The sequence below is a fragment of the Bidens hawaiensis genome, unplaced genomic scaffold (genome assembly GCF_021521415.1).
Source record: "Bidens hawaiensis isolate Kalapana, Puna unplaced genomic scaffold, B.hawaiensis_p1.1 tig00019655_1, whole genome shotgun sequence".
NCBI lineage: Eukaryota > Viridiplantae > Streptophyta > Magnoliopsida > Asterales > Asteraceae > Bidens > Bidens hawaiensis.
The window spans coordinates 229,719-301,807 of NW_027492979.1; the positions used below are offsets into that span (position 1 = coordinate 229,719).

Below are 72,089 nucleotides of genomic sequence, written 5' to 3' on the forward strand. Positions count from 1 at the left end.
TTGTTAGCTTAATGCTACATTCAATTGCCATGTTATTCTCGACCCCATTATTTACAACTAACTATTGTGATGGTCATGACTTTGATGTTTTATCCGTGTTGTTATTGATAACCTAAGTTTTCCTGATTTTCGTGGTATTATTTCAAGCATCAAAAGTCTTACTCATCGATTTTATTATTCTTGAACCTCAATGTTTACAGTTATAGCGTTATTACTGAATTCGAAAGTTTCATTTATTTATTTTTGTTATTTTGAACCCCAATAGCTCATTTATCAAATATATGATTTTGAATTATAATGTTTTTGTACATTAAGAGTCCTCTTTTATTGATTTCTTGCAAAATCACACAATATGGCAAACCATGTGGATCATGCGACGAACTAAGTAATTACGGGTGCACACGTAATTATCAAAGTCCTCACATGGAAATCATAGTAAGGACAGTTGTGTGCAATAACTTGAAACTTGAAATGATTTAGGAAAAACGGGAAAAATGCAATATGAGAAGGGCATGGTGGATACACCGCTGGTACATCCTATATATAAGTGTCATTGTCATATTTCACATTTGTGGCGTCTTTCGGTTCATTCAAAGATCGGTGTTATTCCTTTTTATTTAAATATGTATAGAAAAAAATGTTTAAATTTTTAACAACTACCTGTACTAGTTGTTTTCTTTTAAAATTTTATTTTATTTTAATTTCAGGATGAAATTTATAAAAGTTGTGAATCCTGTAACATTCGTTAATTTTCAAAACCGAAAACCCGACCCGTTTTAAATTTTCGGTTTTGTTTCTATTTAAACTTATATATTTTTATAATATTATTAGTTAATCTCAATTTTCGTTAATGTATTTTATGTGATAATTTATATGCAATTATACTTTTCACCACCCTTATGGTATTACATATGCATTTAAACATTCATAATAAAGATCAAATATTTATGTACATGTCCCATGCAATTTACTAGAATTATTATTTAACTACTACTACTTCTTTTATTATTATTATTATTATTATTATTATTATTATTAAATACTAATGAATGTTTTAATTCAATAAAATTGATTAAAATAGTTAAATCTTTAGAATACTCCATTAAACTATTTTTAATTGGTGTTTTAATTATATTAAACATGATTTAATTTCTTAAATTCTATAATACATAAACACTCTAAATATTCACTATAAAAGGAGGACAAATCTTCCATCTTTTTCACAACTCGATACATTCTTTTCTTAAGTTTAAGAGCACTAACAAGTAAGTTTTAACCATTTCATGCATTTTATAGCTTTTGTTTTGATTTTACCTTGAATGTTCATACTTGTTCATAAGTTGTTCTTCATGATCATGTTACTTTTATCATAAAAAAATTATATTTTGGTTTTAAGAATCATTATGATCATGGATATCCAAGATAAACACTTTGATTTTTCTAAATCTTGGATCAAACCTAATTATTTTGCAAGAACAAACATGAATATATATTTATCTAAATCTTATGATCCGTTGATCATCATAACTTATAAACTTTCTTTTAAATAAGATGATTTTTAAAAATTTATTTTATTTAAAATATTTTTCAATAGATATAGCATACTTTATATCTTTAAATTAATCATTGAGTAATTAATTATTGTTTATTTTATTTCAACATAACTATATTTATTATTTCTTTAAAAGAATTCATGCAAAACATTTAAGTTAATTAATTAGTAAATTAATTAATTATGTTACTAGAATAAAATAAAAGGTTTAATCATAAATTGTTATTAATAATGTTATTTAATCTTTTATTAATAAAGTTATAATTGTTCATCTACAAATAATTCTTCAACTAATAAACATCAAATGATTTATATAAAATTTATTCATTTCTGTTAAACTCACAAAAATCCTTAATTCCCCATTTTCCATAAGTTAATGATATAGATATTAAAATAATGCATAATTCCTAAAACTAATGTTATTTAACTTTTATAATCCCGATAGTTAGTCTTTAAATTTTGTATTTCCTTTTAATTATAGTTTGTGAGGTTCGATCATTTCAATTTCCTTAAACGTGCTTTTGGTTATTATTTCAAGTTGTCTTCAATCTCAAATGTGAGTTTCTGAGTTTCTCACGCCCCCCCCCCCCCCCTTACTCTTTTACTACTTTTTGGGGTAGCATATATATCATATCCATATTACAATTTTGTTTATTCATTATTTACAAACTACAATTCGTTACATGGCCTTGTGTTTTTATTTGCTTACTTGCTCAAAGATTACGTGCTCATGGTTTTCTCATTAAGTATGATCATACGCCCCCCTATGCACTCAGGACCTCGATATTATGAGTGGAATAGGGACCCCCAGATCCGAGTACGTTGGTTATTACCAACGGAAAAGACACTTACTTGCGCTATTATCTGAGTACGTTGGTGCACAATCCCAACTGGAAAGGACCTTACTTGCTCATTTACACTTGTTCATGGAGTTGTATGGTTTTTATGTACTTATATCAAAACTTGTGTGACCTCACCAACTTTTTATTTAGTTGACTTTATTTTATGTATATGCTACAAGAACATCTATTAGAAGATAATACGAGAAGAAGACATTAGTACTTAAAATATTCAAACAAATGGACAAGATACGTTAATATTTGTATTTCTTTGACTTCCAAACTTGTGTACTTGTTGTTTAAATCAATTAATGGTAATATTGTCACTTAATAGTGTCACGTGTGTTTTGAGTAATCCGTACATCACACTCGGGCGTATTCCGCTTTAGCCGGGGTGTTACGAAGTCCGAAGCTTAACCAACCGGAGTCGGAGAAGCAACTACCATAGGTAACAAGGGGTGTGTATTATATATATGTTGTGCCACCATAAACAAGTATTAATAAGACTACATAAGCTAATTAGAATGAAAGATTAAACTTGGTTTGACATTTGAAAGTCAAACCTTCAAGAACACTATGAAAATAACAACTTTGAATCTATGGAGTTTGAGAGAGAATTTGGAAATGTAACAAGAGTAAAATGAAGAAGATGGGTGTGTATATATAGGAAAGGAGTGAAGGGTTGGGTATAAAGATTCTTTTATGGTTTGCATGAAAATGGGTATGTTTAAATGGTCAAACAATGCATAATATAAAAATCCAATATTTTATATATTTTATATATTCTAAATGACAAAATCCAATATTTTATATATTTGAAATGTTCGGGTTACAAACGGGTCGGTTTACATAACAAAAGTGACCCGAAATTGACGAATGTAACAAATACAATAAATAAATAATAAATAATTATCTAAGAAAGCTGTAAACAATCTAATTTGAACACATAAAGGTAAACAGATAAGCACGTATGGGGCTCCTAAGCATGTTACTATGGCACCACTAACGACCTATCTTAAACCTTCGGCTCTGATACCAACCTGTCACACCCCAACCTACGGCGGATATATCGGGGCGTGAACTGATTGTCACAGCTCCCAAGGTTACTATCATGCAATATTATAAATTTCAATATCTATTTAATAAGTTTCAAATAAGACAAAAAAATCCATACAATATCCAAATAAAACAAAAGTGTATCAAACAATCAACTTTATAAATAATATTGTCTCATTAATTCCTCTAGCATAAATCCTTAAGTGATATTCTAACTTCACTTACTTCACATCACACGATGACCTACACATGCGTTGAAAATAAAAGAGTTTTGTCAACACAAGGTTGAGTGAGCAACACACCAGTTTAAATGTGCATATATTATATATAAAATAAGTAGTGCAACAAGTCATATGAGAATAACAAATTAACCAAATGAGCAAGTATAAATGAGATGTCGAGAAGCACTAAGTTGTAACGACTGGTGTATGATCATACTATTCTGAGATTATGTTGGACCTCTCCGAATGCGGTTCACGTAAAGCATGTAAGCACATAAACAAGTAAGGTATAAGTTGTTAACACAGAAGACACTAGTTGCAGTTTTGTGTATAAAGTATATATGAGAAATACAATTTACGCATATGTCCCCAAAACGTGGAAAACGAGTAAAATACGGGGAATGTGGTACTCACCTCAAAGACGAACAAAAGTGATTAAGCTAATGAGAAGGCGGAAAAAATCACAAGCAAACATTAAAGCCTAAAAGAAACGAGAGTGACGGATACTCTTAAGTAAAGATTTAAGATCGATTACAACAACTCGATAATCATTAATAAGTAAATATTATAATAATATAATATTATACATAAAGATTTGTTACATAAAATAATTATTTAAACTAATAAAAACATATCTTAAAAAAATAGTACTTTAAATTTTATAAATATAAGTATATATATAGTTTACTTGATTTTTATATATAACTATTAGATTTTAAGTTAATATATATTTATGTATATATATATATACATATATGCTTATATGTATATATGTAAGAACGAAAACGTGAGTTAAACGGGTATTATCAAAGTCGGTTTTCACTAAAATAAGTTTAATTTGTTCTTAATATTATTAATATACTAGTTCAAATGATTTTTAAAAAAAATAAACAAGAAAGTCCAAAAAAACGGGGTGCAGGGAGTCGAACCCGCGACCTCTGCCCCCGAAGTTTCATGTGTTAACCAGCTGGCCCCAATGGCGACGTGCAACAAGAATCAGCATCAAATAATTTTAAACACAAATCAGTTAGGAGCAAATCTGATATGATCCCTAGCATTCCAATCTGATTAATCCGTTTATATTTAATCAAAACAAGCTTAGGGCTTTTGATCAGGGCATTAACGCGATTCAAACCATATGATCATTTACCTTTTACGATGACCGGAGGCAGGGTAATCGGACAGAAACAGGGTCGGTTCAACAGGGGATTAAATCACCAACTAAACGGCAGCGATAAATAAATTGATTAAAGGGGTTTGGACGACGATGGTTGGATTACTATAACTACAAGTTTAATTGAAATTCTATGCGTTTATATGTATATTGATCTAGGGTTTTGGTCGGCTTCGAATAAGACGCATTGAAGATCTGACTTGATTGAATTAACATATTATAAGTGTCGGTTAGGCCGTAATTTTTTTTTTTTTTTTCCTTTCATGTAAAAATTTATTTATTTTTAATCCAAAGTTTCAACCTTTTATATATAACACAAACTGAACTACATCTAGATAATGGGTAAGCGAGCAACAAGCTGCGCCGCTATCCCCTTTTGAATCGCAAAGCCTATTCTACTAAATATAAATCCTTGGTTCCTCGGGCTCTGCGAGTCACTGTGGACCACTTTTTGCCGTAATTAACATGTATAACATAGTATTGATTCAATTTCCAAGTTAAGTCCGATAATTGAGGTCCAAGTTATGTAAACGGGTAAACGGGTCAATAAACGGGTCATGAGTTTCTGGATCAGCATTATAATATAATAATATATATAGTATTTACATTTTTGTCCCCGGAGGTTGAAGGTGGAAACATAATAGTATTTAACTTTATAATTTGAGTTAATGGCCATTTTCGTCCCTGTGGTTTACTACTTTCGCCACTTCAGTCTAAAATTTTTAATTTTGTCAATTTAGTCCTCATAGTTTTAAATATTAGCCAATTACGTCCCATCCGTCTAATGGCATCCAGCTATGCCGTTAGTTTAAGGGTATTTTTGTCTTTCTCCTTTTAATTTTGAGTTAATGGTCATTTTAGTCCCTGTGGTTTGATATCTTTGCCAATTCAGTCCAAAGTTTAAAAATTTGTCAATTTAATGTTTAGTTTAATTCAGTTTTTTTTATTTTTTATGTTTTTTGTTTATAACCCTGAAGAGCATAATTCAAGCCCGAAACCATCGAGCAACCTCAAATAATGGTATGCATTTACTCTGTTGACAACAGTAATCATACCCCCCCCCCTTATATTTAGTTTCTAGACATTTCCTAAAATCTTCTCCATGGTGGAATTCAATGGTAAAGTGGTCAAGGTAATTCCCTGAAACCGAATTATACAGAAAAAACTAAAAATTGTTTTGTTGATTAATGTATAATAGTTGATTACGACCCAGATTTTCGTTATGATATGTTAATCTCTAAACCCTAAATATTATGCATTCATCAAAGAAACGATTTTTAGTTTTTTCCGTACAATTCGGTTTCACAGAATTGCTTTGACCACTTTACCATTGAATTCCACCATGGGGGAGAGTTTAGGAACCGTCTAGAAACTAAATACGAGAGGAGGGGGTATGATTACTGTTGTCGACAGAGTAAATGCAGACTTGTTTTGGGCTTGGATAATGCTCTCTAGGGTTATAGAAAAAAAACTGACTTAAATTGACAAAATTTCAAACTTTGGACTGAATTGGCAAAAGTATCAAACCACATGGACGAAAATGACCAATAACTCAAAATAAAAAGGAGAAAGACAAAAATACCCTTGAACTAACGGCATAGCTGGATGCCGTTAGACGGATAGGACGTAATTGGCTAATATTTAAAACTATGAGGACTAAATTGACAAAAATACAAATTTTGGACTGAAGTGGCGAAAGTAGCAAACCACAGGGACGAAAATGGCTATTAACTCTTATAATTTGGGTTAAAGTGTCAAAACAAGAAAGTTATAAATTATTGTAAATAAATAATTTAAATAATAATATATTAATAATTAATCTCCTCGATAAACGAAATATTTAAATAAATAACCCGAACATCGAACCGAGTCGGATTTTTAATAAAAGTAATATTTCAAAAACCCGAGTTGTTACAAAAAAACACAGTTAATTAGGTTTAGAATATAATATACGCAATTCTATGATAATGCCTTGTATCTTGAAGACAACTTTATGTAAACCTTACTCATATACCATCCATACTTGAGTTTTGGGGTTGTTTTTTATATACCGGCGTTTTGTACATAACGTTGGTATAGCACGAATTTTGAAACATTTGAGCATTTGACCGTTGAAAACAATGGCCACATTAAAAAAAACATTTTTTATCCTATATAATTCATCCACTCTTCAATTCAAACTCATACTTCTCAAACTATATACACAACCAACTCTCTACAAAATCAAACTTATGGATTCTTCCACCATTATATACAACCATTGTTTTGCACCGACCTACAAGCCAATGACGACGCGAAGGAAGAGGCGATTACGAGTACAATTATGCTCTTGATAAATTATATGATTTCTCTTCGTTCTCCTCCACCATTGTTTACAAAAGAGCGTATATTGAACCAGACCGTTTGGCCGCGAACGCTCGTTTGATGGCATATTACTTCGACTAGTCGACGAGATACAAGAACTCGGAGATTTTTAAGCGTCGATTTCGGATGTATAAACGTTTATTGTTGCGCATTGCCGAAGATTTGGAACGCGAGTTTGATTACTTTAAGAAAAAACTAGACGGTCGAGGGATGCTAGGATTCACCGCAATCCAAAAGGTTACTTCGGCTATACGCGTGCTCGCCTACAAAAACACAACCGACATCAATTACGAGTACTTAAAGATGACTGATAAAACATCCCGAGACACCTTGGAGCATTTATGCTACGGTATATTTCAATTTAAAAAAAGATATATATCGCTTGTACTTTATTTTTAAATTAGTTTTAATTAATTATTTTATATAGGAATAATAAAGATGTATGTTGCACGTTATCTAAGAACGTCAAATTGTAACGATCTAGAACGGATTTACGAGAAGCATGCAAGGGTGCATGGGTTACTCGACATAATTGGGAGTATAGATTTTATGCACTAGGAATGAGCTAATTGTCCAACCGCATGACGAGGTCAATACACACAAAGTGATAAAAAAGGACCAACACTCAGTCTTCAAGCGATTGTTTCATACGACCATTGGGTTTGGTCGGCATTCTTTGGTATGGCTGGTTCCACATAAACGTCCTGGAACAGTCGCCTGTGATGGAGGGTTACATCTTCAATACTATTCTCATCGCTTCATTTTGGGCTAACGATAACCACTACCGACACGGTTACCATTTGGGTGATAGGATATACCCGGAGTATGTGATTAGTATTTTGTTAAAAATTCATGTCGTCTATGGTCGTTGGAAAGAATGAAAAGTGTTATGTATATGTGTATCATATTGCATAACATGATCATCGAAAACGACAGGCGAACAGAATGTCCAACTTATATACCGGATGATGATCCACTACCAATGCAAGCAACTTTGGAGCAGAGGCTAGAAAACATGTATTTTGTGCGTTCAAAAGAAATACATAACACTCTTATGGCGGATTTGGTCCAACATGCTTGGATGTTTCGTTGTCTTCCGAGCGAAAATAAAGTCGAGGACGAGGGCAGCAATGAAGACAAAGATGAGTTCGATGATGAAGACGACGGCGACGGTGCTAATGAAGACGAAGACGAGGACGACGAGGGTGCTAATGAAGCCGAATAGTATTTTTTTTATTTTAATGTAATGTTCAATTATTTAATGAAATATTATTTGTTTATTTTAATTAAAAAAAAATAGAAATGCAAAAAAAACTGAGTAATGATTGCTGCGTAGTTATAAGAAAAGTTATAACTACACCATTTTTTTGCAAAATGTTGAAATGTTAACTGGACACCACATTACTTAAAATGCCTTGAGGTAAGACATTATGACTACACATGGTCTTAGTCTTACAAATCAACTGTTTCTTATTACAATTAATAAAAGTTTATGTGCAAACATGACTTATAAAACTTTTTTATATTTTGGTTTAGAGTAAAGTGTCAAAATCGTTCATGAGGTTTGGTCATTTTCGCGACTTTGATCCAAATAGTTTATTTGTGCAACTAGACCATTGAGGCTTCTCATTTATTTCCAATGCAGTCTAAATCGATAACTTCGTTAACTTTCATCGTAATAGAGGAGAGATCACAATGAATTTGAATTAGAGGAGTGCTCCTACGAATAGGTAAACAGTTAGTGAGTTGATAGAATTGTTAGATAAGGTGTGTACTTTCCGATTTAAAAAAGGTGAAGACAAATGGAGATGGGGTGGTGACGAGTTCGATTTGTTTTCAATAGCTTCTTTGAAAAAACTTCTTTATCAAGCGATTCCCCTTCCTTCTTATAGCACTTTGCCACTTTAGAGTGGAATTCTTGGGTCCCTTTAAAGGTGAATGCTTTAGCTTAGCGGTCCTCTCAAGATCGGCTTCCAACGATCGAAAGCTCGATTAAAAGGAGAGTTCTCTTGGCAGCGGGTGAATCAGTTGATCATGTGTTCCCCTCATGTTTCGTTGCATCGATCGCTTGGCAAAATATAAGTATATGGTGTGACATCACTCCTATATTTGCTTTCTATCCATGATATCTTTGGCATACATAAGCAGGTTCCAAGTATTGGACGCAAGAGGAAGAGGGTTCAATCCATTTTTATAATACCGTGTTGATGCATTTAAAAGGCGACGCTTTTCATATCTCGTTGATTCATTATTAACACCAAAAGATTAATGTTGTTTCATATTTTGTTTTAACACACATATACATTTGAATTATTTATTAGATAACCGGTTTGTTTAGTAAACTGATTAAATGGTCGATATGTAAACATATAAAGTGTTTGTCGGCATCATACTATCATGGGTACTTTTTCTTTATCTTTAATGTTAAGAATTAAAGTCTCACTTGAAACAATAATATAGCAGTTAAAAGTTATAGGAGCCTTTCCTTTTAGGAAAAGTAATGAAAATAGCAGAGAGTGTGTACACGTTTACTTTATTATGGATGAGTCAAAATTTTACTTTTGTTACTTTTAACTTTTGAATTCAACCCAATGTTTTTCAAACGTTTAATTACAAGGCTGCTCATAGTGGAGAAATAACCTTAGTGCTGAGGTGGCGCACCTTTAACACCGGTTATACCACGCCGTAATGTTAAGGGGTCAGTGTTAAAGAGTGCATGTTAACACGGAACAAGCATTAAACATGGAAAAAGATATGATATCAAACTAACCAACCGAACCTTTTTTCCCTTTATTTCTTCAACTATCCATAACTAGTTAGTTAAAGCTTGTACCCAAAACACATTAGTTAGCGGGTGAGCTAGTTAAAGCCCCAAACATATATGGTGTTAAAGTGGTGCTTAAGTAACCACTGTTACTTAAACCACAACACACGCCTAGGGGTATCTGTTATGAACAATTCAAAAGAAGTATGAAACCAAGACAATGTAAGCGTGAACAACGTTACAATGGGGCGCTAAAACATTCTTGATGTAGAACTCTTTGCAGCGTGAGCGACAAGTTTGTTTATTTGTTTTTCAAATTATTAGATATATTTAACCCAATCATGTAGAGTCACCTCAAGGCTTCAATCCACCTTCACAATTTACCTCTCCGTAAACTTATAAGCTTAAATGCAAATTAGGTGATTGAAAACAGAGATAACGTGTCTGGAGTTATAGAACAAGGATTATAAAGAGATGAGAAATAGGTTCACGATTATAACTTTCATTATCAAACAAATGAGTATCATTAATGAACACTTTCATTAGAAATATGTCATTGAAAGTCATCGACAATTATTTGTTAGTGAAACTTGAAAGTATGTGTCAATAATGTGGGTCTGGGTGATTTATTTGCCAACACATTACCGAGAGAAATTACTGAACGGTTACTGACAGATTGGACTGCTAACGTATATTCTCCAGGACATGCAAGTTTTTTCTGGTGGACGGCATGCCTTCTACAATTAAAAATAAATTAAAATATATTTATATTTTTTGAAAAAATTATACAAATCGGGAGATCAATACAAAATATAGATATTAATACAAACTTGAAAGTTAATTAAATTTTAATTTTAAAAAAATAATCTCTCATGACGATACATTATGCAAAACATGACCAATTAAGCAAAAATAAATAAAATAAACACCATATCAGGACCTGTTTTTTAATACGAAATCACAATCATAAATATGTTTCAAGTCATTTTCATAAATTTCCCGATTTAGGCAAGAAAATTTTAATATTTAGTCAAAGAAAATGAGTGGCGAGACAACCAACCCGACAAGTTATATTTAGTCAATAAGTTGGACCATGTTTTAAATAAAAACAAAAACAACCCATACAAGTTGACGTAGCCCACTAAGAAAAAAAATATATTCCAAGAGTAAAAATTCAAATCATATAAGGCTATGCGTAGTGAAGGGACTACAAACTGGAGCGTTTTACGCCGTGTGATGCCCAGTCAGCAAAGGATGAATTAATTTGTTTTTGAGGTGTAATGGTGTAGGGGCTACAATAGTTATATATATATATATATATATATATATATATATATATATATATATATATATATGATTAGGTTCATTTTAGAAGTGTCTCTTATTTTGAGAAGTACGATAAATGAATTCCACCAATCACATTTTTTCTTTTATTTTATCATGTATTTAATAACAAGGGTGTTATAGTAAAAGGTCTGTATATTTTCATATTTGGTAGGTCATAATTTATAGAGAAGTTAAAAATTTGTTTTTATATTTTTTAATATAAAGTCAAATCAACCTACATTGAATTCTTGTTTTATTTTATTTTATCAAATTCAATGTTGTCGATTTATCCATATTATTTTTTTATTCTCTCAATTTGAATTCATTCATTTATCCCAATAATAGTTCCATAATTCAATAGCGATGATAAAGTTACACGGAGTACCTAAATGAACCTATATACTACATAAATGAACCTACACATGATAAAAAATTACACATACATGATTCGAAATATCACATTATCACATACGCAATACATATATGAACCTACACAGTACATAAATGAACCTACACATGATAGAAAATTACACACACACAATTCGTAATACCATATACAAAGTACATACGAATTTACAAAGTAATTAGTATATAAATGAACTTACACACGATAAAAAAAATAGACATACAATTAAAATAACACCTACACAATACATTTATGAAACTATATAGTACAAAATAAACTTTTTTTTATTACATTAAACAACAATATATGGATCCTACATGAAAAAAAATATCACAAAGAAAATATTATATTTCATTACTACACACCAATAATGTATATGACACAAAAAAAAGTATTTTTCATTCCTACATAATATTTTATTGATCTTACACAAAATTTTATATCACAAACAAATTACATGTATGTATCCTACACAAACTCTATAGATCATAAACAAAATATTATCTTTCAATTCTAGACACTAATTATGTATCCTACACAAACAACAAGTATGTATCCTACATTAACTGTTATATCATAAATAACATTTATATGTCATACAAAAATTGTTATATCCAACACAAAATGTTATATTTAACACAAATTATTAAACTGAAATAATAAACTATATTGTCTGAAAATTTTAACATATAAAATATATTATCAATAAGAGTGTAAAAGAGTATCAATTATGAAAGCTAGTATGAAAAACACACTAAAAACAAGAAAAAAAAGACTATCATAATAATAGATGAAATAAAAGCAAATTAAATAAATCAAATGAATTGAATTCAGTTAATTATCAATAAATGAAAATTAAAGATTGAAGCTTTTAACAAGGAATTGAGGGAGTTATATTTTTATTTTATTTTAATTGAGTTAAACAAGTTATCACATTACCCTTTTCAATTAAAATAATCTTTATAATGATCTCTTATTAATTGCAAAAATGTCATTTTTGTTAATGACCATTGATTAACAAGATCAATGGTTGAAATCAACTTCTCGCATGAATCATCCCATATATATATATATATATATATATATATATATATATATATATATATATATATATATGCAAGAAATGTAATAAATGAATATGGACCACTAGTTTTGTTTTAAGTTTTAAATGCTTAAAGTTAAATAAAGAAACTATTAATTATTCTTTTTCTTCAATTAATATAACTAATAAACCATAATACTTATTTATTTAATTAATATAACTAATTAAATTATTATAATCAGAAAATATTAAGAACTCATTTCTTTTTATAACTTACTTTTTGTTTCTTGAATTTCTATCCTACACAAGTATAATTTATTCATACATTAAAATTTCTTTCTATCCAAAACTAATTTATTCCAACTCAATATATTAATATCCATCAACGCATACTTACATTATGATGAATAATACAAAAAAAACAATTTTACATGTGTTTGCATTAGATATCAACAAAAAACATGCAACCTACACAAAAGCGTATAATCTACACTTATTCTAAGTATAAGACAACATATAACCTACACACGAAAAACATTTAACCTACACACAAAATTCATCATCAATAAAATACACATGCACACGAAAACATATAACCTACATAAAAAAACATATAACCCACACACGAAAAATTTATTTTACACAAATACAATTTATTCATACATTAATTTCTTTTCAAAATCAATTTCTTCAAATTCAACATATCAATATCCATCAACACGTAGTTACATTGTGATAAATAATACAAAAAACTATCTTACACATGGTTGCATTAAATGTCAATAAAAATATACAACCTACACAAAAACATATAACATACACTTGTTCTAAGAATAATAAAATATATAGCTTACATACGAAAACACATGACCTACGCATGTGTAGGGTATGTGTATCTTTATGTAGTTTGTATAATTGTTGATGTCGAATTACATATGTAAGTTATATGTTTTTTGTATGTTGTACGTTTTTATTGCTCAAAACAAGTGTAAGTTATATAACTTTGTGTAGGTTGTATATTTATTGAACTTAAATACGTTGATATATGCTAATATATTGAGTGGAAATTATTTTTTTAATATAAAGAAATAGTATTATATGAATAAATTGTATTTATGTTGAATAAAATGAAGAATGTATAAATAAAAAATAAAACTAAAGTAGTGTTTTTATCTTTTTAATTATTATAGTTAAATTAGTTAGATATATTAATTAGAGATATTTATTATGGTTATATTAATTGTATTAATTGGAGAGATAGAACATTTATTGTTGTATTTACATTTTTTTTATTTATTTTTAAATATTTAAAACTTATAATAAAACTAGTGGCTCATATTCATTTCTTTCATTTCTTGCAATAATTTGATTTCTTTCTTGAACTTAAATCTATATATATATATATAACACATATTAATAAAATAATAATATTTTTCTTCTTCTTCCGGCGATAAAAACCCACCGCCCCCGCCCCTTTCCGCCCCAATATCGCGCGGGCGGGGGGGGGGGGGGGGGGGGGGTGTTCCTCCATATTGTCACCCAAATCGCCCCCTTTACTCGCCCCACTACGCACTGCCTAAGAACTTAAGCTTTTCCTCTAATAATGTATTATTATTCGGAGACGTTCAAACCAAACTCGAACAAAATAAATGTCGAAAAAACTGTGAAAACCGCATGATAAAGTTGTATCTGTTTTCCTCTATGTAGTTACATAACCGTCTACCACAATCTCAACGTACAAGTGGCTTTGAAAATGGCGCATCCCTATAGTATATACATAGATCATACGTATATTATATATATAATTAATTTTTAGTAGAAAACAGTATAAAAGGTTATCTTAGTACTCTTTAATTACAATGTAAAAAGAAGAGACGGTTATATAATTACATAACTTTCTTATGTATCACATTATAGTACACATAAAATTTTATACAATTATCTTATTTTAGACACGATGCATCCCGAATCTTGTAATAATTTAACATGATTGAATCTCATTCATCATGTGCAACATAAATTTGTGTCTATAACATGTGACCTAGGTCAACCAAATCTTTCAAGTATCACTTGGATAAGCTCTAAGCAATAGCTAATTGCTGCTAAAGGAAGTGACAACGTGATCAATAATTGAAACCAGAAACCAAGGATTTATATATTCAAATATTAATCCACCGTCCAGCCTATCCAACTATTTTCAAAACCATTAAAAAAACAACAATCAGAACCAAAATGCATGTGTGATTGTTAACAGAAATGACTCACTGTAATTGTATATATTAATATTCAGTTTCATGCTTAATATTTGCTTACAAGATGGAAGCAACAGATTTGAACTCAGACAAACAAGTGTGCAATATCTTTTGACGTTTTTTAAGCGACTCGCACTCGTTTTGGAGGGCGTCAATTGCTCCCGGTGCAACAAACATATCCATAAACTTTTCATCATTCACAGCAAATAAATCCAGTCCCAATGCCACCATAAGCCGATCCCGACTGCCACATAAAATAATATTAAAATCACAATCTTTGTAGCATCATTATGTGAAATAGATGAAGACTCATTTTATTTAAAAATTAGAGGTGTTACCATGGAGTTAAAAAGCCAGAATTCAATGCTGATGTCACACTTCGTTGAATCAAGACTTCGCGTATGCGTGCGAAATGTTGTGAAGCTAACGAGCAAATTTCGGTGTATGAAGAGCCTTTATGATGTTTAACTCTTAAATTATCCAACAGTTTGCTGTTAGCCTTAATTCTGGACTGTCGTTTTTTGGGCCCACCTTCGATATAATTCCCATGTTCAGTCTTTATCACACAATCGCCACCGGATGGTTGGTCAGGTGACGGGGTCTCAGGTATAGTCATATAAGCCTCTCGTGTTTCAACAAGTTTACCAGGTGTCATGTCATCATTGCCAGCATTTTTTAGAGATTTCTGTGCTGACAACTCAAATCCATAGGCATTTACACTCTCGTGACATACTTGAGAATACGGGCTTGTAACTGAATCTAAATGATGCCTAACAAGTTGTTTGCATTCTTTTGAAAGATTGTTTATAAAACAGTTGTAAGAATGCCTTAAAGCAGCATGAAAACCTACATATCCATCCATATCCACATGCCTTTTTGCATCTGTCGAGAAACAAACAGTTAATTAACATTTAACAGTGTTATAATATTGTATAGAAGGCCAAAGCCTATTTTAAGTTAAAGAACTTACAGTCAGCAATGCAGAGATGATTATGATTTCTCTCAATGGCTAGATCAAAGAGGTTTTTTAACACGAATGCAAGTCGTTCACAAGCGGTGTCAAGCAACGGTGCAAGCCATGACCTGGCGGCCGACCGTGCAATCTCAGCAGCCGCCTCAGTTATTCCTGTTCCACCACCTCTGCCAGCATGAGCAAGTATTATATTCGCTACCTGTGCAAAATACAAATGCATCCAAATAATGTTAACTATTTATTGATCCAAAGATGAAAAAATGAATATTAGTTTTACCTTTTCTCTTGAAACTGTCGGACATTCAACTGAATATGTAGCACATCTAAACTCATGCATAACTCTTTCAAAAGCAGCACCACCATAAAGGCGTAATGTACTATTTGGCGGTTTGATATCAGTTGCAAGACCGGGCCAGCTTCCAATTCCACTTTCGGATTTCTCTTCTTCTGTTGTTCTTCCCCATTGCTGCGGGTCAGGATCTGCTGCTCCATCTATCAGTGCTCCCTTTTACAAAAAAAAAAGGCACAGTCAAACATAAAGTTGACTGATTTATATATCATATTTAATCAGAAACAGCTCTGTACCAAATGGTTACAGATTGCAGATGCAAACAACATTGATGATCTGCGAAGGTGAGCGACATCTGATGTGGCTTTTATTTTGGTGTCCATTGAGTTTAATTCAGTATTGACTTCACTGCAACGTTGTTCAAGTAATGCTAAAGTTGCAGGTACAGCTTCTTTATATCTTTTTTGGAGTTCTGATTCTAGATAATCTCTAAGAGAATTGAAACCAATTTGGGATTTATATTTTTCTTCATCAAATCCGCCTTTAATAGAGTTTTGTAAATGGTGTAAAACATCAACATCCACTTGGCATATTTGCCTGCGAAATTCATCGTTTGAAACCGTTATTTTGTCTTTTGGTAGGGCCACAAAAAAGGGGTGTGTGTTCTCTCCAAGGTAGCCACTTGCACTTAAATAGTTGTCAACTTCCCTCCTTTCAGTGAATTCCTGAAATATAATTAAATGCTACAGTGACATTTCAGTTATTTAGATATAGTGTATAGAGTGTTGAGTACCTTGAGGCGATTATCAAATTTGGAGACAACAACTACAGTTCTTTTAAGGGTTGGATCAATATTACGAATGACATCAAGCCACAAAGACGAGCACCACTCAACACTACTTTGCTGGAGGAACACAATGATGCGGTGAGGTGGGCTAGCCAACGACTTGACCATAGACAGAATTTCATCCGGTGTGCTATCTGGTTCACCCTTTTTTGCCTGCCAAACAGCAGTTAAAGACTATAACTATCATACACAAACATGAATCTTGATGTTAAAATGACACACTTTTAGTTTGCTTCACCTTGAGTATAAAGCCAGGAGTGTCAATAATAGTGAGATTAGGGCAATAGGCATATTCAGCTCTCATCACAATCGGCTTAGAACAGACTACTGTTTTAGTTTTCCTCAACATTGCATCAGTTCTTGATTTAATGGTGTCTGCAATTTCTGCTGCTAGCATGATAGGACTACCATATTCCTCAGAATCCTCCTCCTGTTCATATGTAGCAAGAAACAAGTACCTTACAATCAGTTCTTGATTTAATGGTGTCTGCAACATTGCATCAGTTCTTGATTTAATGGTGTCTGCAATTTCTCCAATTGTACTAACATGTTTTAAAATTGCAATTTTGCAAGTAAACTTTTTATCCACAATTCAAAAGCTTGATTTCTGTTCTTTTGCAATGTTGCATATTAAATTATATACATCACTCTTGTTTCTCATTAACCTGAACTAGAAACACATTCTCCAACAATAGGAATTAAACAAAAACTAAAATTTATAAACATAAAACAAATCTTTTAATGCATAATTTTCAGTTTTATGCATACACATACACATTTTGGTCGGAAATTTGCTGGAATCTCGTCATACACGCCAACTAAGTCCCGATTATTGCCGGATTTGATCATTATACATTAAAAAGAATCAAGTTCAAACTCTATCATCACTAATATGAACATTAACCATAAACCCTAAGTACAAAATACCTCCACAGATAACACACATACAATTCATAATGATCAACCGCTTGTATCAAAACATCATTTCAAACTCTAATCATCACTAATCTAACATTCAATCTAAATCAATACAATACATGTCCTAAAACTAGGTATGCACTTCAATCATAAGCCCTAACCCTAACTACAAACCAACTCCACAATTAACCGAATATCGTACGCAACATGTCAAAACTGTAACTAACCTGGAACCTACACCGAGGATCAGGAGCGGTAGGATCATGAACCATCTGGAGAATGAGAGGCCTACGTGTCCCCATCTCGACCTCGCGAACATTGAACCAAAAACCGAGAAATGCTTCAAGCAGTGAGCTCTTGCCATCCGACTGGCCTCCGATTGCTACAATTTCAGGAATGGGAAGCTTTTCACCGAACGCAACCACGGCAGCTTGAAGGCGATTATAGGCCTCGAATCGAGCTTTGAAGGAAGCAGATGAGTCGGTGGGTTTACGGTGAGACTGGCGGTGGTTCCTTGATACAGAGGAAGAAGAGGATTTGGTCGGAGTCGCCATTGCAGAGAGCGGGAAGAAGAAGGTTAGTTTGAATTGAACCGTTGAGTTTGGGACTTGATAGCCGTTATAATATATACCGTCGAGGTGTGCAAACTGGGTTTTTTCAGGAACTAGGTTCGGGTATGGTTAACAAAGTTAAGAATCGGATAAGGTAAAAATCGGTCGTGTATGCTCGGGTTTTTGACTGGGTTGTCCGGCTTTTTTCAGGTTTTGGCCAGGTCGGTCCAAGATTTTACCGAGTAGAGATGGAACCGGTTCCGGCATGTTCAGGTCGGGTTCAGGTACGATTTTTCTTAGGAACCCAGGTTGACCAGGTCCGGTTCCGGGTCAGATACATCGGTTAGGTCCAAACTGGGTTTTTCCCACCGTTAAAGGTCGTAATTGGGCTAAAGAATCCGAATTTAATTGCGTTTATGGAGCATAAAAGCTCATTTATGTATGTTTTCCATACCTCATTTTAAAAATCATTAACATAAAACTATTTTTCTTTAATATTTATTTGTGGGGTGACTTTGTATATTAAATAGTTAACAATACCATATTTCAATATCTTCACTATAACGTGTTATCTTACTATTATGCAAATTACAACTTAACTGTAATAGGGTTTTTTTATATAAAGAAGCATGAATTGAAACAACTATGAAAATGAGCCATTCGTTTGGATTTCTATGAGAGAGATTGTGAGTAGGATGATGATTGAATGATGACATGTAAAACCAAATGTCGTTAGCCTCGTTGCAGGAAGAGAGTTTTTCCTGCAACTACCCTCTGACATGAGAATCAGTGAAGAGATCTAAGATATTGGTAAAGTGAGCGTAATAGACTAAGATCGAGGATGACATATACCTAGATGATGCAAGTACCAGTCCTTTTCACTTTATAGGACTCTTATGTGAAGTACATACCTTATGATAATGACATACTGTTTCTGACTAGTCCCTAGAGACATCACTTGGATTGTGCCTCTTATCCATTGTCATGTGGACAATTACCTCATGGCCGGTTTTGATAAGAGGGCATGGTGGTCGATAGTCCCCGGCCTCAATTTTTTTTATAAAAAGTTACATATATATTTATGAAACAAAATGTATTTATTTTCAAGAAGGCTTCAGTAACCCATCATTACATGAACTCAAATGCAAACTCTCATCTTGGTTATAGCTTGGTTCACTAATTTGAACAAATGTTACGCATAGAAACATTAAGAATAATTTAAGGACATTGTCATCTTCAATGAAAAGCGCTTTTTGGTATACATTTTGTACGTAACATTTTTTTCGATTTTGGAATAATAGAAATGTTAGCATCCACCATATCTCAATTGAGTCACAGAAACCGTATGAGCTCAACCGCAAACTTTCCTTTCTTGGTTTCCTTCACTTCTCCTATCTGACCGAATGCAAAACACCAATAAGTTAATATTTTTATTTTACTTGTTTGACTCATTAGAGGGAAAATAAAACATAACCAGAATAGAACTATTCAAAATGATCACACAGCATGTTTGATTATCTAACCTTCAATCTTCCTTTCCCACTTACAGAGATCATGTCTCCACTTTTTATAGTCGTGTTATTTTTTGTCACCGTCACCCAATTAACACGCACATCTCCATCACTGAAACAAAGGGCCCCACAATGACCATAATAAGATACATTTCGTTTCAAATAATATCAACAAAGTTGCAAATCGGTACCTTATCAAGCCAACTAGTTTGGATCGTGAGATCTTAAATCCTGCACTTGCAATGGCATCAATCCTCATAGATGCTTCTACAGTTTTGAATGTTTTAGTCCTACAAAAGATTCTTGTCATTAAGAAAATAAACTTTATTATAAAATAAAATATGATAGCTGTTAAGTGACCTTGGTGGTTCATATTCAAGGGCGATCAATGGCATTTTCTTGCATGTAACGGGTACGTTCCCCACCTGTCATAGAGAAGTTATAATGCAAGATTGACTCATGTAAATTATTGACTTCAATTCTATTTGTTTTTTAATCTTCGACTAATATGTTTTAATAATGAAAAAAATTATCCTTTACACACGTAGGGGTGTGCATGTAATTAAAATACCGAACCATAACTGAAATACCAAAGAAAAACTGACGGTTTGGTTTTATGTTTTCGTAAAAACCAAACTTTCAGTTTCGGTTTTGGTTGTATTTAAAACCGAAAAACCCGAACTGATTTTCATATTTAGAGGGTGTTTGGGATTGCTTCTTTAAATTGCTTTTTGATTTTTGGCGAGGCAAAATGTCTAAAATGCCCCTCCAAAAGCACCAAATTGATGCTTTTAGGTGCTTTTGGAGGGGCATTTTGGACATTTTGCCTCTCCAAAAAGCAAAAAGCATTTTAAAGAAGCAATCCCAAACATGCCCTTAATTTTAAATGTTGAATAATTTATAATAACTTACAAATGGTGCCCAAATGTATAATCAAATTATTTATTAAGGAAAAAGATTTAGGTCCAAAGTTTTAGGCCCAAATTCATTATGTTGGACCAATTCTTTTTCTACCCAAAATACTCAAGCCCAAATGGTAAAACCAAAAAAAACGAAACCAAACGGTTTTCAAAAACCGAAATGTCGGTTTTAGGTTCGGGTTGAGCCCAAAACTGACCCGCGACACCGAGCTATTTCGTTGCCATTCGTACAATTAACCAAATGCGTATTGATTTAGCTACACGAGACTATCTTTTTTTCTCAACATTGTTACAAAAGGTTGTTTTAGTCTTTTAGACATCTTCGAAATATTCAAGCCTGATTAATAGTATATGCTATGATACTATAATGCTGTAATTTTTACGACATAAGTGGGCAATATTATGGTACTTGCTTCAACTGTAAGTATTACCTTATCGAGTGACATCGTGAGAAAGTCAACTAACTCGGGAACAACAAGAACATGGGCCCCCTTTTCACCCTGCACCCAAACAAAAAACCTGACTTATGCTCAAATAATCTTGATAATTTGAATATAATTATCAAAATCGAGACTATTAAATATTATTACCTGTAAAAGAATATCACCCAATTTATCTCTAACAATCCCGGTTCCAAGAATAGAACCAAGAAAGTCACCATGTGAACACGGTTGAAAACCGAAGTTTCCTGAAATACTGCAATGCAATCAAATTATAACCAATTAATCAAATCTTTAAACCAAATTGAACTTATATTAAGTTATTAACCATTAACGGTTAACCACCTTAATGCAGCCACAATGTCGGGATCGGTTGTCAATACTTCCGGATGTCCAACTGACAGCCGACATCTTTCAGCCTCGGGGTAACCACCTTGAACTGATGTTTTAACATCTGCTAACTTTTCTATAATCATCATTGACTCTTTTAACACGGGTGGTGTGAGAAAATCTGTGTGTAGAATTTCACGCCTTGTTGATGCTCGTTTTGCCTATACAAACGACATATTATTTTTAAAAATCAATAAATATGCAACACTTTCAATTTTAGAATGTTGGGTACAAAAATGCAGCCTTTTTCTTCTTTTAACAAGTTATTACACAAGCAAAATTACCCTTGTACCCTTTTGTCATGGTTTTTGCATAGTTACCATTTCAATAATATGCTTCACTTCTTCATTGGAGCCCCTTTCACCAACTCTATTAAGTACAGCCTCAGTTTCACTCCTTGCAGCTTGTGCTAAGTGACATATACCAGCACCTGTAACTGTAAACTGTAATCCCTCAGTTCAGAAGCAAAAAAAGATTCAAGATTTAAGGCTTTGACTTTCTGAAGTCAAACATAATATTTTCAAAATGCAAATTAAAATTATGTTCGTTTTCTTACAAAACTAACACCGATTGAAGGCAAATGTAAACGAATTGCACGTTCAGTGGTTTTTGGTGGAAGTTTGTTTATTCTCGTTCATTTAATAAACGAAGGAACATGAACAAAAACTTTGTGCTCATTTAATCAAACGAATGAACATGAACACATGTTTCGTCGTTCCTTTATGTTCATTTTTTATAATACTGTGGATGAATCATCTACTTAATTTTTTATATTTGTTCGTTTGTGTTCATTTACGTTTATTCATATATGTTCGTTTACCCTTGTTCAGTTATGTTCATATATGTTTGTGAACTGTTCGTTTTGATTTTAAATGAACGGACATAATAAACGAGCACGGACATGTTCATTTTTTAAACGAACGAACGAACACAAATATAATTAACAAGAAAGTTACAACCTTGAATCAAATTATTAACTTTCAGTGTGCAATACCTAATAGAGATAGACCCATGATTAATCAATGTATAATTAACAAGAAAGTTAGAAACTTGACTCAAATTATGACATCTATCACTAAAATTTAGATAAAGAACCTGAAGAAGTGAAAGGGGTATGGAATAAAGAGGGGTGAAACTTATTAGGGTTGGGTATTGCTTGAACTGCTCGTTTCATAAACGGCTGTGCTGCGGCGGCGAAGCTCATTGCTGCCATGGCGGTCACCGGTGGTGATATCGAATCCACTCCGGAAGTTTGCTTCTTTAGTTTTGGTTCGATACACCATTATTCTCGAATTAATATTTTGGATTTTTATTTTATTTTAGAGTTAATGTTTTTGGTTCAATTAAAGTACATCTATTTTTATTTATTTTTGTAAGGCAAGCAAAATTTTTATTAAAATATTAGCAAGAAGCTAGCAACGTCAATAACTATTACAAGGAAAAACCGGGCTTAACATCATCAAGGCAGGCCACCAAACAACAAAAGCAAGAACAAATACTTATTACAATTGAAACATGGTCCAGTCCTCCGACGTTAAATTACATCTATTAATGGTTAAATTTCATATACAAGCTAATAAGGGTCCGGCTAAACGTACCCCCTGGTTGCTTGTCATACCCCCCCCCTGGAAAAACCAACTTCCATATCACCCATTGAAATTATATAATTACCAAATTAGCACAAAAATAAGGATTTTATATATTTTTTTTACAAGTTGCGTTTTTTTATGATTTCGAGTTTAGGGTTTCGGGTTCGGGTTTAGGGTTTAGAGTTTAGGGTTTTGGGTTTAGGGTTCGGGTTTAGGGTTTATGGTTCGGGTTTTAGGTTTTCGAGTTTCGGGTTATTTTGTAAATTATAAAAAGGTAAAATAAGGATATTATAAATATATATACTATTAAAATTAAAAAAATAGATATTATAAATATTTGCAATATTAATACTAAAAAAATAAATTAATAGTAATTATTGATAGTTTTTAATTTGATATATGTAGTGAAGACTATTAAATGAAAAAAATGTTGTAGGGACAATATGTATATAAATAATGTTAAGAGTTAATAATAATTTATCTAATAAGTTAAGGGGGTGTGTATATTTAGTAAAAATGATGTAAGGGGTGTACGTTTAGCAGCACCCGCTAATAATTCAGATGTTACTTCTTGTAGTAATTCTACACAATATTCTAAACACCCCCCTAAAACATGTGACTACATAAAATGTTATACATGAATGCCAAAAAAAACAATCAATGTCGGTTGAGATTACATAAATGCCAATAAAACAATCAAAACCATTTGAGATTTAAGGTTAAAATGTCATTTGGATAATTTCATGCAGGCGGTTATGTGTTTAAAACACATTTGCAACACACAAACAACTCCTGTAATAGGTATATGGCATTGGCTAAAGTGTAAGGCCTCGTTACCGGTGTCCTACATTTGATGTTGGATTTACTCATAAACGCAGTTCTAAATATCAGAGTTAATTAAAACTTTCGCAGAACATAAAATTTTCATAAAACATTTCATAACAATCTAAAATTTGTCTTAAACAAACAACTTGTCTTTCAAAAACTAAGTACTTAAAACATAACACATCTTGAGTCTTCCGATGCCAGCCTCTTATTCAACGCCACGTGTCCCCTCAAGCGAGCTGCCTCATTCTACTCACCTGCGTGCATACTAAAAGTCGGCTACGCTGAGTGAGTCCTAGTTAATCACATAACATACAATACATTCATAACTACATACTTTCATACTCTCATTTATAATAAACTTACTTACCTTCGCACTTTCTTTCTTTCTTGTACTTACCTTACGTTTTAAAGAGCATTACGCCCTATAACCTTCGCATATATTATTAGGGTATGCAACCCTTCAACCTTCGCATATATTATTAGGGTATGCAACCCTTTAACATTCGCATATATTATTAGGGTATGCAACCTTTTAACCTTACCTTACCTTTCATTATCATATCCATACGTTTAATACTATACACAACATAATTGTACATACATCCGTATTCACATACACATATCATACATACTACACTATACTTGCCTTAACAGTACATGCAATACCCGAAGGTCGTTCACGTACTGTCAAGCATACATACATAAATATCAAGACATACACTTACCATTTAAGGTAAGTGTATTAACATCCACATCGAGTATGCACACAGCCCCGAAAACATAACAAGGAAATGGGGCTAGAAACTCACCTGTATGCAGTGTAACACCCCGACCAAAGGCGGATTATACATCGGGGTGCCACATATTGTTTCATTACTCGTGACACTATTGGGTGTCAATATTTAATAAATACATTCATTCGCGCACAGCGCAAAGTAACCATAAGATAACATAAATCATCATAAATCAATATATTATAAATCATAATATTCGAACAGCAATAACTTGTCTTGATACATTTTAATCTAGGTCCAAAATAAAGAAAACCTCCTACGTGTCCTCGAACTCCAAAACAGCTACTGCAAACCTGAACATGTGTTAAAATAAACGTCAAACACTTGCGTGTTGGTGAGAAATCAAGTTTAATACAATACATAGATAACAATAAATCTGCGCGCAACATGTGTATGTCTGGTTTTCAACAAGGGTGTAATCCGATCGGGACCAACTCTAAGATTCATAGACTGCCAGTGCTCACAATTGAGCTCACAAACAAGAAAGACTGTGCAAGTGTAAACAAAAGAGAAAATCATAAACGATAATTCTCCCGTGTTCATCTAATGGTACCATGAGAACTGCGGAATAGACCGACAAGACGGTTAATGATCCACACATACAAATAAACAGCCAAGTCTACGTCCTCAACACATGGGATACTGCGCGACTAAAGTTCATAAACAGTTTAAGACTCTAAGTTTGTATGAACACATGAACATCCCAAAACATTAAAAGCAAAAAGGGATTAGGTACGAGATTACTCACTTGATAAACGATGCGGTGTAAGATAAAGCAAGAACCAACTTTAAACAAGCACAAGTTAACCTATAAATAAGATTATTGTTTTAATGATTGGTTTTTAGTCTTAATTACAAGTTAGCATAATTAGTAAGTAAATTATTATATATAATATATATTACCGGAAAAGCAGGGCAGAACAGGGAGGAAGACGGAGGCAGAGAGGAAGACGGCAGAGAGAGCAAGGAGGAGGTTAAATTAAGTGTTTGTGTGTGATGTGTTAGGAAAAATAATATTATTATTTATAGGGAAACCCTAGGGAACACAATCTCTAGAAAAGAGGAAAAGATCTCCAAAAAGTAAAAGATTCCAAAAGCAAAAGATATCAAAAGATATGGCAGCTGCAGGGGGCAAAGGAAAAGCTGACAGGGAACAGTAACAGGCATGGGCGGGTCAGATAAAGGTACTGGTCAAGCATGGAAAAGCAGATCTCAAAAGATACTGTCAGTCACTTTTTCTGTCAACCAATGGGGTTGGTGCGCATGCTGCGCCAAAAGTGGCTTTTCAGACATAAGATAGGTCAGGTCAACAACACAGGAGATAAGACATCACAAAAGCAAACGGCTAGATTAAACAGAAGAAAACTCAAAGGGTTAGCGCGAGAAAGCTTGAGCGCGAAGGCAGACACAGAAGGTCAAGAGTGCGCGAGCGCGAAGGCAGACAGAACCAACCTTAACGCGTCGCGGGAAGAACTACATTTCTAAGCGCGCCGCGGGAAGAACTTCAATTCTAAGCGCGTCGCGAGAACTATATTCCTTAGCGCGTCGCGGGAAGAACGGTATCCATAGCGCGCCGCGGGAAGAACTAAAATCCTTAGCGCGCTGCGGGGACAGTTCGTCTCGCGTATCGCAGTAACAGGTGGTCTTCACGCAGGCTTCCTTGTAAGGAGTCTGGCGCGTGGAGCTGCGCAGACAACCTTAGGCGGGAAGGAACAAAGGACAGCAAAGAGTAAGGAGAAAAAGAGGGAAACAAGGCTTAAGGGCGGGACGGCGACAAGAGGGAAAAGAAGGCGGAAAGAGAGAAGAAGAGGGACGGGACGGCGGAAAGAAAGAGAGAGAAAGAGGCGGGAAGGAAAATATATTATTATTATTAAAAGTAAAATATAAGTATAAATAAATATTAAATCATAAAAGAAAGAGATCGGGTCAGAGAAACGGGTACCTGGGTCGGGTCGGATCGGGGCAGATGTCACAGTCTCCCCTACTTTAAGAAATTTCGTCCCGAAATTTATCTCGAAGTAGGTTGCGCAGAGAACAGGTGCGGGTACTTGATCTTCATCTGATCTTCCCTTTCCCATGTAAACTCGGCTCCGCGCTTGGACTCCCAGCGGACTTTCACGATAGGGATGCGACTGCGCTTGGTTTGCTTAACCTCGCGATCCATAATCTCAACAGGCTTCTCAACGAAATGCATGGATTCATCAACTTGAACTTCATCAAGTGGAATGTGAAGGTTGTCGTCGGCTAAACACTTCTTGAGATTGGATACATGGAACGTTGGATGCACATTACTGAGCGCGGGCGGCAGGTCAAGTCTGTAGGCAACTTTTCCTACACGCGCGAGAATCTTAAATGGTCCAACATATCGAGGAGCAAGCTTACCTTTCTTCCCAAAGCGGACAACACCCTTCCAGGGCGACACTTTGAGGAGAACAAGATCACCAACTTGAAATTCGAGAGGCTTTCGCCTGCGATCTGCGTAACTCTTCTGTCGGCTTCTGGCAGTCAGCAGATGATCACGGATCTTGGCGATTTTATCGGTTGTCTCTTGAACAAGTTCGGGTCCTGTGATTTGAGCTTCACCCACTTCGCTCCAACAAATCGGGGAGCGGCACTTACGACCGTAAAGTGCTTCAAATGGGGCCATACCGATACTGGAATGATAGCTGTTATTATAAGAGAACTCAATCAAAGGCAGGTGTGAATCCCAATTACCTCCAAAATCAAGAACACAAGATCGGAGCATATCCTCAAGAGTTTGAATAGTTCGCTCAGACTGACCGTCAGTCTGAGGATGATATGCCGTACTCATGTCCAAGCGAGTTCCTAGCGCAGATTGGAGAGATTTCCAAAAGCGAGATATAAAACGGCTATCGCGATCGGATATGATGCTCAAAGGAGTACCATGGCGGCAGACAATTTCCTTGACATAAAGCTGCGCGAGTTGCTCAACACGGTAGTTTTCACGAATGGGCAGAAAGTGAGCAGACTTAGTCAAACGATCCACTATCACCCAAATGCTATCATGTTTGCTTGCTGTCAAAGGTAACTTGGTAATGAAGTCCATCGCTATACTTTCCCATTTCCACGTAGGAATTTCTGGTTGTTCGAGCAAACCAGATGGGCGTTGGTGTTCAGCTTTTACCTTAGAACAAGTCAGGCATCTAGCTACGAACACAACAATATCCTTCTTCATACCGGGCCACCAATAAGTAATGCGCAAATCCTTGTACATCTTATCAGCGCCAGGATGAATAGAATACCGAGATTTGTGCGCCTCACTCAGGATATCAGCGCGAAGATTCTCATCAAAGGGAATCCAGATGCGATTAAGATAGCAGAGAATTCCACTCAGATTAGGGACAAAGTGCGCTTCCGCGCCACACGCTAACTCGGCGCGAAGGTTACCATTACTGATGGATGCGCGCTGCGCGTCACGAATGCGCGATTCAAGGTTGCTTTGGATCGGCGCGAAGTGAAGTTGCGTGCGCGGCAAGATACAGTTAAGCTGGCAGGGTTTTCGGCTGAGCGCATCGGCTACCACATTAGCCTTACCAGGATGATACCGGATCTCACAATCGTAGTCGCTGATGAGTTCGTTCCATCGGCGTTGTCTCATGTTAAGTTCCTTCTGATCAAAGATATGCTGAAGGCTTTTATGGTCAGTGTAAAGGATACACTTAGTACCATAAAGGTAGTGTTTCCAGATCTTCAAGGCAAAAACAACTGCGCCTAGTTCGAGGTCGTGAGTTGTATAATTCTTTTCATGAACCTTGAGTTGCCTCGATGCGTAAGCGATAACCTTGCCTCGTTGCATAAGAACACAACCGAGACCTTGGTTGGAGGCATCGCAGTACACGACAAAATCATCATTACCCTCAGGTAGCGCAAGGACAGGAGCTTCACACAACAAACGCTTGAGCGTTAGAAAGGCTTCTTCTTGCTTCGAGCCCCAAATATACGGTTTACCTTTGTGCGTTAGAGCTGTTAAAGGCAAAGCGATCTTTGAGAAGTTCGAAATGAAGCGCCGGTAATAACCAGCTAAGCCCAGAAAGGAACGGATCTCAGAAGGAGTGGTCGGCGTAATCCAGTTCTTGATTGCTTCAATTTTGGATGGGTCGACATGAATACCCATCTTGTTCACAACAAGGCCAAGAAACTGTACTTCATCAGACCAGAATTCACACTTGGCCAAGAAACGGTCTCGTCAACGGTGATGTACAGGCAGTTCTTCGACAAGCTAGATGACGAAGACAAAGAGCGCCTGGAAACGATCTGTGCCTCGATGGAAGGGTTCGATGGCAGCACAAACACCCCCCTGGGCATCCTATCTTTCCCCGTCACTCTTACGGACGGGAATCACTCACGCACAGAAGACGTGGATTTTGTCGTAATGAGGAAGCCACACCACACATACGACATTCTCTTCGGAAGAGATGGGATGGCAAGATTCAACGCCGTGGTATCCTCAGTCCACGGCATGATGGGATGGCCAACAGCTGAGGGTGTAGCGATGATCACCGGCATTCCCCAGGTATGCATCGCATCTGTCTCATCTAAACCCAAACCAAAGATGGCTAAACCAACCATCACCGAACCAGAAAGATGGGCCTTCAACGGCAAATACCCTGACCAGGCCATTTCCATTGGCCCAACAGTTGTTGATCCCACACGCACCTTACTCAAGTGCTTATTACAAAAAAACGCTGACATCTTCGCGTGGACACCAGCTGACATGACTGGTGTACCCCGAAGTAAGGCAGAGCATAAACTCAAATGCGATCCGGCTGTCACGCCAATCGTACAAAAGCGCAGAGTAATGGGGCCAGAACAAACTAACGCGTGTAGAACCCAAGTCAAGGAACTCCTTGACGCAGGCATCGTACGCGTTAGTAGATATCAAACTTGGGTTGCAAATCCCGTTATGGTACCGAAGAATAACAAACAATGGCGCATGTGCATAGATTTCAAGGACTTGAACAAAGCATGCCCCAAAGATTGTTATCCGTTACCCGAAATTAATCTTAAGGTGGATTCGTTGGCACCGTTCCGCCTTAAATGCTTCTTGGACGCGTATAAGGGGTACCATCAAATCCACATGGCCGTTGATGATCAGGACAAAACCGCTTTTCGGACGCCCGATGGCACATTTTGTTACCAAATGATGCCATTCGGACTTAAGAATGCCGGGTCCACATACCAACGCCTGATGGACAACCAGTTTCATGCCCAAATTGGGAGGAACTTGGAAGTCTACATGGATGACTTGGTCATCAAAAGCCCTGACCCAGAAGCGATGTTGAAAGACATCGAAGAAACTTTCAACACGCTCAGGAAGATAAACATGAAGCTCAACCCGAGCAAGTGTGCCTTTGGAATGGAAGAATGGAAGTTCTTGGGGGTCATCGTTACTAAAGACGGCTTCAGAGCGAACCCTGAAAAGGTCGAAGCCATTATCAAAATGGAATCACCTACTACCATCAAACAGGCTCAGACACTGAATGGACGACTAGTGGCACTTAATCTCTTTTTGGCAAACCACGCGGATAAGTCGTTTCCCTTCGTGTCAACGTTGAGAAACTGTTTAAAGAAAACGCACTTCCGCTGGACACCAGAAGCGGAAGCAGCTTTTCAGGAGATTCGGTCACGCTTGATCGAACTCCCAACGCTCACAGCACCAAAAGCGGGAGAGGAGTTAATCCTATACCTTTCCGCAACAGATAGAGCAACCGGGGCAGTCCTGCTAGTAGAGCGAAAAGGCATCCAGATGCCGATCTATTATGTCAGTCGTATCCTAACAGATGTAGAAACCCGGTACTCTACCCTCGAAAAATTAGTCTTAGCACTTATACACGCTTCACGCAGGTTAAGACGATATTTCCAGGATCACCCAATCACCATTCTCTCCAACTTCAAACTTGCAAACGTTCTAGGCAAACCCGAGTTATCGGGACGCCTAGCCAAATGGGCAATTGAGTTGGGGAGTACGCGATAAAGTATAAGCCAAGACAAGCCATAAAAGGCCAGGTTTTGGCCGACTTTATTGCAGAAGTGCCTACATCGCGGGAAAAAGAGTGCCAGGAAGAGGCTCAACCCTCTCCAGCACAAGACATCAATGATGTCTGGCGACTCTACACTGATGGAGCAGCCAGTAATGAGGGTTCAGGCGCAGGGCTGAAACTAACCAACCCAGCAGGCCAAGAATACACTTACGCTATTCGACTGGATTTTCCAAGTACGAATAACGAAGCCGAGTATGAGGCATTCTTGGCTGGGCTGAGAATTGCGCGCAAGATGGGAGTGAAACACTTGGAAGCCCACGTGGGTTCCATGTTAGTAGCCAATCAAATCAACGGGACGTACACGGCCGTGAACGACACAATGGCCCTGTACCTCGCACAAGCAAAATCCCTTATGCGCGATTTCAACGACTGCAAAGTCATACACGTCAAGCGAAGTGAAAACAAATCTGCGGATGCGTTAAGCAAGCTTGCATCGTTAGCCTTCACCCACTTAGGAAAGGACATCCGCATTGAACTCCTCGAGACACCTTCGGTCCCGCATAAGGAAATTTGTGTCATTCAAACCGGCACAGAAACATGGATGACACCAATAATAAAATACCTTGCGGCAGGTACACTACCAGAGTCAAAAGCACAGGCAAGAAAACTACGTTGTAAAGCACTGAATTATCAACTCATCAATGACATCCTTTACAGACGTAACTTTCTTGGCCCACTCTTAAGATGCGTGGACAACCAAGATGCTGAATACCTCCTAAGGGAAGTACACGAATGCATCTGTGGAGTACACGCAGGTCCCCGCGCTGTTGTAGCTAAGCTAAACAACGCGGGATACTTTTGGCCGGGGATGCATACGGATGCGCTGGCATACATCAGAAAATGTAGGTCTTGCCAGCTCTACGCACCCAACACGCACCGCCCGAAGAATGAACTTGTTCCAGTCACCTCTTCATGGCCATTTCAGAAGTGGGCCATCGATGTGACAGGCCCATTTCCTACAGCAGCAGGAAATGTTCAGTTCCTAGTGGTAGCCATCGACTACTTCACCAAGTGGATAGAAGCAAAACCCTTAGCCCAAACAACCGCGAAACATATCAAAAAATTTATTTGGGAATTTATTATTTGTCGTTTTGGACTTCCACAGAATTTGGTGAGCGATAACGGCACCAACTTTGCTGACAAGAAGCTACAACAGTGGCTGAAAGAACTTCAAATCACCCACACCTTTACCTCAGTGGCACACCCGCAAGGTAATGGTGAGGTGGAAAGAGCAAATAAGAGCATCGTCGAAGGCATCAAGAAAAGACTCTTGGAACACAGATCCGGCTGGGTGGACGAGCTTCCGCACGTCCTTTGGGCAAACAGAACGCTGAAGAAGGCCAGTACGGGAGAAACACCGTTCAGTCTCACTTATGGCACTGAAGCCATGGTCCCGGTCGAAATTGGTTTACCCTCACCAAGGGTCTTGATTCAGCCAGAAGACAATGATGCGGAAAGACGGTTGGACCTTATGCTAACCGAGGAACGCAGAGACTTAGCCGCAGTGCGTGAAGAGAACTACAAGCGACAAATGCAAAAGTACTACAACACGCGGGTAAAACTCTGCAACTTCAATGTAGGAGACTACATACTGCGTAACAACAAGGCTTCGAACCAAGAACGCCCGGGAAAGCTGGCCCCGGTCTGGGAAGGGCCATACATTATCAAAGAAGTCCTGGGAAAGGGCGCATACCGGCTCGAAAGGCTCGATGGCACTCCCATCCCAAGAACATGGAATGGAGCTCAATTACGCAAATGTTATATGTAGATCAATTCCAAACTTGTAAAGAAAATGCCTGGAGCCACTTCTAATGGAAATGATTCTCCTTTCACAATGTGTTGATAGCCTTACCTTTATACTTATGAACTTCCCACACTGATGTGCCGGTATTCACCGCATAAATGGGGGAAGAAGTAAGTCGTTACGTGTGGAAGGCGGCAAAGCCCGCATAAACACAACGCTAGAAATCTCAAGTTTTAAGGAAAACCTACACGCAGGTCAGATGTAAGTAAAGTTTAGCCATCCTTGTAAGTGCAAGTGACGGTCTTACCCGCACAATCACGAACAAGGAAGCAAAACTTCAACCTATCTTCTACCACGTTCAAAGGTTAACTTATTCTGAACACTTAGAAAATTTCAAAGGAAAAGATGAGGAAAACTTCCACGCAGGTCAGATATAAGTAAAGTTAAGCCATCCTACTAAGTGTAAGTGACGGTCATACCCGCACAATCATGAAAGAGGAAGCGAAACAAACTTATAATTTACCACGTTAAAAAGTTAACTTATCTAAGTACTAAAGAAATTGCTAAGTTAGATCAAAACATGCGTAAAATAAACAAGGCAAAGAACTAACACAATCTTTATTCCATCAAATTCAAATATTACAAAGATAGCTATACAAAAGCAAAAATCTACACTAATGGTGGAAAGGGATCTTCAGAATCAAGCTTCAGGACCACTTCCACTTGGACCCGCTCCATCAGTAGAGCGTGGTGGTTCAAGAAAAGCTTTAAGGATAGCTAGCCCATCATCAGCAGCAGCGACTTCGTTCACCTTCTCCACCACCGGATGCGGGAAGGCGGCATACTGGTTCACTGCTTGGTCATAAACAGCTTCAGTATCCACATCATACAAAGGGAAGTTGGAAGGCGGGATGCCTTTCTCAACGAACCCTGGACCAAGCAGGAAGCCGGCCTTTTCCCCATCCTCATGAGAAGCGTTGAGGGCTGCGCTCATAGCATCGTCATAAGACGTCTCTGAGAAGACCCGATGCACAACCTACAAAAAAAAAATACATCAGAACCTTTTCTATTTACAAAGAAAAGCGTAAAGACATGAAAAGCTTACCTGAGACATCGCTTCTCGAAGAAGCCATTCCTTGGCAACCAGAGCTTCTTGGAGGGCGGCTTGAGCTTGGGTACAGGCGCGTTCGGCTTCACTTTTATTAAGGTTGGCAAGCAACACTTCCTTTGCAGCAGCCTCTTCGACGCCCTTTAGCTTCCGCTCAGTGTGGTCAAGCACGCCCCTCTGGTCCAGGATCTCTTGGAGCTTCTTCGCGTCCTCCATCGCCAAGGCATCATGAGCCTGTTGAAGCGCCTCTAATTTAGCTTTAAGTTCCTCATTCTCGAGGCGTAGAGGCTCAGCAACAGCTTCAGCCTTGGTGGCCCTTTCAGTTGCGTTCCTAGCAGTTTCCTTAGCCAGCCGAAGCTGTTCGTTAACAGCTTGGGCAGCCTTGGAACGGGCCTCGAGACGGGCCTGAACCTCAACTTCAAGGGCCTTGAACGCCTTCTCCTTCTCTGCAGCCGCGGCGGAGAGCCTCCTATTCTCCTCCCGGACAGCCCGCGCCTGAGCCACCTCTTGAATGCGAGCTGCTTTTAACTTGTCGTTTTCACGACAAAGCAGCTCGACGCGCGGCTGCATCCGGGCCAGGAGAACCCGAAGCTCATTGGTTAGCCTACCCTCCTGGTAGCTAGCCATGGCTTCCCCCAACGCACCACTGGGAGCTGCGTGACGAGCCCAATCCACGCACTCCACAGGGGTGCGAAGGGTTGTTCCTCGGCGGATGTTCCATCGTGGAACATACACTTCATTGGAATCCGACACTGCAAAAAACAAAAAGCAGTTAGGAAAAGATGATATAAAAAAAATATATAATAATAGGCCAAGAGAACCCTACGCACCTGTAGGGTCAATAACAGGCCGATAGCCGCCAAACCCGTCACCTGAACCCAAGGGAAATCCGTCCAAGAGGTCAGGTAGATGGGAAGGAGGCAGAGGTTGGCGAGAAGCCCCATACATACCTGAAGGATCGGCCGTCGAGGCCGATGACGGAGGAGGCATGGTGAAGTCCGCCGCGGTCGCCGCTGCGGAGTCCGCAGCAAAAGTAACCGCCGGCTCGGTGAAAGATGCGGTAAAAATGGCACTCACAGCCGGCGGTGACGTCATCACAGCTGGAACAGTCGGCTCAATAGAATGAGCAACTGAACCAGCGGAAGCAGGCGCAGCCGCCTGGGTCGTCGCCTCAGGTAGGCTGACCAAGCCTACCGTCACGGGCGGAGGGGTACTCCTCCCCGCTCCACCCTGGAATGCGTCAACATCCACGCCTGCACAAAGAAAAGTATTAAAGATGGAAAACTATGAAGTAAAAAATAAAGTTTGTACTTACGGGTTTTCTTGAGCCTGAAAGTGCGGACAGGCGGGGATGAACCCGATGGAGCCGGCCTCTTTGCGCCGCTCACCGTCGTCATCCGGGGCTCTCCGGAGGTGACAGTCGTCACAGCCTCCGGAGCGGTGGTCTTCTCACCACCGGGGTTCCCCGCCACCTCTTCGCTCTCGGCCTCGGAGTCAGACCGATATCCCGGATCGGCAGTGGAGGCCACCTTCTCCTTCCCCTTCCCGCCGGCAGCCTTCTTCTTCCGCACCAACGGAGGACCATCTGCGGATTCCTCATCAGAACATAAGATTAGAGGAATTCCAGCAGAGGTTTCAACATTGAGGGGTCGAGGGTTGAATAGCGCCTTAACTGGCCGCCTGGCGCTCAGGATCTCGTGGCCTAGCGGGTAGACCTCCACGAACCGATCCGCCGTTTGTTCTAGGATGGGCAACTTGTTCTCGTCTAGAGCGCGAGTACCCATCCGAGCAGGACCGTCAGTTTCCCGCGGATACAGGAGCGACTGCAAGTCGTTCCCCTCTGAAATAAACAGGAAAGAAGTTAGAAGAGATTCTAAATCAACAAAAAGAAACATAGCATACCATAAGGAATAGAGTTCAAACCATATTCGAGGATGATCAGGATCTTTCGCGCATCCGCATCCTTCCACACCCGGCTCATCCCGAGCATCACCATCCCGGACTCCGCAAACCGGTAAACCGGAGATTGGACTCGGGATATCCTCGAGAACCATTCCGCCTCCTGGTAGTTGGAGGCGTGAAGGCTGGGAAGTGCTTGCCCATTTTTGAATTTCATGGCAAGGGGGATGGCACGGGCGGAGATGAAGAAGAACCCCCGCTTCCACGCGCGAAGACTGCGCTCGGTTGCGCAAATCTTCAAACCCTTTATCCGGGTTATCAGGGTATACCACCCCTGGATGCACCTCCAAGAGTAGATGGTCATCAGGCGGTCGACAAAGGGCTCAATGCCTAGAATCCGGCACACCCACTCGAAGTGCCGAATCTTGGCAATCGCCATCGGGTGCACCTCGGTCAGGTGCACACCGTGCCTCTCCAGGACACGGTACACAAACTTTGTCAATGGGAACCTAAGATTCCCATAAACAAAGAATGCAGCATATACCCCGATCTTGCCTCTGGGGGCATCGTACACCGTCTGATGAGGTTCAGGAAACTCAGGCTCGAGAGACTCGAGCATGAACTTCCTGACGACGTACTGATACAGATCGACAGGCAGAGCACACTGGCACTCGCCAGCAGTACTCTTGTCATCGGCTATAGCTTCGACATCATGAGAAGACATGTTGCAGATGAAAGAAAACGATTTCGAGAAAAGGCTCGACTGAAAAGTTGAGTATTCACCGGAAATCGTTCTGAAGATGAAGAGAAAAGTGAAAGTGTGAATTACAAAGAACCCTCTCCCCCTTTATATACTAATCGCAATTAATGCGATGAATTTAATGCGGAGGAGAGAGAAATCGAAGGTGCAATGAAACTATGACACGTGGCAAAAAGCAAGCTGGCAACAGCTGTTGAAAGGACGCATACCATTAATTTCGCGGCCACGCGCCCGAAAAATCGGGCCCACGCACCTGAAAAAGCGTCTGGAATAACCAAGTACTGTCACGTCACCATAACTTCCTGCACATCCTGACACAGTCAGAAGAAACCGTCGCACGACGTTTCAGAGGTTTGGACTGTTCTTATCCTTTCACCAACTCTTCGAATTTCAAAAAAAAAAAAAAAAAATTCAAAAAGATTCAAAAGTAAGCGGGAAAATACCCCTTACCTTGGCAACCAAGTAACCATAAGACGGGTGCGGGTACAGTGTCAAGGCAAAACCCTTCACATACTTAGCACCCGCAGGGAATTGACGCCAGGAATACCTTGGAAGTAAAGTAACCGTAAGACGAGTGCGGGTACAGTGTCAAGGCAAAACCCTTCACATACTTTAACACTGCAGGGAATTCAAACCAAGAAGGATCTTCTGGGCCATGCTTGCGAAAATGGGAATAACATCCCTGCATGACGGGAACGTCGAGAACTATATTGTTTGAAACTCCATGATGGGATTGGTGGTTTTAGCATAATTGATCAATATGTTGAAAACTACCAAAACCCCATGGAGAATCCACACAAGTGGGACTCAACGCTCCTGACTTGCGAGGAGGTTACAAACCTACCCGCTTCATACCCAAAGATCAAGCAGAAAAGTCGGGAATTTCTGCGTGACATCAGGAAAACCACGGGAAGAATCACCACGGAAAACCTAAAAACTAAACCCTTTTCAAAACCCCTTGCTAAGTCCAACAGTTCACCTTACTTATTAATAATTCATGAGAAGAACATTGGACTGGGGGGACTTGAAGAGGTAGGTCCCAGTAGAGCCCAGTTGGACCCGCAAGACTCACCTTGAACAGGGACGTCTGCGCAACGACCAACTGCTCCCGCAGGACCCACCATGCTCAGAGAAAACCTTACGCGCAGTACGCCAGCTGTACCCGCAGGGAAAGCCTCCCAATGGTGAAGTACCCTGCCTGTTCCCGCAGTTGCGGATACAAGCCATCAGGGAAGGCTACCCGCACTAACAGCAAGGCTACACGCACAAGGCATTAACTACTTCAGTAGTCACATGAAGGAATGAGCAAGGCGGGAATACTCCCGCCTAAATGAGCCAGTCCGTATGCTTCTGGAAGATCTTTCTTACTATACCTACTAAGGTATGGGCATAACAGACGATTTGACCAGAACAGCCCATGAACCAATCACAGGGTGACAGCTCACCGACAACAGTACGAGGAGGAGCACCCTCTAGTACTGTTTGTCACTATTAGCCGCTGCCTACTCACCAACCCTTACGATGGGACGTGCGCAGCCTACAGTTGGTGGAACAGTGCGTAGCCGTCAGTAAAGGAACAGTGTACAGCCGACCTTGTTACTGTCGGCCGTAGCCTATCCACCAACCAGCATGGCCTGTGCGTAGTCCACTGTTGGTGGAACAGGAATACTATTCAGCCGGCTGTACCTTCTAGGAAACCTACCTTCGGCTATAAATACTCCAACACCTTGGAATGGTAAGGACATCATCTGATATCTCATCTTATCTAGCAATCTCTTAATATACACTTATATTCAGAGCAATCTAGTCTGATTCTCACGCCGGAGGGTAGTCACAATGAGGAACCCCCCCCCCCCCTTCTCAGTGACGAGCTTACGGTGTCTGTTTTGCAGGTCATCTGAAGAACAATCTTCTCTGCTGAACCTCATCCTCGTTGGAAACATTACCTAACCCCCAGATTATCTATAATCTGCCCAGGGTTCACTTAGTGTTTCTTCACTCGTGTACTTGTCGAAACAGTCTATGTGTTATTAATTTTCGTAACTTTGTTAGGTCTACCTATAGTTCATAATTCTTTTTATTAATCTAACATCAAGTTCATGACAAAATTTGTTTACCAAGTCACCAAGATCAACTTCCTAATAAAGAATTGTTACAATTTTCTAATGAAAAAAATTGGTCTTGAACTCTTGATCCAAGTATCAAAGGAGTAGTGTTTTAGAAGTACCCGACGACTTTCTTTAGGTATGGTCGCTGTTTAAAGTCTTGTTCGTAACAAAATATCGTTCGTGAAACAAGGTTTCATCACAGTGAGCCTTTGAGCCAGTGAGTTTTCCCTAAAATTAATGGCGGCCGAAAACACCGGTAGGGGTGCAAACAAACCGAGCCCGAGCTAGACTAGGCTCGAGCTCGGCTCGCTTCAAGCTCTTTTTCTAAAGCTCAAACTTGGTTGATGAGTTGTTTTTTCAAGCTTAGGCTCGGCTCGGCTCGGCTCGGCTCGTGCTTAATTTGTTTGTTACGTATTAACTAATTTATATACATATTTTTAATAATTTATATGTTTTGAGAAAAACTTTAAATGAGCATAAGCTCGGCTCGAGCTCGGTTGTGAAGTGCTAACTTAATACATAAAAGTCTAAAAAAGATAAAAATTAAAAACACGCAAGTCTCATTAAAGCTTAACAAACATAAACGAGTTTCTCATACAGACTCGAGCTCGATAACTACACAAGCTTTATTTGAGACTAATCATGAACGTGAATGACATTTTTCCAATTAATTTACCCGTTGGCCGTACTTTATTGGTAGTTCACAAAAAGATCTAGACCCAAGTAAAGTATATTTTAAATCGATTTCTTTAGTAAATAAAAAAATATTACAAGAAAACAGCCGTCTAAATTCTAATTTATAAATGATCTCGTTTCCATTAAAAAGTAATAATATTAATCTTCCCCCAACACAACACAACAAAACAAAACAGTAACATAACATGAAGATTCAAAGAAAATAAATAAATAATAATAATACAAATCAAATCAATAAAACAGACCACTTTGTTCTTCTCTCCACTTCTTCTGTTACTTTTGTGGATGCTTTCACTCTTATCAATCAACAGATTCCAACAAGGTGATTCCTCTACTTTCTTTATGGGTTTTCGTTAATTCGAAATGGGTATTTGTTCATTTCTCTTAATTTGTTATGATTTGATCGGAAACTGTTAAAATCTGATACATTTGTTTCTGGGTTTCTTGTGCTCTGATTTCCAAGATTCAATTTTTTTTACCCCAAATTTCGAAAATTGGTAAATCAGTTATGTGAATGTTGAGATTCTATGACATGGGTTTGATTTGATTTAGTTTAATGTTTCAGTTTTCGATCTGTACGCTAATCTTTTACAGTTTTACTAGGTTTCTTGAATTTAGAATATGTTTTAAGGAGTTAGATGTGAAGTAGGTTTAAATTTGGGTCTGATCTCATATGGTTATTACTTATTATGATAGCAAGTTTTAATTTTTACTTTCATTTTAGTTGAAATTACTTAATAAATACTTAATAAACGTGGTAAATGAACTAACTTTCTTGATCTTTTTCATTCGACAGAGTTTAGTCGGTGTAGCGAGATCGATATATGAAGATCTTGTGAGAATTACGCGCGGTTGAGTTGTAATATAATTTAGGTTTTGAGAAGGGGGGAGTTAGATCATGATAAAGTTGAAAGAACTTAAATTTTTTCATACCGAAAAAAGATGGGCATTTCCTCTTGCAATAACTTCAATCATATGTTTATTCCTTTTAGCAACTTGTTTCAATATGGGCCTTCTTTCTCCTTTGTACAAATTCATTTCTTTTTTCCCATTATTCAACATGCGTGTCGCCTCAAACCAATCAATTCCGCATTTTGCTGAAGAAAAAATCAATTTTGATTCGAATCCTACTTCACAATCGCGCCCCTCGGTTCCTCGTTTTGCGTATTTAATTTCTGGATCAAAAGGGGACTTGAATAAGCTTTGGAGGACGCTTAGAGCGTTATATCATCCGTGGAATTATTATGTTGTCCATCTTGATCTTGAATCGGAAGTTGAGGAACGAATGGAGCTTGCATCGCGAGTTGAAAAAGATCCCATGTTTGTTGAAGTTGGCAATGTTTTTATGATCACGAAAGCGAATATGGTGACGTATAGAGGGCCCACAATGGTGTCGAATACGCTTCACGCGTGTGCTATTCTTTTAAAGAGGAATAAAGACTGGGACTGGTTTATTAATCTTAGTGCTTCTGATTATCCTCTAGTGACTCAAGATGGTAAGTTCTTTGCTATTCATGGTATAATACGAGTTATTCAATTAACGGTTTTGGATTAAATGCTGTGTTTAGACATTAGATTGTGATATTTTTTTTCTATATTGCTCATTTATACATAGTTTAGTGTTTCTATGATAAAAAGTTGTTATAAAGGGGGGCAATTTTCAACCCATTTAGAAAACTAGCTTAATAGGAAACGTGTCAAACGGGTTGAAAATTGTCCATAATGTATTTTAAAGCAAAAAAGCTACTAAATCATGTTATTCAGATAATTGATTTATACTGCGATATATAACTCTTGTAATAATGTTTTACAAACTTATTATATACTACAAAATCAATCGGTATTGAACAAAAAGTGTTTTTGGTCAACCCAAAATTACCCATTTTGACCCAAATCCATTACACAATCCACCCATTTGCTACCGCTAATCTTTTAAAGCGATAGCCTCCTAAAGCATAGTGTTCTTTTTTATCATTTTTGCTAGAACAATGCTCTATTTGCAACTAAATGTCAATATTTCACAAATGATGTTAAATCAAGTACTTGAACAAAACTGATTGAATCCTTTAATGTTTTTCCAGATCTTCTTTCAACATTTCGTAATCTAAATCGCGACTGGAATTTCATTGAGCACACAAGTCAACTGGGATGGAAGGAGTAAGCAATTTCAACCCCTTTATGTGAAATGGGTCGGTTTGGGCTTATTTTCATGCTAAAATGGTCAGATGGCTGAAATATCAAAATACCAATAAAAAGGAAAAATGATTTACTAAAAAGATTGGATCTTTACTGTTAGTGTTACAATAGTTTTATGATCATATTTGATGTATTAATAATCTGTAGAACAAACAAAAATGTTTGTGGGTCAACCAAATCTCACCAAACCCGTTCTGACCCATGATCCGATCCCTCCCGTTTTGCCACCTACTTGGATTTAATCTACGTGTATTATATGCAGGGATCAAAGAGCAATGCCATTAATGATCGACCCTGGGCTATACCAGAATAAAAAATCTGATATATTTTGGGTGCAACCAAACAGACCTTTGCCAACAGCATTTAAATTGTTTACAGGTAAGTTTTGGCTTTCACCCCAATCTTTAATGCCATGCATTTTTATATAAATATTTCAACATTTTCATGTTTAAATTGTTTACCGATAAGTTGGATCAAAATCAGCAGTTTTTAGGTAAATGCAAAAAGAACATGAGATTTTGTAAGAATGAGTGATATTTGCAAACATTGTGGAAACTTTTAAGGGCAACTTGTATGAAAGGTATTCTTCTAAGTTCGTTTCCACTCTCCGCAAAAAGGTCAACATGGTCAATTACTGAGACGTTAGCTGCCACATCATCATTATGACTAATAACTGTGTTAGATTACCTTAACAATTCAACCTTTTTAAAAGTTCACGCATTTTTGTAAGTGAAATAAAGTATGTTACCTAAAGTAGAAATTGATTCAAGTCTAAACGCAAATAGGCTTGTAAACGAACCGCACAAACATGAACAGAATATGCTCGCGGTTCTTGGTTTAACTTAAACGAACACAAATAATTAAACCAACATGGTTTTCTGATTCATGTTCGGTCATTAACAAAATGAACGTGTTCGTGTTCGTTTATGCTAGTTCATTAGAAGTATAAACGAACGGTTCACAAACGTAAATGAACGAATATGACTGAACCAAAACAAGTTAAAAGTAATGTGAAAACAATGTGTTGAGCCTAAAAAGTTAACAATATAAACCTACAGTTCGCTGAACTTTCGGTTTGTTTGCAAGCCTAATCACAAACCACCATATTTGTCGGTTTTTATTTAAAAAATAGTTCATCTTTCCAAGTCTAAACACACGCCCAATGTAATATTTACAACTTCTTTGTACAACTACTTAAAAAGAAATTAAAAAGAATGTCTTTTTTTTGCAGGATCTGCTTGGATGGTATTATCTCGATCGTTTGTAGAATATTGCGTATGGGGTTGGGATAATTTACCAAGAACACTACTCATGTACTACACAAACTTTGTCTCTTCACCCGAAGGTTACTTTCAAACGGTTATATGCAACGTGCCCGAGTTCATTCCAACTGTGGTTAACCATGACATGCACTTTATTTCTTGGGACAACCCGCCAAAGCAGCATCCGCATGTGCTCAACATTAACGACACTACTAAAATGATAAAAAGCGGGGCTGCATTTGCCCGTAAGTTCAACCAAGATACAACGGTTTTAGATAGAATTGATAGCGAGTTATTACACCGGGTCAATGGGAGTTTTACACCGGGCGGATGGTGCAAAGGTAGCCCAACATGTTCTAAGGTCGGGAAGCCCACACGGGTTAAGCCTGGACCGGGAGCTAAAAGGCTTAGAAGACTTGTAAACAAGTTGATTCAATCAGCTAAAAGTGGAAATCAGTGTCGATAGGTTATATTCTTTATTTTTGAGGAGTATTTGTAAGAGACCAGAAGTTAGTTTTGGTCATATGTTATAGCAGTTTTGTATTATCTGAATATATGTTATATATATAAAGTGAGTTATGTGCCTGTTTCTCTTGTTAAATTATGGCATTTACTTGGCTTATGTTATAGTTCAGCATGTAGCCCATTGGGTCTTAGGGTTTAGCTTAGTGTTATCTGAGCGTATGTTGTAGCATTTTTGTATTACCAGACTATATATTACATATATAAACAATTATTATCTGTATTTCTTCTAGTGTTTGATTATGTCATGGTTCAATATGTAGCCCACTAAGCCATAGTGCTGTTCCCTCTATATATTATGTTCATTTCAAAACCAAGAATGAATATAGATTTTAATATGTTTAGAATTTATTTTTTAAAGATACAGTATTGACAGTCTTTTGTTTAAATGCGCATATACATATGTCATTTTTAAAAGTTTATAGATTTTAATATGTTTAGAATTTATATTTTGAAAATGCGGTATTGACATAATTCACATAAGCATATAAAGTTTGAGAGAGAATAAAATCAAAGAAAGAGCGGAGTGAAATGAACCATTTTCTAATTTTACTATTTTTAATGAAGCGTATGCACACGTGTTATGCGATTCTCAACTTAATATTGATTATGAAATAAATACAATGCACCCAATATTGTAAATGCACGCGAAATAAACAACTATTCAAAATCTGATTAGTCCTCCATTTTACCTTTTTCTTGACTAATTCAAAACGGGATAACCTGGACAAGTTTTGAGCTATATTTAAATTGTCCAAACCCAACCCGTTTGACCTGACTTATTTCTTAAACTAGTGTTGACTGATACCTAATAAGTCGAAAATATTGGTACAATAGTTATATTTGTTAGCAAATGAAATAAATTTGAATAAAAAAAAAGAGATTACAAAATATACAATAACAAAATGTCAAATCTATCCAAAGTTCATTTTTCAACTAAATATATTTGCAGTACAAGTTGTGATGATGTTTAACATCTTCTAAAATGAACAAAAAGTTGTCTCTATAAAAGATTCTGCATTGAAGACAATGACTATCAAGGTTTATGTTTGTTGAGTGTTTACCTCCTAAACCATCTCCAGAAGTTTAATATCTCCCATGGAATTTGCAGCAACCAAAGTAGAAGATTGGTTTCGCCAACACACGGATGACACAAATTGCTCGGTGTCATCCATTTCATAACCTGAAATCGGATCTACGGTGTTGAATTTGTGTGACAAAGTCGGCATAGGGAAAGCTTTGTGGTAGATGAAAACCTGAATCATATTAAATTCTAACTTGATCAAAGACCTGGCGAAAATAATATACAGAAATGTACAAGATCATGTGTTTTCTGAAATACCTCGTTTGTTTCTGAACCAGTGGCTATGTAACCGTCGGATACAGATAAACCGACAAAATTCTGCAGAAAATTACAAAACAAGACTTAAAAACAAAAAAACGAATACACAGTCAACAATCAAGAAAAATAAGAACTCAAGAAGACATTTACCTTAACATTAGAGTGGCCTGTAAACGACTGAACCAGACAGTCAACAACATGGGACGAGCACTCAGACAAATCCCAAAGCTTCAAAGTGTTATCAGTAGACGAAGACACAAGCTTCGTCGAGTCTACAAACTTCACATAACTAACAGTTTTCTCGTGCCCAACAAACACGCAAACGGGCCTGCTCGGATTCCTAAGATCATAATAATATATTCTATGATCTGCTGACCCGAAGGCAAGCGAGTTACCAGAATCCACAGGGAACTGAACCGAACAGACATTTGCTTTTGTCCTAATGGTCCAACACTCACTCCCTGCATAAAAAATACAAAATAAGAAATATGTAATATACAACTAGATATTATCAGTATTTGCACTTTGGCGTTATTATTTAACCGATATAGAATTGCCTGATTGATAATCCGATTAATAGAATTGCCTGATTGATATTCCAGAGTTTAACTGAACCATCATCGCTTCTGCTTGCTAGCAATGTGGGATCTGCTGATGAGAAATCCACTGACCATGCACGTCTTTCGTGTTCTCTCATTTCCATGTATACTTCACTTCGTGTAACATCCCATACCTGAAAAATTTAATATTATACATGGTTAATGTCCCTGTGGTTTGACTCAAATAACCCTTTTAGTCCATCAGTTGAGATTTTATTTTTTAGTCCAATAGTTTCATTTTTGTATCGTTTAGTCTAGCCTGCTAACCCCATCCAAATTTTTTTGTTAAAAGACCAAAATACCCTTGGACTATTTATGTTAGTCAATATAATAAAATCTTTGGCACACAACATTTTGTTACCTTAAGTGGGCCCCAAAGATTTATTATTTAGACTAACACAAATAGTCCAAGGGTATTTTGGTCTTTTAACAAAAAGTTAACAAAAAAGTTTGGATGGGGTTAGTCAGCTAGACTTCAATTGATACAAAAATGAAACTTGAACTAAAAAAGTCATCTTAGAACTAATGGACTAAAGGGTTATTTGAGTCAAACAAAAGTGATTACAAGTCTATAATCGTATTTGACTCTATATAAATTAAATACAGAAACTTAAAGATTTGAAGTTGGTTGATTTACCTGTACTACACCATCAAAATTACTTGAAGCAATCTGACCTTTAATATAACTATTCCAACATATACTACTAAGCTTTGACCCGCTTGACATTTCAACAACAGGATAATGAAGGTCATGATTCCCGTTCAAGATTGAATCAAATTCAAAAACTTTAATCTTCTTGTTTACACCAGCAGTTGCAAAAAACTCTCCATCATGGTCAAAACTCAGAGAACACACAAGATTCAAAGAACTCAAAAGATCAGCTTGTTTCAAATCTGCTTTGACTTTCAGTTGACTAAAAGACAGATACTTAGATAACCCATCCAAAAACGAGTTTATCCATCTACTTTGTCTACTTGCAAACTGATCTTTTGATGAAATATCATTAACCGATTCTTTACTACTAATCGGTCTAAACGCTCTTTGTCTAGTCAAAAAGTAAGCAGATTCTAGCTTCCTAAAGTTCCTCATTAATCTTGAACTTTTAGAGCTTGAATTTCCCTCGCTTTGATTAACATTAGTGCTTAATTTAATGCGTTTTCGGAGACCAGGTGTGGAAGAATCATCAGGGGAATCTTGATCTCCAAGATTCATATTTGATTCTTGTTTTTGGCTGTTTAATGATTGCAGTTTCATAACTTCTTCCAAATCAGAATTCACAGCAGAAACAATACCGCGCAAATTATCTGCAGCTTCTTGTTTTCGTTGTTGCATTATTAAAAGAAATTCTAGCAACAAATCTTGATTGTCGGACTTTTCTTTAAGGTCGATCGCAGCCACTCGTTCATCTAATTTGTCTTTAGGCTCAGTAAGAAACTCACTTTGCAACACTTCACTGATAATGACACATAAATATATCTTTTTAGCATAAAAGACATGGTTTTTGTTAACTAGGGATAATGCTAATGGAGGCTGCTTAAAAAAACAAAAAGTTTGAATTTTTATGGATCTTATTATAATTGAGCCTCACATAAAACTTATGCACTAGTTCTTTAGTCTCCATATGCATAATCAATAATAACGATCACGTAAGTTGAATAAAGAGAACTCACTCTATTTTCGGTCTACTGGCGGGCTCGGGATGCAATATCCACAAACAAAATAATGCAACTTTTGGCCATTTTAATAGTAACGAAGGAGGAAAAACACGATGTCTCAAGCTAGACATTGTTGCATTCTTTTCTTCTGCTGTGTTACACATGCAATACAACTGTTGACACAAATAATATAAATAATAATACTTTCAGTCAGGTTACAGTGTTACAAACATGGGTCCCTACGGTTGGATCAAAGTCACGTCTTTGAGGTCTAAGGCTAACCTTCGTTAAATTTTCAGTTGAATTTAGTCATTTAGGTAAAAAGACCAGAATACCCTTCTATAAGAAGATAGGGATTAGAAGTTTTTATATCATTTATTTGTATTAAGTAAACTGTAAACTACATAAATGGTCCATCTACTTTAGAGTTTTGACAATTCTTTTATTAATTTTTGTTACACAACGGTATGATCGTCGTTTTACATGAATTTTAACAGAAATTAATGAAAGTTAGAAACTTGTTACGAAATCAAAACCACAGATTCCAACAAAAAAACATGTCTGGCACTTCACCAAATGTATATCTTTTCAAGATTTTTGAAGAATCTTTTGTCATCAGGCGTGCTTTTTTTTTGACAAAATTGGTATTAATGATATAAATTACAAGAAATTGAATACATGATCCTATAATACCTCAAAGAGAAGGACCCCGAGTCGATAAACATCAGAAGCAAAAGAACCTTGCAAGCCTGCAGCCTCCTCGGGGCTCGTGTACCACTCGGTTTCCATTTCTAATATATGTTTCATTGGGAACCATTGTTTCTTTTCTGTGTGTTCACTGCAACTCGCCTCTAAATTCTCCAAAGTAGATTGCATCCATGTGTTCTCTGATACCGTGTGACCAAGACTCCCAAGATTCTGGCCCTTAAAACCAGTTTTCTCATGAGGTTCAGAATCAGAATCAGAATCTGAGCAAGATGCAGATTCTATAAACGACACACGGTTTAAAGACGACATTACAAAGCAAGAGGGCCGGATATTGTGAACTACAATTCCTTGTGAATGTGCCAACTTTACAATTTCCACTATTTGCATATATATATATGCAAGCATTCTAAGGAATTAACGATTCGTTTTCTGTCATCTGCCCATTGCCTCAAGCTAATATCTTTCTGTTCTACTGGCCGAATAACTGCACCGCCGTCTTCATGGAAGTAACCGAACTGAGCCCTGACTCGGTTCAACTGAGTCAACACGGTCTTATCTTGTCCTTCTCTGTCTGCTATAATCCCAAAATCATGATCTGATCTAGGGTTTCTGTTTGAAGCTTCTGAAGAATTTATCCCTCTAGAATTACCAGAAACTTGATAACCAAATTCAGATGAATTCTCCATTTTCATCCACAAATTGCATCATAAACCATCCAAACATCCATCATGAAAAAAGTTTTGAACTTCACTCAATTTTAGCATATTTTTTGCCCTGAAAACATTTATGTATAAAAAATCTTTAATATCATACAGAACAACATGACCATATTCATCTACAAATATCTTCAAATACAACCTTCAAAACATCCATCATGAAAAAAGTTTTAAACTTTACTTAATTTTAACATCATTTTTCTCTGAAACATTTGTATCTAGAAAATCTTTAATATCAAACATAACAACATAATATGATCATAATTCCTAAAAAATCTATAAACTAATTGCAGAAACATGAAAAAGTTTTGAACTTTACTCAATTTTAGCAACTTTTAATATCATGATATGAATCCAATTTATAAACTAGTTACAGAAATATAGTAATAGTAGTACCAGTAATAATCACCATGAAAGAAAAGAAGCTTGAGGTTTCTTGAGCTTGTGCAAACAAGAACCACAAAGCACAAACCTTTTTTTCTTGGGCTTTTGATACCATAAAAAGGTTTTTTTAATTTATTTATTAAATTACCATAAAAAGGAAAAAACAAACAGAATCTCCTATGGAAAATCTCTAGCCTCTTAAAAAGGGTATTGTTTTTTCTTGAGAAGGAATTAAAAAATATATATATATATATATGATGATGATACACTAACTTATTATTATTTTAAGAACCCTAGACAGAACCAATGCCTACAACCCACTCATTCTATATCAACCTACGTGGCACTCTCATGTCCTCTGATCCATCACTGTCTTTTGATTTTATGCACAGAATAAATAAAGATTGATGTATGTGTGGTGGGCAGAGATCCTGGGGTGGTGGGGTTTAGTTGATTGATTATTATTTATGGAGTACTATTAAATTGTGTTAAATATATAGAAGTTAATTGGGGTTTAATAAACTAGAATGACGTTATCACGAACCTTTTTTTTTTTGAACGCAAATTTAATAGAAAGGCTAGTGGGGAAACTAACAAAAACCTCAAGACAGAATCAAAGAAACAAACAAGACTGCCTAAACACAAAAAAAAACTCTAGAAATCTAACAAGGGAACACCCGAACAAGCATAAAAAAAAGAGACCTAGATAACCAAACCTCAACATCGGGATCTAAACCCTTCTTCTTCTATAACCTTCTAAACAAGATTTTCCATACCCTCAAAATTCATCCCCAATTCACGAGCCATCATAATCGTAGCCTCAACCTCCTTTGTGTTGTCACCTACCGTTTGACACTCGTTAACAACACCCTGGAAATCATCAAGCCCTTCCTCACTTAACACATCATCCTGGATATGTTTTTCAACCATACAATTATCAATAATCTCCTCCACCGACATAGGATCCGACTGATTAATTTTATCTTTTTCAACCACCAATTTATTATGTTTAACACTCAAATTGAGGTCCATTACCGAAAAAGACGGGCCCGGTTCCTCAGCAGGCCGATTGACTTCACATACGGGATCAGATAGCACTTCAAATCTGTTTGCTTGGGCATTTTGCTCATGAATCACTTGAGTAAAGTTAAGCCTCACCTTACTATTATTAGCACCACTCGTATTACCACTTGTACATGAATTATTGACCTTACTTGCAACCATATGTGATTTATCATTACCGCTTTTTCTCAACAATCTACTCACAGTAGACTTACCTCGAGCATCAGAAACTACACTTTTTGACTCCATGACATGCTTAGGAGGTTCGTTAGTGGTACCCTTTCCTTTACGTCTTTTCCTAATTACCGAGGTAAAACCTTCAAGCTTATCCCCAAATGGAGATTCAACAATGTTAGGAGTATTTTTCGGCTGTTCTTTTGCCACCTTCTCTGCAACCTCTTCCTCGGTACGAGGCCTTTTATTACAAAGATTAAACGAGTGTCCAAACACACAACAATGGGAACATGTAGCGGGTTTCCATTGATAGGAAACCTTCAAAACACCTATACGAGCATTACAATTCAGACCAGCCGGGTATTCTACCTCAACTTCGTCCGGTAAATTAGACTCGGCCTTTACTTCAATCAACATACGGGCATACCCCATTTTACCAGTTTTACCCACTACACGAGCTTGAGTAATTTTGTCCAACAACCGCGGAACACCAACCCCACTAAAGACTTTACTCATACCCCTTTCTGTCCATAACTACACAAGAATATTATGAACGATAACCCACAAATGTAAAGCCGATGGCTCAACTTTCTCAAGACATAAGCCCGGTACCCATTTATTAAGAAAAATGGGAATGTTATTAACCATCCAAACTCCTTTTTCAAGTACCTTATTCATTCCCATTTCACTCTTGAATTTAAAAAAATAGAAACCGGTCGTATTCTTTGAAACCTCGGCCAAGTCATAAGCTTGCCACAAATGTTTAAGACATAAATTTACCTTATTAAAATCCATGGAGGTGCCAAGGAAATAGCCATAAAGGTAAAGCGCAAACTCTTTTGCCGAATGACCAAGATCCTCGTTCGTAAGAACAACCCGGCATTTCCCATCCGGAGTAATAATAGGTGGAATGTATTCCATGTCACACCCCGAAAACCTTAACCTAACACAGCGGAAGTCTTAACTTTAATTCGTCGGGTTATGACAGACGCCGATAGTCAACAATAATAAAAAATTAATAATAAAAGCATCATCTTTTATTATAAGGAAATATTTTACAACATCAGAGTTTACTACACGTGCTAATGCACGGTTTACAACACATCACTTTTGTTCAAACACCCCACGCTCTCATTTCTATGCCACCTCGAAACCTTCACTTTCCTGCAAAGCATATTTAAATAATTTTTGGGTCAACACGAATGTTGGTGAGTTATTCCTGAGAAGAAAAACTTATTATATAAATAAACAATTTATATATAAACAACACATGAATATAATGGTGTACGGCCATTATACTCCCAATTAAAGACCGATCAAACACGGTACACACAATAACGAAACCCGCATTTTACCTTTAAGCACAAAAAGCGTTAGTTGTAGACTAGCTACGAATACAACGCGTGTATGACTACCAATTTGATAACTCGAAACGTACCATACTCAAAATATTCCACTTTTAACCCAACACGAATGGAAGTGGGGGGCGTCACCCCGATAGATCTACCAACATTTATGTGCCCGCCGTCCGTTTAACAGTTATTTAACCAAATTGATTCATCCCACAATAACGACAATTTGTAGTATAATGCGTTTTCAAAACATATATATATAAATACGAATATAGATATACAATATGCTTTTCGGAGGAAGAACTCACCTTTGATTTCGGGTTTTTGAATAAACGCTCGTTCCTATATTAGTACACGTTCGTTAAATATATATATTCTTATTCTAAAACTCCACACAAGCACATAACGCACAAAGTTTACTACTTATAATCTTATAATTCTATACTTAAAAATATAAACAAGTAATAATCAACTAATAATTGTTTTATTTAATAATTTAATTTAATTATTAAAATTTATAAAATTTATTACCTTTAGTTGCTGGAGTGTTTTGGAAAAATTCAAGTTATCATTTTATTTAAAATTTTGACTCTATTATAATCGGTTTTGTCGGTTTTGCCGGTTTCGTCGGTTTTGAGCTTAAAAACGAACCGGTTGCCCTTTTTATGAAACTTTTAGTTTTAAATTATCTAAAACACTTTTTATATGGTTTTTAGTCAAGTTTTATTGGTTTTTCAATAAATATGTTTTGGTTTTTATTTTATTTCCAATTTCTTAAAAATGCCAATTTTTAACGTTTTCGTGTCGATTTTCGCGACACGAACCGTGTTGATTTAAGTTTTGCTATTCTTGACTTTTCTTATACTTTAACTTATGTTAAATATAAGAATATTATGACTTCAGGAGCTGTTTTAATTCAGTTCCAAAAACTCATGTCGGTTCACCTTAAAAGTCGAACTTTCCGATCGTTAAAGTCACCGACAAGCTGTTTAAGTCACAATGTCAAAACCAAACCATTTGGTACAGCAAATATACACATAATAACAAATAATATATCATCATATGCATGTTTGATCATCTAGCATCAAGTATGCACATAAAACAAATTTTTAACTACAGATGTTCAAGCCTTAGCTTAAGTTTTCAACTATACAATATACATGTTATTTCTTCAATCTCTACAAGGTGTTTATGTACCAAAATTTCCAGATCTTACTAATCCATAGTAACATCTTATTTCATCCCATAATTATCCTTTAACAAACACATTCTTGATTTCTTTAACAATAAAGTTTCTATTATTAGTAAGTAGCAATTTTTCATAACCTTATTATCATACTAACAATCTTTACAATAGAGTTTACTAAAGTAATTCTAACCACAAGTTTTTAATCATCCACACAAGACCATGTTCACTTATCAAATCATTTTGCAAAACATGTTGTACAATTTATAAAGTTTCCTTTATTAGTAAGTTTAACACAAACTCTTGCTTATCTAAGTTATTATGTTTCATGCATCCTAGTACTTCTAGTAGATTTCATTCCTTTCCATATGTCCCATTCAATCACTTAGTTTGTCATTTTCAATCCATATAAAACAAGTATGAGCTTTATGATAAAAATCAAATTTTGTATTACTTGCATGTGTAAGTGACTTTCCATCAAAGTCAAATCCCTACACTTTTGTCAACCCTTTTCCAAGATTCTTTCAACACTATTATTATTATTACTTACAACTTTTTCAAGTAATCAAGTATGTGGGTTTTCAAGATTATCACTTTTCTTTAACCATTTAACAAACTTACAACTCCAATCCATTACCAAAATCAAAATCCATGGTTCTAATGAGTGTTTTTATCCATAATCCATTTCCAATCTTTTGACCATTTTCACATTTACTTCCAATATTAAAACAATACTTAAACTTATTTGTTAAACAAACTCAAGTAACATCCATATGGACAATCTATACAAGCTTAAATGCAACCATATCAAGTCCTATAATCAACAAAACCCATCTTATGCATTCCTATATAAACTCACGGCTACATACATACATGCATATATCCATATCATGCTTGCATGTATACTACCAAACATACTAGAATCAAACCTTAAACATCAAATAACAACTAGTATACACAAATCTTTGAAGTGGGTTACCTTGGGTTTCGGATTTGGTGCCTATGGTGGTGATAATGTGTCTTTGGGTTGGCTATAATCCTTCCTTTGGCTTCCTACTTCTTGTATTTTGCTTAAACCTCCACCAAATTGTAAGGCCCCGTTACCGGTAGCCCTACTTTCGTGTTGGATTTACTCATAAACACAGTTCTTAAATATCATAGTTAATTAAAACATTTACGCGGAATATAAAACTTTCATAAAACATTACATAATTCATAACTTGTCTTAAAACATCCTTTGTCTTTCAACACTAAAGCATTAAATTAAAACATCATAAGTCTTCAGACGCCAGACTCTTGTTCAATGCCACGTGTCTCCTCAAGCGAGCTGCCTCATCCTACTCACCTGCGTGCATACTAAAAGTCAGCTACGCTGAGTGAGTTCTAGTTAATCATACACTATACAATACACATATACTTATATTCATTCTTTCATACTATCATACTTTCATTCCTTCATACTTTCATTTTTTCTTTTGTATTAACTTACCTTCATATCTTACGTTATAAAGAGCATTACGCCCTACATTCCTCGAGTATTATTAGGGCTCGGTACCCTCCTTCCTCGAGTATTATTAGGGCTCGGTGCCCTCCTTCCTCGAGTATTATTAGGGCTCGGTACCCTCTTTCCTCGAGTATTATTAGGGCTCGGTTTCCCTCTTTCCACGAGTATTATTAGGGCTCGGTTTCCCTCTTTCCTCGAATATTAGTAGGGTTCGGTTCCCTAGTTCTCGAATATTAGTAGGGTTCGATTCCCTCTTCGTTACCATACAACCATACATCATACCTCGAGTATTATTAGGGCTCGGTACCCTTTTCGTAACCATACAACCATGCTACCGTCATTTCCTTCTTTTATTAACTTTATCACGTTCATACACATAAGCATACATATCATACTTACCTTACACATAGCGTTACAACCTGACAGTACGTGCAATATCCGAAGATCATTCACGTACCATCAAGCAATCATTCCTACATATCATATCATTCACATAAGGCATACACTTATCTCTTAGGATAAGCGTATTAACAAACATATCGAGTATGCATACAGCCCCGAAAACATAACACATAAATGGGGCTAGAAACTCACCTGAACACGATTACGTTCTCCGTTGATCGTAATCCCTTTCTTCAGTTGTGCACGGCTGACTGTATAACAAGTATACATATCAATTTAACCATCACTACTTATAACATCTTTCTAGTCTTAATTACTACCCACAACGAACGGGGGTCCGGGGGCAGCGCCCCTGGCAGCGGGGTCTAGGGGCGGCAGCCCCTAGCAGGGTCCAAGGGGCAGAGCCCCTGGCTGGGGTCGAGCTGCCAGGTCAGCTTGGAAAAATTTTATTTCCATTAACTATCTTAACACATTTTTCATTAGATTTTTAATTTATTTTCTAATCGAACTTGACTTTAGGCGAAGTTAACCTTAGGCGAACTTAGCTTTAGGCGAAGTTACCAGCTAGGCGAACTTAGCTTTACAGCGAAGTTGTCATCAGGCGAACTTGGCTTCAGGCGAAGTTGTCATCAGGCGAACTTGGCCTCAGGCGAAGTTACCAGTTAGGCGAACTTAACTTTACAGCGAAGTTGCCATCAGGCGAACTTAGCTTGCAGGCGAAGTTCATCAGGCGAACTTAGCTTGCAGGCGAAGTTCGTCGCTTGAAGGCGAAGTTGCCCAGATGAAGGCGAAGTTGCCCAGACAGCCGCTGTTTTAGTTTCTGATCGGCATTTCGAGCGATTTTAACACCCTTGCTATGGTTCAATATCACCCACTACGCTACCCGACCATTTTTGGTCGTTTATACACTAAAAAGCTTGGATCTTTAAACTTCAAAGATCAAGAATCATACCTTTTTGGGCTTGTTTGGATCTCGTTTACTTGCTTATCACCACTAATCGCTCTCTTTCTCACTCGGGTCTGCCGGATCTGCCCGGATCTGCCTTCGGTCCGGCGGCGAAGTTAGTGTGGTATGTGTGTGTTTTTGGAGTGTTAGGGAGTTTGGTGAAAAATGAAGATATTTTGGGGTTTTGGGGGTATTTATATCCCCGAAATCCCATTCTCATTTAACCCATCTCAATTAATCCAAGTCCAAGACCCGCTCCTTACCCGATATTAATTAATTACGCGAAATCACTAAACATAACTTCCTTTATTCATCGTTAAAATTTTAGGATGTTACACAAATACCTCCTAATCAATTGTTGTGTGTGTAAAAGTTTGAAAATGTGAGATGGTAGGAAGGTGATGGGGTGGCCGGTTATATAAAGGGAGGAAGAGAGGGGTATAGGGTAGTGAGTTGGATGGTAGAGTGTGCATGTGTCCATATTGAAGCTTCTAGGTAATCATTGCATAACTACATGTGTGTTTCTTATTGGTGGGTTTGGGAGGTGGGGTTGGATTGTGTGTGTGTGGAGGCCGAGAGAGATGGGAGAGGGAGAGGGAGAGGTGATTTGAATTATGGCATGTGCTAATAACTAGGTATTAATGTTTAACGTATCTCGTAATTTATCTAGCCAAACGACTTCCGTTTCTAATAATTTTTATCAGACTTTGAGCGAAATTAGATTACAGTCAATGTCTGCCTAAAAACATAATTTTCTGAAAAACTTAATGTCGGGCTCTTACGGTGTCCTCTACTGGCTTTCGGTTACTTATTTTCTAATTTTCGCGATTCGAACCTTCTAAAATTAAGTTTATACACTATCTCTAATATCCTAACATAAAATTTTATTTTTCGAGGTCATCTTGATACGTTTATGAATTTATCCGTTTTGAGATATTACCCGGTGTTAATCTGTACAGTGTCAGCTACACGACAAAATTGAACTTTTTCGGGTTCCATATATTGATATTCAACTAAAATCAAAAACTTTGGCTAAAAATATTATTCCTATATATTTACCTTACAATACACGATTTCGGTTAATATAATTACCAGATTAGTCTAATTTTTGGCGGTTGTCACATTCCAACCGCATATTATTATCAAGATTTGCTTTCATTTGGTCGGCATAGGATACACCCGTAGTATCATTCTTTTTCCAAACATTCACCGGCGGATTCGCACTGACATTATTAACCACTAACGGTTGGGAAATTACCTGAGGTATGTCAGACATTTCATGGGCAACCGAAGAAATATCCTCTTCAATTGGGGCAATAGAGGACGCATCATCAGTAGCCCATCCCTCGGTGTACATATCCTCATCCCCAACTGGAACAAACGCTTTCTTCATCGACTCAGTGCAATTGCCATCTTTCATAACTTGTTGGAATCATTGGCATCTTCATCAAGATTGATGAATGAACAAAAGATATTCTGTATATTTTCTATCCACAAAAGATTTTTTTTTCAGGAGCAACGACTTTCTTGCGTGTTACCGGGTTCACGTTAGCTTAAGAGTTTAGCTTGGGCGTTCATCAAAAAAACCATAACGTCAGTTGTCATTGTGTCACCACAAGAGCAGACGGTGGAACAAAAACCCGTCAGGTGGGCTCAGGATTCGAACTGACAACCTCGCAAGGCCTACTTGATTGGCATAATCCACTTAAAGTGACACATGTCGGGATCGAACTTGAGTCTCCATTGTAGAACTTAAGCCTCCTACCAATAGACAACGAGTGAGGATATAGAATGAACAAGATGTTCTACTACCTCAATTTACGCGCAAATCAAAGTAATTTTACATGATTTAGAAATTAGAGTTAATTATTTTTATGGTTCGATCAAAATCGCGGTTTCAATCTCAACATTCTTTTCCGTACTTTTAATCGTCACTAACAATGTTGTAATCTATTAATGAAATGATAGTATAGATTATAAACCCTTTTATCTTATATAGAAGTTTATAATGCGAAAGATAGAAGCTTATAAAAATAAATAAACAAATAAATAGAAAAAATTAAAATAAAACCTTACATCCTTTCGTGACAATCTAACGTCTATCACTTGTGGTGTTTTTGGTGCGATTTCATCCTTTATCACTACTCAAATTCCTTTCATCATCATCGTCGATATAAACCATTGCCCTTTTTTCATCATCATCATCATCATCATCATCATCATCATCATCATCTATCCGCTATAGAGTAGCTTTCCAATGCATTACACCCATAAGCGCCCCTCTCAAAAACAATACAGCTTTATCCGTGGTCTCTCAAGACAAAAGTTTGAGTTGCAAACCTTATTCAATAAAATCATGGTGGGTGTTAACCAAAATCCATCAACCAATTCAATTTCTAATAAAATTAACAGGTAATTTAAGCTTAATATGAAAGAAGAAAAAAAGGCGGTGGTTGGAATTGTCCGGAAGCATTGGCGGACCTACACTTATGGTGTAATTGTCGGCCGACCCCTGTGAACTTTTTTTAAGGTATATATATGTTAAAATCTTGATTGACCTCTTTAAAATTTTAACATCAACTCTCTTTCGACCGCTGTGAAATATACCGTCACTGTTTGGAAGTCTTCAAATGCCAATTTTACATTTTCGAATTTGTGAGAGTTGACATGAATAAGACAATCAACAAGTGATATTTAGCCATTGTTTTTATTATGTCATCAACCTTGTTTATTTTCTAGTGGATTCTTAAGCTTTTTCTTTTGATTGAATGAATGATCAACGCCAATTTTATGAATTTATATATGGTTATCTTCAATTAGGATTTGATCTATACAACTTCTTCAAAATAGATAATTCATGTTGGGCACATATGCACCAACAATAAAGACATAAAACAAGGACATGAGGTATACGATCATTTTCTTTAAATACGTGTAGTGTGACCAAAATTGATAGTTATGACTATATTGCATTACTATGGTTAAGAACTTCATAGTTATAATTTCATATATCACGTATGAGATATGCTAACATTAGTTTAATGCGTAAGTGTGATAGTGCGCCTTAATGACTTATTATGAAGCCTGGTTCTCATAAATTTAGAAACTTCTCCTGAATACTAGTCTAAAGTCTACTTTTGATAACTTGGATTCTTACCTAAATTGTATAAAGATTAAAGACTATGATCTATGTGATTAGACATTTAGGCGAAAAATTTTATGCTTGTGAAAACATATAATATATATATATATATATATATATCTCATTTTGTATTGTTTAATGAAACAATTGAGAAAAATTGATGCCTTTCGGCAAAACTTTGGGTATCCATAAATACAGTTGGTCACTTGTTGTAGATGTGAGGTACCTATGTTGAGGTTGCCAACTGAAATTATGTTGGGATCGAGGGACAACTGATGGAGGATCTACGATGCTCCTAGTGTATTATAGTGGTCATTGGTCAAGGTGCTCTTAGATCTTGCCGGGAATGACCGCAAGACTGAAAATAGTGGTTCGATAGAGAGGTGTTGGTTGGTGTTTTGTGTCTACAGTGGCGGATCCAGGAATTTTTTTTGGGTGGTTCACTACTTTTATATGTTTCAATTTCACCGAGTCGGGTATATAAAATTTCGGGTCGGTTTGAGGTTCGGGTCGGTTCGATGGTTCGGGAAAAGTTCATTACATAATCTTGTTTTCACCATCATTTTAGCAAGATCGCCTAAGCCACTCAAGTTGGCAAACCGCTTATCTTCTTTCACGTTAGTAATGTAGTGGCCAAGTTCATATACAAGCTTCTCCTTTTCATCAAAATCAAAATCACATGGATACATCTCGGCCAAGTTTATCAAGTTTACTTTACTAAAGGCACTAAAATTACAAGACGGGCTCAAAGAACTCATATTAGTAAGCAATTTAGTGGTTACCTCATTAAAGCGGCTTCCAAGCTCTTGAATTTGCATGTCGAGAACCGTGTTGAAATTATTAACCACATAATGATGACGATTGGTGATACCGGTCTTCTTTCTTTTAAATCTCGGGTCAACATTCTCTTCATATTCAAAATACCTACAAATCAACAATTTCAAACTAACAAATTTAAAACTAAGAAACTAACAAAAACTAACAAACTAACAAATTAAAACCAATAATCATTAAGGCTTTATTTGAAATAAATAAAAAAAATAAAGGTATTCACATAAGTTTATTTAGTGAAATAAATAAAAAATAAAGTTACAATTACAAATATCAAAACAAATTTTCACTCAGACAAATCGTCGAACAGGTGGAGGGCATCCCTGGATTCGGGAATCGTCATAACTCATAAGAATTAAGAAGGACTGGGTTGGATCAATATGAATCGGATAACTAGAATACAACACTCTCTTTCAAAAAGATTTTCACAAAGCAAACTACTTTCAATAATCATTTCGAATGGATTAAATAAAATGAATCATACAAGAAGCAAAAAAATACCTAACAGGAGGCGGACGGCGGTGTGCCACTGCCGGACTAGTGAGCAGAGCAAGCAAAAAAAGGTTTTTGTTGGAATTGATTTTTATGGGGGCAAGGATTGGTTCAGGGGTTTGAAACCAGTGACTGATTCAATCAGAGGCGGAGGCGGACGGCGGTGTGCCACTGCCGGAGTGGCTGAGCTGAGCCTGAGGGTGGAGCGGTGGACAGAGGACAGAGGCGGCTGCAGCTGCTGAGGACCATGAGGACACGGATTGGTTCAGGGGTTTGCCTGCTTTGCTTATCAGCTTATGTTATAAAAAACCCTAACAGGACTTAGGGTAACTTAGTAAAAAAAAAAAAAAAAAAACTGTTAAAAACGGGAATAGAACCTGCGACCTCCGGGTTACAAAACCCACAAACTACCATCCGGGCAAGCACTTTATATGTTTTTAAGATGGTTCCTGTATAATTTATAGGGTGGTTCCTTTATTATTTTCTATATATAAATACACTATAATTTCGAAACTCGGGTGGTTCCGCGGAACCACCCGTTACTACCGTAGATCCGCCCATGTGTGTCTACACGGTTGGCCTGTGTAGTTAACATATACGTTATTAAATAAAGTGACGTAATAGTCATTTATGTTGTTAAAAGGACCAACTGTGTTATTAGTGTGTTAACATTAAGGATATTTTACGTAATTTTGGAAAAGTTTACTAAGGTTGCACTATGAATACACAATAAGTTATAGGGATATGAGATAAGTACCGTATCAATACCAAAAATACCAATAAAAAATTTATAGAAAAGTGGGTATCGAATACTATATCGAATCTATTGATACGGTATCGGAAGTCGGTACCATATACTCATCCCTAATATGTTATTAAGCCCAACTGATTTTTATATACATTCTAATATATTTATGATCATATCATATTTGAGGTAGACATGTACAAAATTTCACATATTTTATTATCATAAAGACAGAGAAAAAAATTAAGTCCGCTAAACCAATAAACGCAACAACTCCTTAACCCATTCATTCGATACTCATTTATCGCTAGACTATATTTCATCATTTAAACACTTAACAGACTTTAAAATCGTGAGCGAAATAAATAATTCAACTGAAATTCTAACTTTATTCCAAATTTTTGATAGATGAGTTTAACATTTTAACCTAGCCCGTATTAAGACATCGACAATCAAGGGTTGTTCATCATCCAATAATAATTCAACACATAAGTTGTGCAGTTAATATCACTTGTATATCGGTTATCGGTCCCCATGTGAAATATATGTCAAAATATTGGTACCGGTAATATCAGCGATATTGACCGATATTCCCGATATTAGCGTTGCAAGTCTTAATTGTCAATTTTAGTGTTTAATAGTTTTAATTAGTTTATACTTACTACACATGTTGGTGTTTTGCAAGTCGCAAAAAGTTAATTTGTTAATGGTAGGACTTAGGAGTTTTTTAACATGATGAATTGTTGTGCATATAAATTCTGCATGATATTAAACGTACTGATATCCTACCATGATAACCAATATTTCTTAACTGATATCCGATATTTTTCTGCATTAACTGCATAACACATAAATTTATCCAAATGGATTTTATTCAAATAACCTGAGTTTGATTCGAATACAAAAACGCTTATTCATATAGGGTTCTACAAGTTTTATTCGAATTCAAATAACCCGATAACAATTCTACACAAATCAGGATATTATCTCTTTATGCATATGGTACAAACCCCTCGATGCACCATAGAGAGATCATGACAACTCGAGCACTATCGTCGGCATCAAATACTGGCATAAATATAACATAACATTATTATTATTATTTCCTTCAACACCACCCCACCATCGCTATCGCACTTTGCCTTCATTCTTTTCTTCTATAAACCCTTTAATCTTCAAGATTCCAGCTGATTATTTCAACTTCTCTTCAGAAATTAGGTTAATTTTTCACCGTACAGTAAGAAAAGCTTTGATCTTTGATTAGGGTTCTTATTATTTTTGGTAAATTTTGGATCTTGGACGGTTAATTCCATCTGGGTATTGTTTATGTTAGGGTTTCTTGATCTTGATGATAATTTAGGGCCAGTTAATTTATTATCTCATATGGGTTTTCTTTAGCATTGATTAAATTTAAGATTTTGATTAGGGTTGTTAATTATGGGGTCATCAGGTTTCTTCTCAATATGTTTAATTTACTCTGTAGTGGCTTTAAGCTGTGGAACCCTAATGATGTTTTATAGCCATGAGGTATTTGCATTCTGTCATGGGAATGAAATTGCAATGAAGTTATTGGGATCGACGCCGCACGATCAGTTGTTGATTAAAACTTCGGATTCGTTTTCCGGGTTGCTTTTGTTTGCGGTTGGGATTTTGTTGTTTATGGTGGCGTTTGTGAAAGATAGGGACTTTCAGAGCTTTTTCGCAAAAGGGTGTGTGCCTCTTCACGTTGCAATGGCGATTTGGAGGATTTATTTTGAGAGGAAGCTTGAGGAACTTGGTCGTGATTGGATCCGGCTTGTTTTTGGGGATTTTGTGTTGGCGCTTTCATGGGTTCTGTTTCTTGTGTATAGTTGGAGAGAAAAATATGATTAGACGAACATACAGTCGATTCAAGACTCGTTCTTGGATTGGTTCAAGACTATATTGGATTGATTCAATACTTGTTCTTGGGTTGATCAAGACTTGTTCTTGGTTCAAAGATATGTTCTTGGATTGATTCAAGAATTGTTCTTGGGTTGATCAAGACTTGTTCTTGGTTCAAAATATGTTCTTGGATTGATTCAAGAATTGTTCTTGGCTCAAGATTTGTTCTTGAATTGATATTGCAGCTTGCGCGATCTGTCTTTGGTGACTTTGGAAGAAATGTCTACCATTAATGGAGATTATGAAGGTTTTTTTTATATTGTTCTTGTTTGATAATTAGTAGCACATGCACATATATTCTTGATTGTGATTTGTAAATCTTTGGGAGATTTTCAAGTTTGCTTTCTTTATTATATTTTTGTTTTCTTGTTTATGAAGAACTCGTTTGATCTTATTGCGTTCATGTGTTCATCTTATTATTCTAGATATAAATTGAAATATCTTGATTGCTGATCTCATATTTGATTTTTATGGTTACTTCTTATGTTAAAATGACAGAAAATAATTGACTCTTATCATTGGATTGGCTGCGGAATCCATTGTTTTAATGTTTACACTATTTTTCTCCTTCCCCCATCCGAGCTGAGCAGAAAGCCGGTAATGATCAAATTATTAAACTAAAAAAGCCGAAAAATTGGACCAAGCTACGAACCAAATTAGAATTCAGAAACTCATGTTAATGTGTGGTTTTCTTAATTATCGACTTTTATGATTTTAGTTATGCTTGTATGAAAATGTATATGATTGAACCAGTGTCAAAACTTAATCTCCTAGGCGATTTTTATGTTGTAATGTCGTTTATAGAAAATAATAAAAAATATAAAGGTTGAGTTTTATAGCTTGTTGTACACCAGATGGGGACCTGGTCTTGAGGAACAAGGAGATGGAAACCATGTGTCCGGCAATTGGGGAGTCAAGGGTACAACATGGCCCCAAAGAGTGAGAATGTGAGATGTTGATGTCCTTTGGGGTTTGTGTATGGTTTTTTCTAATGAAAATTGATTAGTAGATATACTTAAATTATAAATTATAATGTAAGTTGTGATTGTTTATTTTTTGAATCTTTAGAATGTATTGTGGGCCGACTGAAAATGCATAGCGTCATGTCACGTCATTGTCATGTAGATGATGAGCTTTAATCAACATGTCGTTTAATTATCAGGTTGTAGTTTAACTAGTATTTAAATAAAAGAAAAAAAGAATACATAAATGTGTGTGTGATGGTGGAGAGATGATCAGCTACATCTGCTACACAATCTTATTTTTATCCGTTAACCAAATCCATATAATCTTATATTTATTCGTTCTATTTGTTTTTGATAAACGAAATCCATATATGGTATCCATGATTGGGCGATGACCCACGATGGTAAGGATAAAGCTACGTAGATTTAAATATTTGAAGTTTTATTTAAATTAGTATTTAATTTGACTTATGTTTCTTTATCATTATATATTTGTCTACGTGTGTTGTTTAAACACATCAATTTGTTCCTAATTTATTTTTTGGGTTGAACGAATTATTTGATATCTCATGAACTTTAAGTTCTATAGTTTTCTTGTTTTATTCCCACCCTAGACAATCCCACATGATCTATTTTATTTTACCTTAGACAACTATTTTTCATATCTGAATCAATGCTGATGATTGTTTGTGTTTACTTGTTTTAGTATTATCGTGCATAGTCTAAGATTGAAGGAACATGATAAGAGTTGTTGATTAAGAGAAGCGTCAGGATGAATGCAGAATATATGTTTGGTTACTTAACTAATAACAAGGATAAATTTAACTTCGTTAGGATGCGTTACAATATAAAAGTTAATCTGAAGCAATAAAGTTTTATGATAAATTAAGAAATACATAAGGAACCTTAACTAATTTTTGGGCTGGCTCAGTTGGTTATGACAATAAAGATAAGAACTATGTTTTCTTCGGGAGGTCGTCAGTTCGAATCCGAGCCACAAATGGGTGTTTTATTATGCCCGCCTTACGCTAGAGAGCAACTCTTTTGGTAGAGCAACTGGTGTTAAGTGATCATGGGAGACGGTTCATCTAAGGATGCGAAGTGGACCTAGGAACCAGAGGTTATGTCCCTTGGGGAGAAACTCTCTAGGATTCTAAACCGGGGTTGGCCGCCTCTGGACCATCAAGCCATACCGTAGATGGTCCCCGTTTAAAAAAAATAAGGAAAATTGGTTTTAAATAATACCAACTATGCCCTATTGGTAAATATCAGTCTCAACTTTACACTTGTCTGCTGGCAGTACCAACTACTTGTGTATTTGTTTTAAATGGACCGCGACTAACGGAGGTTAACTCCGTTAGTGTTTTGCTGACGTGGCTCATCTAGGTGTCAAAAAAAAGATTACGTGGACGGATGATGTGGCATGCCAAATCTTTTAATATAAAACAAACAAAACTCATCCCCATCTCTTTACTTACATGAATTAAAGTACCCTAAATCCCCAATTCGATCAAATAAACCTTAAACCTCTAAATCGATTGATGGTATGGCACGGTGTTGTTGATGAAGGAATCCAGTGGTGCGCCATGGGGTTGTTGCAGGTTGTAGGTGGTAGTGTTGGTGCAAATGGGTCGACCGTCGGTTTTTCGACGAACCTCCAAACCTCGCGTGGTTCGCTCTACCGTGTAGACTGACGGCCCTCGTAGCTTTTCCAAGTAAGTGGGTCAGTTTTGGTTTAGATCTAGTGATGCATGGCTGGCTTAAGATGACAGATCAAGGGGGATCAAGGTGGTAGTGCTTGTTAGCGACGGTGGAGAGTGTATGGAGCAATGGCAACAAGGTGGTGGTGGTTGATAGGCTGCGGCAGAGCTGCTGTCCATGTAAAACTATTGGGTGAGCGGATCTGGGTTTTGTGAACTCCAGCAAGATTAGGGCAAAACTCCAGCAAGTTGGGGGTCTGAGAAGATGGCCGGAAGATGGCCAATTGCAGGTGGTGGGTTCCAGTGGTGGTTGCTGTGGATGGGCATGGTGGTGGTCGGGGTTCCGGCGATGGTTGCAGGGGTGGTGGACTGGTGGTGTTGTGGTGGCTGTGGGTTGTAAAGAGTATTAGGTTGAAGATGATGGGTTTAGTGGTGGGATGGACATAGTCAGTCGCCAGTCGCCACGTAACGTTCAACGTAATCAAGTTTTTGCCAACTGGGATGGCCACGCCAGACAAAACTAACGGAGATAACATCCGTTAGTCGCGGGCCCGTTAAAAACAAATACACAAATAGTTGGTACTGCTAGCAGACAAGTGCAAAGTTGAGACTGATATTTACCAATATGACGTAGTTTGGATTATTTAAAACCAATTTTCCAAAAAATAAATACATATCTATATTTTGATTATACAACGTGTAATAGTCCGGATCGTACAATAAGATCCATCCAGTACAAGTTTCTTCTTGTTTGTGCGGCGTTCAAACTTCAAACGCAGCACGCCATTTGAGTCCCAAATCACCTCCATAATCCTCCACTTCTTCTGCTTCAACAAAACAAAGGTACGCATCATCTTATTATCTTACCCAAATCAATTGGGATTTGATTCTACTCATTTTGTGCATTTCTTGCGTCATCTTGTTGGTTACAATTATGGGTTTTTCAATTGATGAGTTGGGATAACGTTTTTTCACCTAAATTTTGCTTTTTTAATAGTTGATCAATGTTTATGCATCATACCCAATTGTTTTTTTTATTAGGGTTTATGGGGTTTTAGGAATGGTTTGATTGTTCCAAAAAAAATAATTTTTTTTCTTCCAAAGTTTAGAGATTGTTTGGATCTATGTTATTCTGTTTTAGGTTAGAATTTATATTGAAACATTTATTATTATTATTATTATTATTATTATTATTATTATTATTATTATTATTATTATTATTCAGGAGCTTGTACTTGTAATCATGAGTGGGTTACAAACCCAGGATTTCCCTTCTGCTGCTTTAAGGCTAACCAAAGAGCAAGCACCTACAGTCGTATCCGCGGGATCTGAAACAAAGCCAAAGAAGAAGATCTGCTGTGCGTGTCCCGACACTAAGAAGCTGAGGGACGAATGCATTGTGGAGCACGGTGAATCTGCTTGCTCAAAGTGGATTGAAGCTCATCGTTTATGCCTTCGTTCCGAGGGATTCAATGTCTGATTACTAAAAACAGTGATACCGGTTAGGGGATAATTTTGATGAGCTATAATAGACTATGCCTTTTGCAAGTTAATAACGTATGAATCTTGAATCTGATTACACCTTTTGAATTACTGAGGTAAATCCTCTTTTAGACATGTCTTCTTTGATATACACCAATGATTGAATTTTAATAATAACGAAAGAGTTTTTGATTTGTGATCTATGAAAGTTATCTTTTCTCTATTTTGGCTGTGCTGATGCCATGGATTATTATTTCTCTTTAATTTGCTTAGATAAAGAATTATAGGCGTAGATTATGACTACTTCGATACATTGTAGAGCTTTGACTTGTTTGTGTGTGATTTTAAGGTATACTAATAGACCTGCAGTCTGTACACAATACGATCATTAACGTGTTTTAACTTTAGATACCATCGTGCATCTTTAGAATATGGTATACTTACATGTATAAACAAACATAGTTAAGTAAAATTTCACTCATAGTAGGGTTTGGGGCGGGTGAGATGAGGGCAAACCTTTCCTCTATCTCAGGTTATTATTTTTAAACTGCTTCTAATGAGACGATGGCTCTAAAAAGCCTTACATGTATCTTGAAATATATTTAACCGAATTGTGTTTATGTTAATTAGTGTTCTTTCTCTAGATGTGTACTTTGAGAGAACATTCTCATTAGGGAGATTATCAGCTGCTTAATATCAGTGCTGTTTAATTTTGTTGGTCTGTTTACAATTTATTTTGACTGCTGTATTTGTGTATATGTAAATATCTTACAAAGTTTTCTTGCAATAACTGCGTGAATAAAACAAAAGATCAAATTACACTACAATAGTATGTATATTTGTATAATCATGGACCATGGCCACACATACAGTTTTATTGAACCATAGACTATAAGACTAACAATAGCTATTCGGCACCATGAGTTTCGGTTACATCATCATGTTGCTCTAGTGACCACACGTGCAGTCGGTGCAGCTGCAGTTAGCACCACACTTGCACTTGCCATCATTCTCAGCTGCAGTAACCTCCATCACAATAGTCTCCACGGTGCTGCAAATTACATAATATATATCAGAAGATTATTTTGTTTGAAATCGTTTGATGACATGAAACATGATCGTGTTACTTACGTGCAGTTGACCTTGTCAACGCAGTCCCAGATGCTATAGGTAGACATGGTTAATTTATAATATGAAGTGGCATAGGGGGAACTCTAGACTAAGAAGCTATGAAAGATTATTTGACTTTGCTGTATTTTTAAAATTTGTGCAAAGTCTGGTATTTATAGATTTGGTGGTCATTGGGACCCATCAATATGGAATCTGCATAATGGTTGTTTCATGCTAGACCATCCAAGGGGTATCGTACTTGCTGAGAAAGTGAGAACATGTTCTTGCAATATGAACATCTTTTGCAGATATTTGCATAGGTTTTTTATATATATTTTTTTAATTTCTTTTTTTTTTTGTGGTTTTTGTTGAAGTATAGTCTCATTTTCATATTCGTTCAGTTTTCGTTTTGGAATAGTTAGGCCGCTGCATTGGATGGTTAGTATTCGAGGCGTGATAGGGCTAGAGGTTTAGAAAAATATATGATTGTATTCCTGTTTTAATCATTTCAACGAGTCACACACTCACACGTTTCGGTTTTATCATATCTATCGAGGTAGTAATATACTTGGTCATCGAATTTTTTTTTACTGTGAATCCTTGTTTCTAAAAAATGAGTAACAATATAATTAAAGATTTCATTGGCTTATTCTTCATCAACTATAGTTCGCTTTCATGAAAGCTTAATGACCTTGTCATAGTTTGTGCACCTGCATCTGATTGTTTTTTGTAGTTGCTTTGATAGTCTCGGGTGATCTACTACTAATTCAGTAAACTAAGCTCTTACCCTACTTTTAAAAGATTAAAAGACACTCGGTTTTTATTAACATTCAACATAAACCAAATTACATCTGGATAATGGGTAAGCGAGCAACAAGCTGCGCCACTATCCCTTTTTAGATCGCAAAGCCTATTCTACTAAATACCCTACTTGATCTGTTAGATTGCAGTGGAATAGTTATATAAGGATCATAGACCCAGCAATCCCCTAGAACTGATGATTACTTCTACTTGTGATTTTTGTTTGTAACATTAGAAATACTCTTACCATTAATAGTATCTCGAAGTTAACTTACATAGTTACATGTATGAAAACTTATTTTATATGTTTTTTCATTATTAAATTATTTATAAATCATCTAGACTGATACTACGTTTAGAGCATACCTTAGCTGTTCACTTTTAACAGTAAAAAACCCTTTATTAGAGACGAGATCCCTATAGTCACTGCAGGCGAGCGACGGCCACAACATACTTTATTTTAACATGAGTGAACATACAAAATAATATTTTACCTTAAAAACTAATAAGTTTTATAATAGTGATGTATAACTTTCAAGCGTTTAGTTGCATGGACAACTTTTAAACAAACATTTCATTCACTTAGAAGTTGAAAAAGGGCAAAAGCAAATAAGCAACATAACCGATCATATATCATTCTTAGGCCTATATGGAGTCCTTGGTTGTGCGAGGCACCTCCACGGCTCCACTCCACCCGTCCACTTCTTATTAATAGGGGTCACATGCTTTGTCTTGTCATGGACTTAACTGGCCCCAATTCCCTACTAGTGGTACACTCGTACGCAAGCACTTCTGTTGTAGGAGTAGGACTTTCCTTTTAATCATTGTGACTCTTCTGACTCCTGATAAGATGTGTGATTAGACGCTAATCCTATATGTCTTAGCACTATTGAGTGGATGCGATCTTCAAAACATTTTGTATGTTAACTTACACTCTTCTCTCGTTGATGGTTGTCAACTCTTTTACTTTATCCATCATTAACTTTTCACCTTTTACACCTCCTATATACCCCCATCCATCTTGTAAATTTAAAATTTCAAAACTCTCGGCTCTATTTTGTCGTATAATTTATCTTGTATCTTAAATCACTACTTCAAATTAACATATCACATGAGTTTTACTGTCACGCTGTCACGTTAGTTTTCACTTCTCAATCACTTGATGCGGGAATTTTCATATTTTAAATACAAATAATATTTTTATGTGTTAACTATTTTCATTATTATTTTGGTAAACAATATAAATGTTAATATTATCTATCATAAGATTAATATTACTTGAAAAAAATTTATACTAATAACAAATAAAAAAATGCACCATTTCAAATTAAAATTCTACTCTTTATCACCTGCTGTCAGATACTTAAAGTGTGTAAATATGACAAAGTCACCGACCCAAAACACGTGAGGAAAAAATGAATACTAACTCGATCTTTAATCAAATTTATATCATAATTAAAAAAAAAACTAAACAATACAATGCCAAAAGTGTCTAGATTTCTTTGTTAAATGTTAACTAACACAATATCTTAAGAAAAATCAAATTAACCGATAACTAAAATATTACTAAAGAAATGATACAAAAAACAAACCAGTGTGACTACATTTTAGAAAATATCATCAAGAAATCGCCAGGAAATTTGCTTCTTTTGTTTATTTAGTCTGATTGGATTGATTTGGTTACACGTGTAAATAAATTGACCATCTTGTTGACCGGTTAATCACCGCCGATCATCTGAGTTTGACCCATCATTTCTTATTCTGGGTTTTTTTTTTCGGTTGAAATTAACTGGGTTAAGATCAAGAAACATAAACCCTAGAAAAAAGGGTTTCTTTGAATCTTACATATATTAATGGGGTCTTCTTCAGGAATATGCATCCCTCAAAACTCAAAGTAAAGTTTTTTTATTGTGTTTCAGTTCATAATTATGAGAAATTGTTTATCAGTTTTTGTTTTTATGAGTGTTTTTATTTTTCAGGAAAAGAGTGTTTCCAGAGGGATCCAGTCAGCCTCTAAATCACAAGAATAAAAAGCTTAAACAAATTCAGGTAATTAATTAATAATATGTTCATGCATACTTTGTTCATGTTTTAATACAATTTGGACTTGATTTGATTCACATATTAAATATGTTTGATAAACAAAGTTCATTCAAAGAGCACTTGTAAACCAATTTCACTTAACAAGTGTTGTCACATTTTGTTGTTATTCATGAATGATCAAACAAGTTCCAAACTTGCTTATTGTTGAAACTGAAGATCAATCTTTTAAGCGTTAACCATGGCATGAATTTCTGTGTTTCTAGGATGTAGATGCGGTTCTGTCTTCAAAGGCGCTCAAGTCGGATAAAAAAGGAAAGGTAAAAGTTTTGTTTAACACTATGATTAGGGGTGTGCAAGGTTCGGTTTGGTTATTAGCCTTATCCCAGATAACCAATCGGTTTTTCGGTTTATTCGGTTATTTTTTCGGTTGTCGGTTCAGTTTCGGTTATTTTTAGATTGATAATCAAAATCAAACTTGGTTTAAAATTTTTACTTATCAATACATGAAATGGAGATATAAATACATGAAATGGAGGTGTATATACAATGAATTGTGGTATAAAACATAAAATACGTGAAATGGAGTTATAAAACCTAGAAATATATGAAAACATCAATGGTTCAGTTCAGGTAATTTTTGCTAACCGTGGGTACATAAAAAAGCCGATAATCGCTTTTCGGTTAATTCGGTTTGGTTTCGTCGATTTTCGGTTTGGTTAACGGTTCGGTTTTCGCTCACCCCTAACTTAATGGTGTTTTATGTTTTTGTAGGGAATTATGTCATCAGCACTTGGTGTGACCAAACTAGATTCAGATGGCGGTTTTTCTGATTCGTTTAATGGAAAAGATTACATGATTTTATCTTCTGATGAGTCTGATTCCGAGGACGAGTATGCGTTTTTGCAATCTCATTTTGATAACATAGATCTTCCTGCTGGAGTAGAAGCTTCCATTCCGCAGTTTTCAGGTTCTATCATGAAGAAAAACAAAATGACTTATACAACTGGACCTGCTAACGGTTCAAAAACATCAGCAGAGTCTGGTCTGCGGGTACAAAAGGGTGCAATGAAGGTGGTTCAATCTGCAAAGAAACAGGTCAAAACTTTGCACCATAAAGTGTCTTCTGGTTCTGTAGGAACTAGTTCTAATAATAGGCACGACCTGTTAGAGCATGTGACAGATCATGGGATTGTGGTCCAAGATTCTGGCAACAATGATGCGGTGCTTACAAGGTATCAAAACTTTAAAAAGTTTGATATCGTTGAGGATTATTCAGATCATCACTATGCAGGGTCAAGTTCAGCAATGATGGAGGCAAGTCTTGTTTTGATTGATCTTTTTTAATAAAGTTGCTACCTTTAATCCATTTTTCAATTCCTTTTATGTGTTTTATAAAATTTGCAGCCACCTAGAAAATGGGC

At 36.4% G+C, this 72,089-nt stretch overlaps 6 protein-coding genes, 1 long non-coding RNA gene and 2 pseudogenes across 9 annotated transcripts in view; 5 read left to right on the forward strand and 4 right to left on the reverse strand.

Moving 5' to 3' along the window:
• The first annotated feature begins 7,332 nt into the window (after window positions 1-7,332).
• On the forward strand, window positions 7,333-8,431 carry LOC143558775 (uncharacterized). The gene is made up of 3 exons (XM_077047542.1): window positions 7,333-7,555; window positions 7,634-7,724; window positions 8,143-8,431. Exons 1-3 carry the CDS (start codon window positions 7,333-7,335, stop codon window positions 8,429-8,431), a joined length of 603 nt encoding a protein of 200 aa, XP_076903657.1.
• A 6,323-nt stretch (window positions 8,432-14,754) lies between these two features.
• Window positions 14,755-18,583, reverse strand: LOC143558761 (dynamin-related protein 5A-like). Its single transcript, XM_077047532.1, has 8 exons — window positions 18,251-18,583; window positions 17,344-17,535; window positions 17,052-17,258; window positions 16,555-16,983; window positions 16,247-16,474; window positions 15,967-16,168; window positions 15,335-15,878; window positions 14,755-15,240 (listed from the first exon to the last, which is right to left on the reverse strand). Exons 1-8 carry the CDS (start codon window positions 18,575-18,577, stop codon window positions 15,054-15,056), a joined length of 2,316 nt encoding a protein of 771 aa, XP_076903647.1. The 5' UTR covers window positions 18,578-18,583; the 3' UTR covers window positions 14,755-15,053.
• Window positions 18,584-19,756: 1,173 nt separating this feature from the next.
• LOC143558762 (uncharacterized) lies at window positions 19,757-23,088 on the reverse strand. Its single transcript, XM_077047534.1, has 9 exons — window positions 22,931-23,088; window positions 22,156-22,271; window positions 21,791-21,996; window positions 21,596-21,701; window positions 21,437-21,505; window positions 20,446-20,510; window positions 20,277-20,375; window positions 20,098-20,197; window positions 19,757-19,969 (listed from the first exon to the last, which is right to left on the reverse strand). Exons 1-9 carry the CDS (start codon window positions 23,046-23,048, stop codon window positions 19,907-19,909), a joined length of 942 nt encoding a protein of 313 aa, XP_076903649.1. The 5' UTR covers window positions 23,049-23,088; the 3' UTR covers window positions 19,757-19,906.
• A 16,386-nt stretch (window positions 23,089-39,474) lies between these two features.
• On the forward strand, window positions 39,475-43,571 carry LOC143558771 (beta-glucuronosyltransferase GlcAT14A-like). The gene is made up of 5 exons (XM_077047539.1): window positions 39,475-39,745; window positions 40,220-40,919; window positions 41,505-41,580; window positions 41,882-41,997; window positions 42,851-43,571. Exons 2-5 carry the CDS (start codon window positions 40,322-40,324, stop codon window positions 43,345-43,347), a joined length of 1,287 nt encoding a protein of 428 aa, XP_076903654.1. The 5' UTR covers window positions 39,475-39,745; window positions 40,220-40,321; the 3' UTR covers window positions 43,348-43,571.
• A 367-nt stretch (window positions 43,572-43,938) lies between these two features.
• On the reverse strand, window positions 43,939-48,460 carry LOC143558772 (protein SPA1-RELATED 4-like; annotated as a pseudogene). The gene is made up of 7 exons (XR_013139802.1): window positions 47,694-48,460; window positions 47,016-47,173; window positions 45,982-46,798; window positions 45,289-45,478; window positions 44,896-45,206; window positions 44,746-44,805; window positions 43,939-44,659 (listed from the first exon to the last, which is right to left on the reverse strand). The product of XR_013139802.1 is annotated as a protein SPA1-RELATED 4-like (transcript).
• A 13,275-nt stretch (window positions 48,461-61,735) lies between these two features.
• LOC143558763 (uncharacterized) lies at window positions 61,736-62,581 on the forward strand. Its single transcript, XM_077047535.1, has one exon. The coding sequence runs from the start codon at window positions 62,082-62,084 to the stop codon at window positions 62,514-62,516; it is 435 nt and encodes a 144-aa protein (XP_076903650.1). The 5' UTR covers window positions 61,736-62,081; the 3' UTR covers window positions 62,517-62,581.
• Window positions 62,582-65,928: 3,347 nt separating this feature from the next.
• Window positions 65,929-66,887, forward strand: LOC143558764 (cytochrome c oxidase copper chaperone 2 pseudogene; annotated as a pseudogene). The gene is made up of 2 exons (XR_013139799.1): window positions 65,929-66,075; window positions 66,458-66,887. The product of XR_013139799.1 is annotated as a cytochrome c oxidase copper chaperone 2 pseudogene (transcript).
• Window positions 66,888-67,513: 626 nt separating this feature from the next.
• On the reverse strand, window positions 67,514-68,037 carry LOC143558765 (uncharacterized). Its single transcript, XR_013139800.1, has 2 exons — window positions 67,846-68,037; window positions 67,514-67,765 (listed from the first exon to the last, which is right to left on the reverse strand). It is a non-coding gene; the product is annotated as an uncharacterized LOC143558765 (long non-coding RNA).
• A 2,254-nt stretch (window positions 68,038-70,291) lies between these two features.
• The window catches only part of LOC143558773 (putative ubiquitin-conjugating enzyme E2 38), a 4,398-nt gene continuing 2,600 nt past the window's right edge, over window positions 70,292-72,089 (forward strand). The window contains exons 1-5 of the mRNA XM_077047540.1: window positions 70,292-70,519; window positions 70,605-70,674; window positions 70,932-70,985; window positions 71,440-71,982; window positions 72,073-72,089. The exon at window positions 72,073-72,089 is cut by the window's right edge and continues 47 nt beyond it. Coding sequence (XP_076903655.1) covers window positions 70,479-70,519; window positions 70,605-70,674; window positions 70,932-70,985; window positions 71,440-71,982; window positions 72,073-72,089 — 725 coding nt within the window. The 5' untranslated portion in view covers window positions 70,292-70,478. The remainder of the gene's footprint in view (window positions 70,520-70,604; window positions 70,675-70,931; window positions 70,986-71,439; window positions 71,983-72,072) is intronic.

Coding starts and splice junctions, on each gene's coding strand:
- LOC143558771 (XM_077047539.1), top strand. CDS start 40,322: ATGATAAAGTTGAAAGAACTTAAATTTTTTCATACCGAAAAAAGATGG. Junction 41,581..41,881: donor AGTCAACTGGGATGGAAGGA/GTAAGCAATTTC, acceptor TATTATATGCAG/GGATCAAAGAGCAATGCCAT. Junction 41,998..42,850: donor AGCATTTAAATTGTTTACAG/GTAAGTTTTGGC, acceptor TTTTTTTTGCAG/GATCTGCTTGGATGGTATTA.
- LOC143558763 (XM_077047535.1), top strand. CDS start 62,082: ATGGGGTCATCAGGTTTCTTCTCAATATGTTTAATTTACTCTGTAGTG.
- LOC143558761 (XM_077047532.1), bottom strand. CDS start 18,577: ATGGCGACTCCGACCAAATCCTCTTCTTCCTCTGTATCAAGGAACCAC. Junction 16,984..17,051: donor AATTTGATAATCGCCTCAAG/GTACTCAACACT, acceptor ATTATATTTCAG/GAATTCACTGAAAGGAGGGA. Junction 16,169..16,246: donor CGACAGTTTCAAGAGAAAAG/GTAAAACTAATA, acceptor TATTTTGCACAG/GTAGCGAATATAATACTTGC.
- LOC143558762 (XM_077047534.1), bottom strand. CDS start 23,048: ATGGCAGCAATGAGCTTCGCCGCCGCAGCACAGCCGTTTATGAAACGA. Junction 22,272..22,930: donor TACCCCTTTCACTTCTTCAG/GTTCTTTATCTA, acceptor TACAGTTTACAG/TTACAGGTGCTGGTATATGT. Junction 20,198..20,276: donor AAACTAGTTGGCTTGATAAG/GTACCGATTTGC, acceptor CCTTTGTTTCAG/TGATGGAGATGTGCGTGTTA.
- LOC143558775 (XM_077047542.1), top strand. CDS start 7,333: ATGTATAAACGTTTATTGTTGCGCATTGCCGAAGATTTGGAACGCGAG. Junction 7,556..7,633: donor CTTGGAGCATTTATGCTACG/GTATATTTCAAT, acceptor TATTTTATATAG/GAATAATAAAGATGTATGTT. Junction 7,725..8,142: donor AAGCATGCAAGGGTGCATGG/GTTACTCGACAT, acceptor CGAAAACGACAG/GCGAACAGAATGTCCAACTT.